This window comes from Phyllostomus hastatus, unplaced genomic scaffold, assembly GCF_019186645.2.
Source record: "Phyllostomus hastatus isolate PE091 unplaced genomic scaffold, TTU_PhHast_1.1 phas_contig_432, whole genome shotgun sequence".
Taxonomy (NCBI): domain Eukaryota; kingdom Metazoa; phylum Chordata; class Mammalia; order Chiroptera; family Phyllostomidae; genus Phyllostomus; species Phyllostomus hastatus.
This window is the reverse complement of record NW_025333880.1, coordinates 402,453-474,541: the sequence shown is the minus strand read 5'-3', so window position 1 is coordinate 474,541 and position 72,089 is coordinate 402,453. Positions and strand designations below refer to the sequence as shown.

At 40.7% G+C, this 72,089-nt stretch overlaps 1 protein-coding gene across 2 annotated transcripts; it reads left to right on the top strand.

Annotated features, from left to right (window-relative positions):
• Nucleotides 1–17,369: 17,369 nt before the first annotated feature.
• On the top strand, nt 17,370–59,977 carry E2F7 (E2F transcription factor 7). 2 transcript variants are annotated; one of them, XM_045844981.1, is made up of 13 exons: nt 17,370–17,515; nt 18,224–18,316; nt 26,055–26,330; nt 29,761–29,929; nt 33,857–34,147; nt 35,545–35,700; nt 37,149–37,283; nt 42,696–42,881; nt 43,376–43,448; nt 45,225–45,729; nt 47,373–47,628; nt 49,122–49,543; nt 56,887–59,977. In XM_045844981.1, the coding sequence occupies exons 2-13, from the start codon at nt 18,224–18,226 to the stop codon at nt 57,055–57,057; spliced, it is 2,733 nt and encodes a 910-aa protein (XP_045700937.1). In that variant the 5' UTR covers nt 17,370–17,515; the 3' UTR covers nt 57,058–59,977. The 2 variants fall into 2 exon arrangements, with proteins under 2 accessions (XP_045700937.1, XP_045700938.1); XM_045844982.1 differs by lacking the exon at nt 18,224–18,316.
• The last annotated feature ends 12,112 nt before the right edge of the window (nt 59,978–72,089 follow it).

The following is a 72,089-nucleotide window of genomic DNA, read 5'->3' as shown; positions in this document are numbered from 1 at the left end:
AGACTCTGTTCAAGATCCTTCCTCAAGGGTTTCTTTTTTTTTAATTCATTAATGAGTGTTGAATTTTTAAAAGTACTTTTACTGTACCTTTGAAGATAATAATGTTTTTCCCCTTTATTATTTTTTTAATATGGTCAATCACACCAATTGTTGAATGCTAAGCCATTCTTGCATGTCTAGGATTAGTCTAATTTGGTCAGGAGGTGTTATTCTTTTAATATATTGTTGGATTTGATTTGTTAATATTTTGTTAAGAATTTATCTGCCTGTGTTCCTGGCAGGGTACTGGTCTTTAATGTTATTATCTTTTAATATCTTTGTTTCCAGGGAAATTCTGGCCTCACAAGATAACTTGGAAAGTATTCCTTTCTCTTCTATTCTCTAGAAGGTCTGATATATGACCGGTATTACTCTTTTTAAATTTTTGCTTGAATTCACTAATAATTCCATCTGAGACTAGAGTTTTCTTTGTGGAAAAGCTTTTTATTATAAATTCAAATTACTTAAAAGTGTAATGTTATTTACATTTTCTTTCTTTTTGTGTTTTATTTGTGACTCACTTATGTCCATTTTGTTTATATCAAATTTGGTAACATATTACCATTATTTATGTTTATTCTATCTCATGGACATGTGTAAGAATTTCTCTAGGAAATATATTTACGTGTGAAAGTTAAGGCTTTGTTTATCCTCTCCATTGTATGTTTTTCTTTGCATTAATTTTTTTCTTATTTTACTTTCTTCTACGTTCTTTGAGTTTATTTGTTTTCTTTTCTAAATGTATGCCTAACTTCTTGATTTCCAACCTACATTATTTTTCCTTTATAAACATTTATAAACAAGCCCTGGCTGGTGTAGCTCAGTGGATTGTGCGTGGGCTGCGAACCAAAGTGTCGCAGGTTTGATTCCCAGTCAGGGTACATGCCTGGGTTGCAGGCCACGGCCTCCAGCAACTGCACATTGATGTTTCTCTCTCTTTCTCTCTTTCTCCCTCCCTTCCCTCTGTAAAAAATAAATAAAATCTTTTTTAAAAAACATTTATTACTATAAATTTCTCTCTAAACACCTTTTTCCCCATCCCTGAAAATTTAGTATTTAGTATATTCATCACCATTGAGTTCTAAGTCTATTTTCATCTTCATAATTATTCCTTTTTGACTTAGAGTTATTTAGAAATAGATACTTTCAAATGTTCAAATGTATGTGGTTTTCCACTTTTAAAATAGTTTTGTTACTGATTTTATACTAACTTGCATTGTTGACCAGAAAACATGAGCTGTATGATACCTCCTCTTTGAAATTTGTTGAGGCTGGTTTTATGGTCTAGCACACAATCAGGTTTGATTGTTTGCTTGTTTTTATTATTTTTATCTTTCATTAAATAATTTTATTGTTATTCTATTGCAGTTGTCCTAATTTTTCCCCTTTGCCCTCTTCCACCCTCCCCAATCCTGCTCCCACAGTCAGTCCCCACACTGTTGCCCATGTCCATGGGTCACTCATATAGGTTCTTTGTCTAGTCCCTTCCCCTTCTCTCCACTGTTACCCCCTCCCTCTTTAATGCTCCTTATGTTTATGAGAATATGTATTTTTTAATCATTGGTTCTGTAAATATGATTCTCACTCTCTCTCTCATATATATATATATATATATATACACACACACATATACACACATACACACTCATATATATGTATATATATATATAAATGTGTGGTTCGAGCCTTCCATACATTCATTAAACTTTAGATCTATACCACTAACAATAATTAAGACATGTTGAAGTCTTCCAGTCAGTTATTGCATTTGTACACTTCTCATATAGTCATATTAGTTTGCTCTATATATTTTGAGGTCTAATAAATTTCACAGTATATTTTATATTTTTATTGAGTTCTGAAAATTTTGAATTATTAAAACTTTCTGCAGAAGTAAACCTTTCATCAACACATTGTGTCTCTCTTTATCTTTAGTGATATTTTTGTCTGAAAGTCTACTTTAATGTTAATATTGAAACCCCAACTTTATTTTGGCTAGCATTTTCCTGGTATACTTTTTTATTCTTTTACTTTCAAGCTTTCTTATTCCTTATGTTTCAGGTGCATCTCTTATAAACATGCAAATGGATTCTGCATTTTTATACCTAACAATCTCTTTTAGCTATTGAGTTCAGTTGATTTACAGATATTGTTACCTCAACTTGTTTCTATCTTCTCACTTGTGTTTTCTCTCTTTGTTGCTTCTTTTTATGTTTCTTTATTCTCTCTTCAGGCAAACTGCAGGTTTGATCTTTATATTTTTAAGGTAAATATGTATAGTATACCATCTGCCATTTGACCATTTTTATGTGTACGAATGAGTGGCACAACATTGTGCAACCATCACCACTACTTATTTCCAAAACTTTTCATCTCTTCAGACAGAAACTCTGTAACCATTAAGCAGTACCTCCCTCATTCCTCCCTTGCTCCAGCCCCTGGTAACCTTAATTTCTGTCTCTATGAAGTTGCCTATTCCTGATATTTGACATAAGTGAAATCATACAACCTTTGTTATTTTGTGTCTAACTCATTTCACCTAGGAAAATGTCCTCAAGGTTCATCCATGTTGCAGCATGTACCAGAACTTCATTTCTTTTTATGGGTGAATAACATTCCATTGTATGTATACACTATATTTTGTTTATCCATTCATCTGTTAATGGATATTAGGGTTATCTCTACTATCTGGCTATGAAAATAATGCTGTAATGAACCAGAGTGTACAAATATCTGTTCCAGTCCCAGCTTTCAATTATTTTGGTTATATAACTAGGAGTAGTATGTGATTTGTTCTATTTGATTTTTTCCTTCTTCTAGTTCAAGATTACAAACTGTGTATCTACTCTTTATCATATTTCGAATAATATCTTGCATACATAGTAACTAAGTCTACAGTTAATGTTTTTTAAATACTTTATTTTTAGAGAGAGAGGAAGAGTGGGAGAAAGAGAGGGAGAGAAACATCAATGTGAGGTTGCCTCTTGCACGCCCCCTACTGGGGACCTGGCCTGCAACCCAGGCATGTACCCTGACTGGGAATCAAACCAGTGACCCTTTAGTTTGTAGGCCGGTGTTAAATCCACAGAGCCACATCAGCCAGAGCTACAGTTAATATATTAACCCACTCCAAACAACACAAAAGTTTAGAAACTTAATTCTGATATTCTTCCTACTGTCTTACATTTGTTGTCAAGAATTAAGCTCTGTCTTTTTTTTAACCCCCTAAAGTATTTATTATCATTATTATGACTGGATGCTGATATGATACAAATTAAATACAACCACTAAGAGACTAAAGAATATACAACTTGAAAAACAGGAGAATAAGAGAGAAACTATTTTTTTATGTGAAAGCATTCAAAAAATTTTTAAGTTATGCACTAATAAAAACACAAATAAAAAGATAAAAATTCTGCATTCCCACCAAAAGTACACTGGCATTCCCTTTTCTCTACAACCTCTCCAACACTTGTTGTTTGTTGAATTATTTATAATGGCCATTGTGATTGGTGTGAAGTGGTAGCTCATTGTGGTTTTAATTTGCATCTCTCTGATGGCTAGTGATGCTGAGCATCCTAGCATATGTCTCTGGACCCTCTGTATGTCCTCCTTTGAGAAGTGTCTGCTCAGGTCCTTTTACTATTTTTTAATTGGGTTGTTTGTCTTCCCAACCCAATTGGGAAGTTGAGGGGTGGGTTGGGAGTTCAGCTGTGAGAGTTCTTTATATATTTTGGAGATCAGACCCTTATCCAAGGTATCTCATTGGCAAATATGTTTTCCCATACTGTTGGTTCTCTTTTCATTTTAATGTTGTTTTCTTTAGCCATGCAGAAGCTTTTTCTTTTGATGAGATCCCATTTGTTTATTCTTTCCTTAATGTCCCTTGCCCTAGGGGACATATTGGTGAAAATATCACTGCATGGAATATCTGAGATTTTCCTGCCTATGTTCTCCTCTAGGACTTTTATGGTGTAACAACTTATATTTAAGACTTTTATCCACCTTGAATTTATTTTTGTGTATGATTTAATCAGTAAATGAGTGAATGAAAAAATTGTGGTACATTTACACAATGGAACACTATGCAGCAGAAAGAAAGAAGGAGTTCCTACCCTTTGCAACAGCATGGATGGAACTGGAAAGCATTATGCTAAGTGAAATTAGCAAGGTGGTGAAAGAGAAATACTATGTGATCTCACCTATAAGTGGAACATAATCAACAAAACAAACAAGCAAGCAAAATACAACCAGAGACATTGAAATAAAGAACAAACTGACAGTTACCAGAGGGGAGGGGGAAGAGAGATAATAGGGGAAACAGGGGAAGGGCCATCAAGTAACATGTATAAAGGACACATGGACAAAGCCAAAGAGGGTAGGTTCAAGGGTGGGAGGAGGGGATGGCTGAGGTGGGGGAAAAGTAATGGGGTAAAAATGGAGACCACTGCACTTGAACAAAAAGAAAAGGAAGGACGGAAGGAAGGAAGGAAGGAAGGAAGGAAGGAAGGAAATATTAAAAAAAATTCTCCCCCAAAATTCTTTCAATATTGTTCAGAGCAATAAAAAAACTCAGCAGGATGGAAAATTTTGGGTCAATTTTAAAAATCTGTGTTGTTAAGTTGACATTGATATCAGGTCTAATTCTGGTTTGCTCATACCTACATACAGATAGAATATGATATATTATTTACCTTGTCTATATTGAGTTTCTGAACTATGTCATCATCTCAAGTATCCTAAATTCCTTCCTCAATGCTTTATTTGAGGGTTATGAGGCCAGTAAGCCTCCATCATTAACTTGTTCAGCACACAGCCCTTGAGTGTGCAGTAACGTGGCAGCACGCTTCCAGGCACCAGGAGCACAGCGCTGAATCCACAGACAACAGTGAATGCCTTCTGACGTGAGTAGACACTTCTCCAAAGAAGACATACATATGGCCAATAAACACATGAAAACATACTCAATATCATTAATCATCTGGGAAATGAAAATCAAAACCACAATGAGATACCATTTCACACTCACTAGAATGGCTCCAACAACAACAACAACAAAAAAAACAGACAACAAATGTTGGCAAAATGTGGAGAAATTGGAACCCTGTGCACTATTGGTAGAAATGTAAAATGGTGCAGCTGCTACAGAGAACAATTAGCTAATTATAATTAAAAATATAATCACCTTATGATCCAGCAATGCTACTTTTAGGGACCCACTCAAAAAATCAGAGTCTCAAAGAGAGATTTGAATACCCATGTTCATAGCAGCATTATTCACAATAACTAAACTGTAGAATCAATCCAAGTGTCCACAGACAGATAAATACATAAGCAAAATCTAGTACATACAATAAAATATTATTCAGCCTCAAAAAGGAAGAAAACTCTGACCCATGCTACAATATGGATGAACCTTGAGGACTCTGTGCCAAGTAAAATAATCCAGTCACAAAAAGACAAAAATGATATGACTTCACTTACCTGAGGTACTTTGACATGTCAACATCATACAGACAGAAAGTAGAATGGTGGTTGCCGGGGACTGAGAGGGGAATGGAGAATGGAGGAGTCATTGTTTAGTGGGAACCGAGTTTCAGTTTCAGAAGATGAAAGAGTTCTGGAGATGGGTGGTAGTGATGCTGGCACGATGGTGTGAACGTTCTTAGTGCCAATAAACTGTACATATAAAAATGGTTAAAATGATAAATACTATGTTATACATATTTGACCACAATGAAAAAATCCCTTCAAGAAGATTACAAAAAGTGAGAAAGAAAGACAATGAACCAATAAAACACACAACATGCCAAAGGTGGAAGTGCTCTAGAGAAAAACAAAGCAGGGAAGGAAAGGAATGCCGGGGGTGGGGTTGGGGGTGGCTGCTGTGGTCTGGAAGACTTCACCAAGGAGGTGATGTTTGAGCCAAGACCTGTGTCAGAAAGGGCTAGCTGTCCACAAGTGTTCATGGGTCGCCTTCTTAGAGTAGGTTGTTCACAAGAGGTGGCCTCTGAGCCAGGACTGCACTCCCTAGGCCTCTAGTGTGAACATAGTCACATATCTAATTCTTACCAGTGGATTTGGAGTAGATGTTTTTTTTCTTGCTTCTAAGCCACGGTTTTTCTGAATCTGATTTGGCTCCTCCACTGTCTCTTTCCCTTTCTGAGTCTTTAGGACAGTGCTGTCCAAGGGAAATATAATGTGAGCCATATAGGTTATTTTAAATTTTCTAGTAGCCACATTACTATAATAATATTAAGTATAATGATATTATTAATATAAGTAATTATTAATATAAATGTGAATTTTAATATAATTAAAAGGTAACGTGTGAGCTTCATTAATAAGTACATTTTTGAACCCAGTATTTCAAAAAAAATACATCAATGTTTATCCAATGTAAAAATAACTGAGATACTTTATACTTTTTTTTTCCAAATCCAGTATATGTTTTCAACTTACAGCACATTTCAAGTGCTACTTCCCACTTACCAAGTCCTCAGGCGCCACATGTGGCACCACACTGGACAGCACAGGTCTAGACTATGGTAGAGCCATAAGATGAAAGGACAGGGGATTCCGAACCTCTGTATGGAGGGCAGCCTCCCATTAACCAGGCACTTCCACATTTTATTATTATATGAGAGAAAAATAAACCTGTAGTGTCAATCTTCCAAAGTTGAGGTCCATTTGTTACAGAAATCTATTCCTTAAAGCGTTATATTACAAACAAAAAGCTACAATAGAAAGCACTGGCTTAGCAATCAGGTAACAGGCAGCACAAAAGAGACACAGAAGCTGCAAATCAGAGACCCAGGATATGCGGTGGTAAAGCTGTCACCTGTGCATGCTCGTAAGACAGAAGACACACCTACTGCTCCTGCGGCATTAGAGTAAGTAGTTTGAAAGATCCAGAATGCCTCCAGATGCTTTATTAGTTTACTAGGAATGGCTTATACAGCAGTAATTTATTTTCTTGCAGTTCTAGAGACTGGAAGTCCAAGATCAAGGAGCCAGCAGGGTTGGTTTCTGATGAGACCTTGCTCCTTGGTTTTCAGATAGCCTCCTTCTTTCAGAAAAGCCTCACATAGCCTTTTCTCTGTGCGTATTTACTACTAGAATCTCTTCCTTTTCTTATATGGACACCAGTCCTGTTGGATTAGAGTTCCACCATTATTACCTTGTTTAACCTTAATTACCTCCTAAAAGGGCCTATCTCCAAATATAGTCACATTAGGGCTAGGGCTTCCACATATGAATTTTGGGGGACACAATTCAGTTCATAAGAGATATAGAATGCTCTTCTCTACACTGAACAAAGATGATAAAGAAATGTGTTCAGAAGAGAACTGGCTGCTTTGCAAGCAGAAAAAAAGACAGTGAAGGGAATCTAGAAATCAAGGTGAGTTTGGGGCACTGCAGGTTTGGGAAGCTGTCTGCTTCTAGACAGCAAGCAGAAGAGACAATACCTGTATGCTTTGAGCAAAAGCACCCATCAAGTCATTTTGGATAAGTAGAGATTCTCAAGGCCGAAACACAGACTGGAATAACAGCCTCCTCCCACCAAACCTACTGCTTCAAAGGCCCTCAAGTTAGCCCCATCAAATTAAGAGAGAGAAATGCAAGGGAAAGAAAGAGGGCCAACTTAAGAAACATTTCTGGGAAAGAACTTCGGATGTGGTTACTGGCACATGGAACTGACAAGAAATCAAGGGAATAATGTTTTCAAAAAGCAGTGATCTGGGCCTTAAAAAGTCTGTGACTGTAAAACATCCTCCCAGGGACCTCAGATATCCACCAGCAGGAGGCTGGCTGTGAAAGCTGTGTGAGCTTCCAAGGAAGTCCTGTTCTTACCGCTGCTATCAGATACTGCCAGGAGGGATTAATGGACAAAGCACACCCCCCAGGGCCGAGCCAAGGACCACAGGAAACAGTGAACCAGCACGTTCTGTCCACTGAGCAGGGCCACAGTCTAATGAGGGAATCTGCCCCACCCCCAGGCAGAGCCTTCCTAATCCTACCCCATTGGGTCCCTCATTGCTGTGGACCAGTTACTGCACTGGGTCTCCCCATCTGCCCCTTTCCAAAGAAGGGTTTCCTCTATGGTTATCCAGTCTTTGAATTCTTAGGTCTCTGAACCAAAAGAACCTCTTACCCAGAGGGCATGGACTTCATCCTGGATGTGGCACCGGGATGGAACTTTGGGTTGTCTCCTTTAAAGAGGAGGCCACACAGATATTTGGTGGCCAGAGGACAGTCTGTGGCAGAAGTGGCTATTTGACCCATGAGTTCTTACTCCCTGACCAATGTTAGGTTCTTGCTGGGATGTGTGGGCTCCAGAGCCAGTGATTATGACCACAGCCCCTTTGTATCTAGTGTGGCTGGGAGACTACTTGTTCTCTCAAGAGAATGTGAGTAGAAGTGATGTACACCGTGTGTCCACTGTCTGTTTCTCCTTCCACTAGCTAGAAACAGAGGACTCAGAGGCCTGTCTAAAGAGACTGCAGAGCCACACATGGAAGGAGCCTGGGCCCCGGAATTGCCATACGCAGGAAAGCCCCCTGCCATCCAGAAGCACCATTATCAGACTGTTAAATGAGCAGGAGATAAACTCCTATTTTGTTAAGGCACTACAAATTTAAGGTTTCTTTGCTATAGAAGTTAGGGTTACCCTAATTAATATGCTTCCTGAAAGAACTGAAGTAGAGAGCTATGCAGCTCTCTGGACAAAAAGCATTCCAGGCAGAGGGAAGAGTAAGCAGGTGAATATGTGTGTCTAAGGATTAGCATGGAGCCTAGCATGGCTGAAGCAAAGCAAACAAGTGGGAAAGTTGAAGATGGTAAGATCACAACTATAAAAAGACTGAATCTTAAAGACCTTAACTTTTACTTTGAATGAATGGGGAAGACACTGGAGTATCGGGAGGAGAAGTAGCACATGGTCTGACATTTTATGTGGATCACTATAGCTAGTGCTTAAGAACAAATTACAGGGGAACAACACAGCAAGAGACCAGTTTTGACACTATAACAATCCACAGCCCTGGAGCATCATCCCATACACAAAAATGTTGCAGATTCGATTCCTGATTGGGGCTCATATGGGAAGCAGCTGACGGATGTTTCTCTCTCCACTCCCCTCCCCACCCCTCCCCTTCCCTTCTTTCGTCTGTCTCTCTCTCCCCACCCCAGCCCTTCCTCTCTAAAATCAATAAATATATCCTTGGGTGAGGATTTAAAAAAATACAATCCATGAAAGAGAAGAAAGTGTGGAATCAGCAGGCTGTAGTAGAGGTGGTAAGCAGTGTTTGGAGTCTAGGCATATCTTTAAGATAGTGCCAAAGCTCCTTGCCCGAAATTCAGGTGTATATAATCATGTTCTGGCTGGCTCAGGTGTGAGACCTACACACGCACGAAGGGCAGAAGCTGGCTCCTAAAGTGCTTGGTGTCCTCTGTCGATGCACAATAGTATTGTTTCATTACAGGTATTAATAATTAGTGTGTAAAAAAATAAATGAAACTAACCTAAAGTTTTATGAATGCTTTCTGGGCTACTCAGACCATAAAAACTTTTCATTGGGATGTAATGCTATTAAAATATATTCATCTTCAAGGCATCTTTAATATTAACCATGAGATTGCCATTGACCTGAGAGAAGATTGCTCTGTGTCCTTTCAAGCAGCCACTATGATTGCTCCAAAACAAACAAAAATTTAGTCTTCCATTTTAAATAGGAAAACTATCAAGACGTCAGTTTTACAGCCATGAAATCCAGTGAAGCTGGCCACATAGATTGTATGGAGGTTTCTTTCTCGTAATTTCTAATTGTATGTTTAATGAGATCATTAGAAAGTAGTGAGAGCAAAATTATTTTCTTACTATTGTGAAAATTTTAATTCATCCCTTACAGAAGCAAGAAGTTGCCTTGTAGCCTTGTAGTGAAAGCATGGGGTATCCATCCCCCACTGGCAATGTGCTCTGCTTTCCTCTTGACAAAATATTGGATATTGTGCAAAAAATAAAAATAAAAACCCACATAACAAATAGGAAGATATTTTTACTTTACTTCCTTAAATGACATAAAGTAAAAGATAAAATAAAGAAAGCTATGCTCTCATGGATAAAGATTTACAACTTTTAAAAATAACATTAAACAAAAAACAGTTTTTTGGCACTCCTTTGGCTAAAACACAATCATTTTTTATGGGACTTTTATAACAGACATCTAGAGAAAAGAATAAAAAACCTTAAAGTATGTCAATAAAATATAGACCAAAAAAGAATATGTGCTAATTTGTAGGGCTCTGTGGGTCCTGTCCTAGATGGTGTCATTCCTTACATATAACCACATAGCTGAAGAACAAAACAAGTCTATATTCCACCATCTTAGAAGTAGCTGTTTACTTAATACATTTGTTCTATCTAGAGATTTCTCCACTGTAGATTTTATTCATGCCTACCCAATCTTTGAGAAGAATAAAATTCCGGGAACCCCCGCAGTACCACAAAGTTGATCACACAGGCCTCCATTTTCCATACTCCTTTCTGAATCTTTCTCCTTTTACCAGGAGACTCTTCCCCTTCCTACGCCATTAGAAGCGTAGCGTGACCCCCCATTCAAGCCTTCCTCCTGGAGGAACAACTCCAGTCTCCAAGTTTACCCAATTGCACTCACCTCTGCCCTGAGCTCTCTCTTCCCAGGCCTTGTGGCTTTGGTGTCCTCTTCTCTATAGCCACACTGATAAACTCACCTGAGTGCAGTGAGGTCACTAGTGAATGCCTAAGTGGCCATCTGAAGGAGCAGAGAGGCAACTAAAGGAGTAGAGATTAGCATCTTGGGAAATAATTCATCCAAAGAGGGTAAAATTTGATCCAATTACAATGTCTCAGCAATTGGGATAAGGGAGGAATTATAACATAGTGTCTGCTACTCAGACTTGGCCCCGGACCCAGGCCCTGTGACCGAGTGCTTAGGAAAAGGGATAAGAAATGAAGAATAACCACCAACAGAGCAAGAATGTCCTCTGACTCCCTATTTCAGCACAGAGAGGCACTGGCCCACTATGAGCTCACTGGGGGGTTGGCAGAGCACAAGAGCAGGGCCAAGGCCATCTCTCACACTCTGTGGCAGCAGCAACTTGCAGAACCAATAGCAGCAGGAACACCAGTCCTAGGGGCAGTCCTAGGGGACTGCCACTTAGTGGCAGCGGCAGTAGCTGGCACTCTTGAGGGAGGGCACAATGGCACCTCAGAGTATCCTTGACCTTCTGTGTGCCAACAGCTTTGCTAACAGGAGGTAGCCATGCTACCTGGAGACACCTGATGTCTCGCATCACCAGTAGGAGCAAAAAGAAAACAACGTGTGGCAATGAAGGCCTTGAGTGTCAGGGAGAATTGAAAGGACTTGTTTGAGAGTATGTGTGGCTGGGGAAGCCCAGAATTCACAGGGGAGGCAGCGGTGTATTTGAACAAGGCTAGAAAGTCCAGTATGTTATGAAAAGTATTACAGAGAAGCAATGTTTCATACTTCAAGGTTAATCCCATTTTCACCCATAGGTATGGACTGAGGAAAAATGTCTTAATGTTACATGGGTGATATTGGCTAAATGATTACTCTTTCCAAGAACCAGGTGCATTTTAACAGGGACTTCTTGTAGACAATACCTTAACCTTTGTACATGGATATTTTCCCATTTGTTTAGTCAATGCCTGGGCTAACCTATCTCCATTTGGGCTCAGCACTCCATTTCTCTAGTGTTCTCAGGAGTGAGGCCCCACATAGTTGAGGTGACTCTGGGTTAGGAAAAGGTAGTATTTGCAGTATTTAAACTTAAGTTTCCAGTCCCTAAGTCCCTAACCCCAAACTCCTCTTTCCACTGCACAATGGAAATATTCTCATTTGGTCCTGCAAAGTATGATCATGAATAAATGCTATTAAAGTAATGATATGATGTACACATAAAAAGTTACATTCAGCAATTGAATTCTAAGCTTAGAAAAATTGAGGTGACAGAGGTCAGTCTTTGGTCTGATTTTTTTATCATTCTCATTATGTATGTATGTACATGTGTAATGTCATGAGTACAGATGTGTTCAATTTCACCAAATATGGAATTTAAAAAGTGATTTCATTTTCAAATTAGTCAGCAATAGTCTTACATAGCCACACTAAGTGATTGGGAGTCAGTAGTAAATACTTTTAAGAGGATATCCTCAGTATTTGATGAGTATTTAGAATGACAAAATTGACAGGTTTTTCAGAAGTCTTCCAAATCAGCCCTACTACCACTTTAAAGAGAAAGCTTAAGCCTCGGTAAGCCAAACCTCATGTTCCGGGTAATTCAGCAAGTTCATAGCCAAGCTTAGTCTAGAACTATATCTCTCTACTCCTCAAGTTAATTCCTTCTCTTCTGGGTGAGCCTTTGGAGATTAAGAAGAAGCTTGTCCCCATTTTCTCCAGCATCTCAGTTGCAGAGCAGTGGTCCATCCTCATTTTTTTACTGCTCCAACCACTGTGGTTCCCCCCCCAGACCATGCCCGAACCTGTAGCATAAAAATGGCAGCATATAAAGGGTACCCATGACACTCTGTCCATTATCCCATTGTTCTAAGAAACACCCAACCCAGCTCAAAATCCAATCTATCTGTTGTGGTCCGGAATATTTATTTCGTCCCCACATCCTCGCCTTCACTATGCCGACACAAGAACACACATGCACACCAAGTATGCTCTCTTTTCTTTCAGTAAGAATGCAAATGGCATGATCATCAAGGAAACTGACTTGCTCCATAGTGCTAAGCATGAAAACGAGCCTGTAAAGATAAAGAATGAATTCCCTCTGTTCCCTACGGGACATGGAATCACAGCTTAAGCACCTCCCTTTGAACAGCGGGACATCTGGATGTCATTAGAAATGGGAGCCATGACTGCCCTTCTGTATTAATCTGCTGCTGCTGTTGTTGTTGTTGCCAAGGCCATTGGCAGGAAACAACCATGGACTTAATCTCCATGTGACACTGGTTGGGATCAGTCATGAATATATTTTCTGCTTTCTCAAAAACAAAGCAAAACAAACAAACAAATAAAAAAGCCTCATAGACCCAGACAACAATATGGTGATCACCAGAGGGAAATAAGGATGGGGGAAGTAGAAAGGGGTAAACAGGGAAAAATTGGTGAAGGAGACTAGACTTTTGAGTGGTGAACACACAATATAATTTACAGGTGACGTATTATAGAATTGTATACTTGAAACCTGCATAATTTTATTAACCAATGTAACCCTGACAAATTCAATAGAAAAAAATATATAAGAACAAATTTTTAAAGTTCTTGCAAAGATAAAAAATTTAATTAAAAAAAATGTTCTGCCTTCTCTGAACTTGCTTGCAGTTGTAGAAACAAATGTGTCATATTTCCAGACTCATGAGTGACTGAAAACAAAGGCTATTTTAAATGGCAGCCTGCAGTTTGAGAAGAACTGCTAAACTGATCCACTCAGGAAGACGAGAACTGCCCGGTTTGAGGCCAAGGCCCCTCTCTTCCCCACGCGGTGAAAACTCAGTTTCTAATTCCCTTCTGTGGCTGCACTTTTGTGGACAGATGATACATCAAGACAACTAGACTTGCAGTAGTGCAAGGAAAGGAAACTCTCTGAGGAAGCTTACCCATTAACTGGACAACTCAGACTGTGTGACATGGATTATATTCCACTACAGTATATTCTTTCTGTAAAGTGACATAAATCTTGGGACTTGGAACCCTGAAAGGGTAAAAGGCTACTTGCAAGTTGGAGAGGCTGTGGAGTAAGTCTTTTGCACAGAGGGATGTCAGACATCATCACTGCATATTCTCCTGAGCACAGCCTTTGTTGCTCATTCTTCCACTATACCTCCATTGCACGTCCCTCTCGCTGGCTTTCTCATTTACAACCTTGCCTCCTTCCAAAAACCAGTGGCATAGCCACGTACAAGCAGGACCTAGCTCTTTGAAACCTCTGCATCTATTTCAAAGGGTAACGTACCTGCCCAACTCCTCCTGTCCTTAGTGGTGGGACTTGAGGATCTCTTTCTAAAACCACTTCGGAGTCAGAAGTACCCAAAGGAATCAATGAGCAGACATACAACTAGCATGAGGCTAATGAGCAAGATGCTAAGCATTGAAAAAATACTTAATACCCAAGCCTGATTCCAGATCAAGTAAACTAGAAATCTATGGGTGTGGCATTCAGATACTGGTATATTCAAAAACCTCCCCAGCTGATTTTAAAGCCTAGACAGGGCTCAGAACCATGGGCCTAGGACAATACAGAGCCATGGGTACTGTTGCCACAGAGGTAATATAGTACGCCCAAGTCAATGACCTTCCAAGCAGAGACTGTTGAGGTAGAACTGAAAAATACTTCCATTAGCATGAAACCAGGTATGACAGTTTTAAAAAATGGCCCCAAATTCAACACTTCTCTCATTGAGAGGTAGGATGTATGCCCTCTCCTTGTTTCTTGTACATATGTGTGGATCTTGACTGCTTCATCGAGAAAAAAAAGAAAAGAATCAATGCTACATTCGTTCTGAGGCTACACAGAAAAAGGCAACATAATTTCCACCGCATGGGCTGGGACACTCAGAGCCCCGAGCCATCATGCCATAAAGGAGAACACGGAGAAGCCACACGCAGGAATTGATGCCCAACCTGAGTTCTACCATCAGTGTCAATGGAATAACTGAGAGATGGACAGATTATTTTAAAATTCCAGGACTTAAAAGCATCAATATAAGCAGCGTTGGGGTAATATCTCTGAATTTGCCCATCAAATGTTCATTTTTTAGTTTTCCTCCAAATCTAAGATCAATCTTACTTTTTAAACAATCAATGAAATTATAAGTTCCTGAAGCTGTATACATATTGAGTTTGTCTTGTTTTGGATAGTGGCTGCATTTGAATTGAAATAGAAAAAATACTCTGAAAATGATAGGAAAAGGTCTGTAACATAAAACTGCCTAACTTCAAAGAAACAACCACTATTATTTTGAAATATTAGAAAAATGAATGGACTCTTAATAATTTTAGTATAGGTCTAAAAGGCTGAATAGTGGTCCCCCCATAAAAAGGCATATCCCTGTCCTAATCCCTGCAATCTGTAAATGTCACCTTATTTTGAAAAAGGGTCTTTGCAAATGTAATTAAGGATTCTGAGATAAAATCATCCTGGATTATATAGGATCCTGGATTATAATGAACCTAAATTCATTAACAAGTGTCCTTATAGGACCCAGGAGAGATTTAATAGACAGAAGGGAAGGAGGCAGCGTGACCACTGATGCCGAGATCTCAGAGATCTGAGTGAGGCAGCCCCAAGTAAAGACTTGCTTATGGCCACCAGAGGCTGAAGAGGCAAAGAACAGATTCTCCTCTAACACCCCAGGAGTGCGAGGCTTGATTTCGGACTTCCGGCCCCCAGATCTGTGAGAGAATAAATCTCTGTTGTTTTAAACCAACCAGTTTGTGGTGATTTGTTACAGCAGTCACAGTGAATTAATACAATTGGAGAAAAAAAACAAAACATTTCATCATCAAAATTTTGTTTGTGTATGTGCAAAATTTAATAAATTGCAATTTTATTCTTTACACTTGTCTCCTTATGCTTCTACCTACAAGACAGATTTCAGTTCAAAATATCACTTCTAATATAAAAATTTTTTATGTCAAATTTTTATTAACATTATTTTCTTTATGTTTAAGTTTTCCATACCTTTTTGTCTTTTTAACATATGACCTAGCAGTGATTTTTAGGCTGTTTTTATCACCAATCTAAACAGTACAAAGTGAAGGGCTAGACTGAGTATTCTGAATTCTGCAGACAGTTCGTTTAAAAATGTGGGTATCAGGGAGGTGAGGGATGGAAAGTGGAGCACTTGGTACAGAAAAGATAATAAGAAAAAAGACATCCTTGCTACAAAGTATATGGTTTGTAGGGAAATGTCTACGGACATGTTTTAAAGAAGGCTGTCTCAATTTCCAATAGTGAAGCATCCTACAAAATGACTTACCTGTACTCTCCATATCTCTCAAGGTCATCAAAAATGAGGAAATTACCATATAACAAATTGTACAGCCAAGACGAAGCCTAAGGAGACATGAAAACTAAATGTAATGTGGTATCCTGGAAGTGAAAAAGAGCATTAGGTAACGATGAAATCTGAATATGCTAATGATTTTAGTTAAAAATAATATATCAGTACTGGTTCGTTAATTTTAACAAAAGTACTACACAAACGTAAAATGTTCATAAATACGTGGGACTAGTTGCCGGATATACGGGAACTCTGTCTTATTTTTTCAATTTTTCTGCAAATTTAAAACTGTTCTAAACAATAACATCTATTAAAACACACGCACACAAAGGCAAGACTGTCTATATCAATAGTTATATTTTAAATAAGAAACTAAAGTTGAAGGAAGTGAAACAAATATAAATCCGTAATGTTGAGGAAAGTTTCTTGACTGTTTCCCAGAATGCTAATTATTACAAAGAATTACTTAATAAAGCTTTTTTTCTTCTAATTACTAGCGATGTTCTGAAATGGGAACACCACCAAGAAACTTTTCCAGGCTTGCAAGGGGGGAAAAAAAACCCAAACAGCTGGCTTGGCTGGCAGTCTAGTTTGTAGGGCTAACCGGCGTGCCATCTGCTCGCAGCACAGCGGTAACCATGGTTCACGTGCCACACCGGCGTTCGGTGTTAGGAAGTGCCCCAACAAGCCTGGGCAACTCCGCTTCCGCGCAGGTTACTGGGGTCAGAGGGTGGCGGCAGCAACATCCAGAGTGTGTGTATCATTTTTCCAAACTCCATCTGCTTTTCCCCTCCCGGGCTGTGCCCGGCGGTCTCCCCGCGCGGCACGTTTAGAGGACAGGAGCGGGTCTTTTAGGCATAACAAAAGAGCCCTCCTCCCCCGAGCCGCCCCGCCCGCCCCCACCTTGGCTTAGCGTGGCTGCCCGGGCCCGCGTCCTCAGCTGGAATTGGCTCCAGGACCCGAAGTTTCCAGGTACCCGGAAGGGGGAGGGGGCCGAGGCGGCCACAATTGGGCGGGTGAGGGCAAAACGCGCGGTCCGGAGCGCCAAGACTCCCCGGGCGGTGAGCACGGGCCCAACGGCCGCGTGATAGGCCAGGGCCGCCCCACGGGCCACCGCTGATTGGTGGATTCTCAAATTCGGCCTCAAGGCGCCAGAAGGAGGTGTTTTAGCGGGGACCGCAATCCTAGACTGCAGTCAGAGTTAGCGTGTCGGAACGCTGGTGCAGTCCGCACGCCGCCGCGGGATCCCCGCTAGCGCAGGGCTTTCTGAGCAGGGGTCTGCGCGCCTGGCTTTCGCCGCCCGATGTCGCCGCCGGGCTGTTGATCGCCTCCCTGATCACGCAGGGGTGTGAGGCCGTGGAGGTCCAGGTAGAAGCAGGAAACTTCCTTCGCTAAGCGGGAGTAAGTAGCTAGCGGCCCCAGCACTGGCGGGCAGGCGGGACTTGGGGGAAACGGAACCTTTCCACCTTGCTGCCAGTCTGCCACTCCTCCCCTCGTAGGCTGGCGGGGAATCGAGGAATTTATGCCGCCAGACAGGGCGCGCGTGGGGTGTCCTAGTTCCATCTCTAACGCCGGCCGGGCAGTAGAGGGGACTTATCTTTGCTCACTATTTGGGGGCTTCACTGGAAGAGTTTCTCCTTGGGGTCTACTTGGAAGCCTGGAAAGGGGCTGCGCTAAGAAGTGAATGGATTTGGTCTAGGGATCAGGTTTCCTCCCCCCCCCCCCATTCAAACCTTCTCAAAGCCGAATTCCTCCCAGTTCTTTGCGCCAAAATTAACTGACCTAGGAGACCCTGTACTTTCTGACAGATTTGCCTTTCACTTTCCTGACTTGGTAACGTTATTTTGTTCTGCTGCTTTTCATTAAAAATTACTATTTTGTCGATATTTTCTTACCAATTTTTCAGTAATTAGTGGGTGTTTGTATTGGTTCTTGTGCATTCTAGAGAGTGGGGGGCGGGGGGGAGGGGGTGGCTATGTTCCTGGAAATTCCCAGGATGAGTTTAGGGAGGGGAAGTTCATGTTCATGAGCAAGTAATAAATAGATATTTTTGTTGGAGGAGGAAGCATCTAATTGTAAAATCATTTTTAATGTAATTGTGCATTACAGATGGAAGTAAATTGTTTAACACTAAAAGACCTGATCAACCCCAGGCAACCCAGACTAGATTTTGCAATTGAAGATGGGGAAAATGCACACAAGGTAGGTGCACTCAGGTCTAATGCATTTAGGATGGTGATGGGTAATTCAGTTATGTTTCAATATGCCACTTGTATTTGTCTTACAAATCTAATGATTCTGATGAACACTATAGAAATATACTCTTTTAAATGGAGGCATGCAAAATATTATTGAGTTTCTCAGTCATTGTGCAGTGGAAAGAGGCTAGGTTAGATGTAGTGTTGGAACCAGTTTATATGAATCAATGATATGCTGGATGCCAGAATCAAAAGTACATATTATTTCTAGTTGTCAAAATTGGAATTAGCTAATGCTGTGCAGGAATATTAAGCCTCAGTTCCCAGGAAAATAGACTCTCTGCTATAAAGACTGGATTATTTTTTAAAAGATTTTATTTATTTATTTTGAGAAAGAGGAAGGGAGAGAAGCATTGATCAGTTGCCTCTTGTATATGCCCCCACCAGGGATGGAACCCACAACCCAGTCATGTGCCCTGGCTAAGAATTGAACCAGTGACCCCCTCAGTTTGTGGGAGGATGCCCAACCAATGGAGCCACACTAGTCAGGGCTAATGCCGGATTATTAAAGTGCTGTGAAATATTCTCTATACCTGTTAAGGAGCTCCTAGAGGCTGTTCCATTCACCCATATAGGGAGATAAGTGACTGAGCTTTAAATATTTACAGTAGATACTCTTAAAATATTTACAGTACTACTGCCGGTATAGTTTTGCACTGAGTCGTTGCCCCTTTTTTGCACCCTTGTGACTTTTAAGACCATGGTGGTGTCTTCAAGAAACATTACTAAGTAAACTGGCCATTGCAATACCATTGCAATATCACCATACCTGCATCAGCACAGTTACACTCACCACCAAGTGCCCTACCAAAAAGCTGTAATAGCTTCTTAGTAGCAAACATCTAGGCATTTGTAGGCAAAGGCAAATAGATATAATAAACCTGGATGTAGAAACTTTGAATATAAATCTAAGCATAGCAACTTCCTGGGGCACTGAACCTGGTCTAAATTTTAGATTTAGCATCAACAACGAAACTGCCTGGCTGCAAAGAACCTGTTATATGGCTCTTTGAAGAATATTTCATAACTGTTGATTTTAGGTAGGCATGAAATTGTATGCTTTTCCATGTAGGATTTTTCCCCCTAGCATTTGATTTATTTTTGTTAGGAAAACAAGTACACCAAAACTTGTTTAAAAACTTTAAAATTATTGTTTTAAAGAGGACTTTTCAAAAAACATTATCTAAGTTGTATGAGAGTGGAAATGCCCAGGGTTGCAGAGTTTTGGCTTTGGGAGTTTCAGGGCAAAACTTTGCCTTTTATTATTTGGATGGGACAGCCTTGAAAAAATATGTATACATTTATATAAAGCTGAAGTCAGTGTCCATTTTTTTCCTTCTGGGTCAATGACTTTTTATCAAGTGCCTTCAACAAGGTCACTTCTACTCTAGTTACCATCCATAAGTGCTATGTCCAGTTGAGCTTTCACATTCTAATAGATGCGGGGGGGGGGGGCGGGGGGACCCCACAAGTGACTCAAAAGAGAATCCCTACTCTCTTTTGAGTGGTTAAAATGTTTGAAATGGAATGTCTAAGCAGGAATTATTTTGCCTCTCTAAGCGAAGACAAGGGATGAGAACAGAGTGCTTCTGCCTGGATATTTAGAGGGTCTGCTCCAAGTGTACAGATGTCTTTCCTTCCAGGAATAATGAGAACATGGGGTGTGGAGTCAGACCTGGGTTTGAGTTTCTGTTCTGCCATTTATTAACTATGTCACCTCAAACAGATGCATTTGTTCAGTCTTTCCATGAATATTTATGTCAAAGGCGCTAGGTGTACAGTGATTTAATAAGTCTCCTAACCTTGTGAAGCCTGTTTCTTTCTTCCATAAATTGCAGCTAATAATAGCACCACCCACTCTGGGTTTCTGTGAAGCACTCATACTGTTCACACTGTGCTCAAACCAACAGCCCAAAGATGAGTATGAAGTGGGCAGGGCCCTCAGTTACCTGAGAGACTTTCAGGGACTCTTGTAAAACTAACCAGTTGTACTATGATTTGGTAAATGCTGTAATACGAGTGGCAACAAAGTGGCCCCCATGGAACAGAGGAGTAAAAAATAAATTCATGGAGAGTGTAGGAAGAGTTGGAAGGCTTCAGAGGAACTAACATTAGTTGAGGGTGTCCAGCCTACAAGCAAACAGGAGTAAGTGAGAGGGATGTTTTGGGCAGGAGAAACAGCATGAAGTGTGCGCATTTAAGAAATGTTCAAGAGATTTAACATGGCTGCAAACTATTGGTGCTGAGTTGTTCCTTCTTACAACCCTCAGAGAGGTGCCTCAAAATTGGAATTAGCTAATGCTGTATAGGAATATTAAGCCCCAGTTCCCAGAAAAATAGACTCTGTGCTATAAAGACTGGATTTTTTAAAAGACTTTATTTATTTATTTTGAGAGAAAGAGGAAGGGAGGGAGAAAGGGAGAGAAACATCGAGCAGTTGCCTCTTGTATGAGCCCCCATGCCTGCTACAGTGTCCTCTGGATCATTTGGTGTGTAGAGCATTTTTCTTTCTTGACTGGTCAAGAACTCTTGTAAGTGCTGTATTATACCTGCATATTTCTAGAACTCTTGGAGAAACTTACTTTAAACAAAGGAGTTTTCAACTTGATCACACAAATTTACTGTGCCCATATGTGGGATTATAAACAACTCTCCTAAGTTGTTTACAGTGCATTTAGGCATGACAAAAGTAGAAAATGGATGATTTGAGATGAAGAGGTAAGCAGTAAGGATTGAGCTATTGGGAGGGCTTTCTGCAGGAGATAACACTTGAGTAAGGCTTGAAGGAATAAAGGCTAAGGCTGAGGCAAGTAGAGAGGAAAGAAACTAGTAAAGAAGTCAAAATGAGTGGTATATTAGGGGACAATGCCTAGACTTAGTGGGCACAGTGTGTTTTTGATGGTCATTCTTCTGTTTTGGGAGTGGTAAGAAGGGGAATTCAATTAGAAATATGTAGACCTGTACCTGTGTGTTACAGGCAAATAAGTATGTGCAAAAGGCAGCTGGTTGCCTGACTTTGGACTTCACAGAAGGTGTTAGCCAGATACAAATGTCGGAATTACCAGCATACAGATTGGTTTCAAAACCACATACATGAAAGCGGTGAACTACCCCATAAACAGCAGGTGGAGCAGAGTGGAGGGCTGAGGTTTGTAAGAGTGGAAAAAAAGGAACCAGTAAAGGAGACTGTGAGGGAACAGAGAAATAGAAGATAACCAACAAGAAAGACGCTGTCTCAGGGGGGACTGACAGTTTTCTAGAGCAGAGAATAGTCAGCAGTTGTAACCATTACAGTGAGGTCAAGTGAGGCAGGTGTTCTGCCATTGATCTGGCCCCAGAAAGGCAACGTAAGTGAGAAGCAGTGGATCAAAACCCACTGTGACAATGTGAGGGATTCCTGGGTTGTGAGTAGGGGGAAGTCCTCAGTGTGGATTACTCATTCTACAAAGTGTGCTCTGAGGGGAAGGAGAGTTTTTAGTCAGTATCTAGGGCAACTTCCTAATGGGTCATCTTTGCAACAAGACTTAAACGATAGGTAGAGTTTTAGCCGGCCAGGTTTAGCCGATGGCATGAAAGACAAAGTGATGGTGTGAACAGCAGCTCAGTTGTGATAAACTGCAGGGCAGGTTTAAGAAAAGCAAGTGGACTATTGGGGCAAAATGTGGAATTTGCATAAGGTGGAACTGGAAAAGAGGTTAGCACAGTATTGCCAAAGGCCTTGACAAGGCTGATGACTGTATATTTTTTAAGGTTAACGTGATCGAAACTATCTGAAACAGAAGCAATACTGAAACCAAGATCATTTAACCACCAAGCCCTTTCTGTAGCAGCAGATAGCATAGTCGGAATGCTGGTATAATTAATAATAATGATGAACATTTATATAGCACTTCACAGATTACAAACTGATTTTACCTTCATTATCTGATCTGATCTGATTCTCACAGTATCTCTATGGCAGATAAGCCAGTGTGTATTACCTCCGTTTACAGATGAAAACTAGAGAACATGTGTCCTGGGTACTTTCTCTAGGCTCTAAGGAAGGAAGTGATTTCCAGGGTGTTGCAGATTAGATTTCCTGACAAGCAGATGTGACAGGGAGTTTAGTGTACTGAAGGTTTATAGGGAGTGCCCTAGGGATCAGTGCCTCAAGAAGGGAGGTGAAGGGAAGGGAAGGCAGCAGAAATGGACAGAGGAAGAGGCAGGTCTACAACACCGTTTCAATGGAAGTCTGAGTTTCCCCTATGGGGAGTTCTGGGATGACCCTCAGCATAGTCCTGAGCTGGGCAAGGGGCCAGACTTTTACCTATATGTGCTGCCTCTACCAGCTAGGCAGGTACAGACCTCCTGGGAAGGGGCATGATCCCAGATGAGTCAGCCTTCTTCAGCCAAGGCATTCCAGTTAAGGGCTTCCTGTTGGCATTGCTTCCAGCAGCTGGGGGAATGAATCATTCATTTCTGAGGAGGTCTGGTTGCATCTCAGTGTCCACCACTCGGCTGAGCAGCCTTGCTGGAAAGCCTTGGAACTAGAGACTTTAGTCTGAACTCCTTGTTTTATAGGTCAGGAAACTTGGTCTCAGGCAAAATGAACAATTTGTTCAGTATCAAAAAGATACAGAGCTGAGACAAAAACCAGGTTTCCAAATGCTTGTTTCAATCCCCTTTCCACTGCCTTACGCAGTTTCAGGATTGCAGGATAAATAGAAAGGTGGAGCAGGGTGTGCCTAGGTAGCAGGTGACTTTCTGCCCACCTGAGAACCAGCGAAACAATTTGCTAGGCTTTTTTTGTTGTTTCTTTTGATGTAACGGTGTGATATAATCACAACCTACCAGGTAACCTAATTTCCTTTTACTTTAAGTACAGATAGTCCCGACTTAGGATGGTTCAACTACAATCACTCAACTTTACAATGATGTGAAAGTGATACACATTTGGTAGAAAATGGACTTCAAATCTTGAATTTTGGTCTTTCCTGGGCTAGCGATAGGTGACACAATATTCTCTCAGGATGCTGGGCAGTGGTAGCGAGCCACAGCTTCTAGTCAGCCCCGTAGTCATAGGCTAAACAAGCCATACTTTATTGACAGTGTTTTTGGATGCTGTATTTCATGTTTTCATGTTCCATCATGTCTATAGAAGGCCCATTTGGGTCTCCTGCTTCTGGTGAGGAGAGGAAGGCAAATACAGATGCTTCTCAACTTTGAATGGGGCTACATCCCTTTAATGTGAGTGTCAGAGCACATTTAAGGTAGGGTAGGCAAAGCTATGACTGTCAGTAGTCTAGGTATGGTAAATGCATTTTCAACTGACGATATTTTTCAGCTTATGATTAGTTAATCAGGACACGACTTCATATGTCAGGATGCACCTGTAATACTCACACTGTAGTGAACACATGTCAAAGTGTTGGAGGAAACGACCTAACCGAATTGCTGCCTGGTGGGGGCAAAGTAGGAGCGCATCTTTCCTGTGGCTGCAGGTTCCGTGGGACGTAGAAAAGGAGGATGAATCTCTGTCTGCCTCAGCGAGCCTGGGCTGCATCCTGTGCTGCAGGGGTACCTTTTTGAATACCTAGATGATCAAGGCACAGTGTTCCCTGAGCACCTGTATGGGCAAGGCATTGTGCCAAAAATTGTGAGGAATGAGACACGTGGAACTCACTCCCTGACCTCCAGAAGTACACGGTCTCGTTAATGAGACAAGACGTACACCCAGGAAGTAAAATATGTTAACTCTGAGTGTCGGAATGAATGGTAATAAAGAATAGGAACGCAGGAAAAGATAATGACTGTTTTACTGCGTGCTCGCTCTATGCCAGGAACTATTCTCATAACCTCTGCTATGGGTATTTTTATGAACTTCATTTTCAGTTGAGAGAATTAAAGCCTGGTGAGGAGAAGGAACTTGCCCATCCTCACACTGCTCGGTAGCTGGCCCCGGAGCCTGTGTGCAGAACTGCTCCCCCATTCTGCCTTTCTGTGGCAGAATGCTCTCCATAGAAGCTAGTGGGGCCTGCTGGGTGCTGTATGTTGGAGCTGTGACAAAGATAACTGCCTCCCAACTGGCACCCAGGACAAGGTTATTTCTAGATGCAGAATTTCAGAAACTCTGCTTTCAGTTCTTTCTTGCATACCAATGACTTACCATGTATACCAAATGAGGTTGTATGTAACCTTGAGCAAGTTATTTAACCTCTGTGCCTGTTTCTTCATCTGTAGACTGGAAAAATAATAGTACCTACCTAGGACATAGAATTAGCTGAGGAGTTAATATACATAAAGTACATGGATCACGGTGTGGCACATGGTAAATACTCAATAACTTCTCTGGAGGGCTCCCTTGTAGAAGACTCCATCAGAATCGCATACCAGCAGGAAATTGTACAGAGATATGGGTGGATGCAGGGCCCCCAGCTGGATGCTTACTGCTGCTGTGGTGTGAGAAACCGTCTCTCCCATCGCCACCCTCTTCCTTCCTGTTACGGGAGGACAGGACCTCACCATGGCTAGCTGGCAGCTCCTGCCAATCCAAAGAACAAGAGTTGGGTTGCTAACACAAACTCTAGTTTCTCCCAGTCTTTTCCCTCTTCACATGTTGCTCATTTATAAGAAAGTAGTTCTTTTTAAACCACTGTTCAGCCACAATCCAAGCATTGTAGTAGCTATACAGTGATTCCTGTGTAGGGAAGGGGTGATGGATATTTACCTCCCCCATCTGCAGAATGATGTAAGACACCCTTGCCTGGAGATGAATTCTGCTATAAGAAGAGCAGGATTTTGTGGGTTCTCTCTATGCAGTCCTGTTTTACAGTGGACATAATGGGCCCATCATTAATCTTATAATTATCTAAGGCATTCTACTCAAAGTGTGGTCTGAGAGTAGTAGGTTCTACTCCAGAAACTATTACCAACCTGCAAAATATTAAGAATAGAATTTAAGAGTTAAGCACTTAGAACTCATTACAGCAATTTGATATTGTCCCCGTAACATCTAAGCCTGTGATCAGTGGTCTCTTCTTATTGAACAAGCTGTAGGTCAGTTTGATTGGCAAAGTCAAGTGGAGAATCACATGGGGTGGGGGATGCACATGAGTCCTGTGAAGTAAGACCACATATCATGTATGTGGGAGGTAGAAATTTAAAAACTGGTCCTTCACCATGGGTGGTTTGAGAAGAACAGCTTTGAGGGAATAGCATTAGACAGCTCTCCAGGTTCGCCGGAAATGTACATTTTGTTGGATGCACTTCCACTAATTGGTCTTACTAATTGCTATATTAGCACTAGTGAACACTGAACTACAAAAGCATCATTGCTCTTCACTGGTTAGTGCAAACTTGTAAGTAGTGGTTTAAAAATATGGCACTTAGGAGCATATGGACTCAACTCACATCTGCCCTTCTCATCCCCGATTATTGTAACAAGCATCAGATACACCCATGACTTCTTCCACAAGATGCCATGAAAATTATGCATAAAAGGGGGAGCAGATTGTAATCAGTTTCTCATTGGAGCCTCTCCTTGATTCCCATGAATCCTTCTGTCTGTTTTCATTAGTCCTACCCTAACATTTTCCAGCCCTGCACATATGGTCTGTTTGTATCTTCATGGTGAAAACTAATTGTTCTCCTAGCTGACGGCTGCCCTTTCTCATTCTTGGTAAAATGTATCTTTTTTAAAATAGGAAAATGTATTTGTTGATCGGTCAAGGATGGCCCCGAAGACTCCAATAAAAAATGAACCAATTGACTTATCGAAGCAAAAAATCTTCACTCCAGAAAGAAATCCCATCACTCCAGTTAAGCTTGTTGACAGGCAGCAGACAGAACCCTGGACGCCCACAGCTAACCTGAAGATGCTCATTAGCGCTGCCAGCCCGGACATAAGAGACTGGGAGAAGAAAAAGGGGCTGTTCAGACCCATTGAGAACAAGGATGAAGCATTCACGGACTCTCTGCAGGTAAACAGGCTGTGCTCCCAAGGGCTTTTATAGAATTTACATTTTTTACTTGATTATTAAAAAATCAGAGTTCTTAATTTTTAGCTGCTATTGAGCCAAAAGCACTATTAAACTTACTTTTTTAGATAGCTGAAATGGAATTCTCACTCTATCTCATTTTTCACAATGAATGCTTTCTTCTCTTTATGATAGTCCCTTGACCAGTACACATTTAAAAATAAGTTTTAAGCAATGATATTTAATAATTCTGATTTAATGAGAGAATTTGTTTTTTTAATGGTGCTGTGGATTTAATTTTACTCCAATTATAAAAATAACATTAGTCTAAATACTTTTAACTTGGGGAATTTTATAATCCACATCTATGTCCACTCTGTGGGTTTGGGCTTTAAAGTTATCTTTAAATTACATGTCCAATGGCAAACCAGAGCTACTGAATAAGCAGTATATCTATACTTTTAAAAAATCAGTTGTCAACAATTTTCACTCCCCCATCAGACAATTTTCCAGACTTGCTAAGCAAAGTTACCCACAGATTTGAATGTTACTTCTCTTCTATTTTTCCTCATTTTGCTGGATATTTTTAATCTGTAAAAATTGCCAGAATAAATACATTGGAACTAAAGAAGAGAAAAAGATGCCCTGAATTACAACTTGAAATTTATAGACCAAAATGAATTGAATCTGCTTGCACGCTTTATTGCAGGGGTAGAACTAACAGATTCTTTCATGTAACTGAGTACAAATCAGGTCACGCATTGAGAACCACTGCCCTAGAGAAACTCCGGTATATGTTCACCAAGAGACATGAACAAGAACATCATTGCAGTGCAGTTCCTATTAGCACAGTTGGGGAAACCACCCTAATCGTTATAAACAGGGAATGGATAAGTAATTGCAGTTTATCCATGCAATGGATTATCACACAGGGATGAAAGTGAGAACTGCCGCTACAGGCGAGAACCTGAATGAGTCTTAGGATACACAGTAAATCTTCCCTTAACACTGTCAATAGGTTCTGCAACGTGAAGCAAAATGACATTAAAAAAAAAAAACAACAGTTTTACCATAGGCTAATTTATACAAACCAGAGTTAAGTTCCTATAGCATCTCATTGACTTAATAGCAAAACAATGTTGAACTAATGATGTAGAGGTGAGGACTTGTTGTATGGATTGAAAACAGCAAGTCCCAGAAGACTAAAACCCAAGCCAAACAAGCCTAAGCAATATATTATGTAGGAATATACATGTATGTGATAGAGTGATTTAAAAATGTCAAGGAAGCAATAAATACAATTTCAAGAGAGAGGTTACTCTGTGAGGTAGGCAACTGTAAATTAATAGTATTGCTCTGGTTAGGGAGTTGGTTGGAAGAAAGATTTGTAGGTATTAAGGACATTACATACATGATAAGTATATTTTCTATGACCAAATATTCTATCAAAAGGTAATAACCAATTTCTTACAAAGATATTCCCTCAGTAATTTTTAAGAATATAAAGGGACTCTGTGAGCAAAATTTCTAGGTTATATACCTACTAGTGGAATTATTAGGTTATTGGATGTTCAAATGCAAGATTATGTGGTTTACTTCCATCCATAATATGTAAACATACATTGATCCACATCTTCTCCGACACTTGAAATTCTCAAATGTATTATTTTCTGCCAAGGTGGTGTGTGTGCAGTTGTATGTTTTTGTGGTATTCATTTGTTCTTTTTCTTGGTTACTAATGAGGTTAAGCTTTATCTCTACCGGCCACCATGTATATTCCTCTTCTTGAAATACCTGTTCGTGTTCTTTGCTGATTTCTACTGATTTATAGTGTTCGTTGTGTATTTGTGAAACTAAACCTTTAGCAGTTACACGTTACATTTCTGCTTGGTGTCCATCTTTTCCCTTTTTGTTGCTTCTTATAATCAATTGTCCTTGTATCATTTACTCAGTTCTTCCTCCTCCCTGCAGTTAGTGCACTCTGTCATGTGTCAGAGGTCCACCGCTATGTTCCCCTGTTGTTTCTGGGCTCTCTTCTGTCCCATTGGCCAGTTTGGCCCATGCCATATTGCAGTGAGCCTTCATCTCAGGTAAAGCAAGAACCTCAGTGTGTTTTCCTTCAGAGTATGTGAGCTATGTATGCTTTACCCTTTTTTTGTGCATATATACTTTATATTGGATTTCAATTGTAATTGCATTGTATGTAGATTAATTTGAGAACTAACCTGTTTATAATATTGAATCCACGTATCCATGAGTATGTTTCTCTATAAGTTTTAAGTCTATTTAGGTTGTAAGTTTTATTATTTTATGCAACTATTTGCTAGCTAAAAATGCTGTCATTCTTTTCACTAATATAAATTGTATCTTTTTAGCTCATTTTCTGTTTCTATTGTGTAGTAATGCAGCTGACTTTAGAGTCTTGTCTTTTCAGCTGCCTTGCTAAATTCTCTTTTTAAATAATTTGTCAGTCTTGAATTTTTCATGTAAACAGTCATGTGTTCTACAGAATGAAAGATTTGCTTATTTATTCCTTTCCAATTCCTGTGTTTTGGTTTCTTTTTCTTGTCCTCATGCACTGGCTTGGACCTCCAAGGTGAGGTGGCATAGGAGCATCCTTATCATTTTCCTGATTTTAAGGGAGTATGTCCAAGGTGTTCTCTTTAAGGCAGATGTCTGCAATTGGGTTTTTATGATATATATACTTTATTAAAGTTTCCCATTCCTAGATTTCTAAGGGCGTTTTTGAAAATCATGAATGGATGTTAAATGCGTTAAATTATTTTTTTTCCTGCAGCTATTGAGATAATCATACTGCTTTTCTGCTTGAATTTGTTTATTGAAAAATCTTTTACTTTCTTGGGACTGAATTCGGCCCTTTTCATATGTGGGTCGATGACACAAGGATACTAGTTTTGTGTACTTGCAATAAGAAAGAATAAGATTTAGCTGCTTTGGTTCAGTTCCATCAACCCTTGGTCACTTGTAAACATGTGAAACCAGTTTAATGACACAGTGGAGGCAGTGCATCTCAACTTTCATGCCAGTAGAAATCACCCAGGATCTTATGAAAAGACAGATTCTGATAGATCAGGTCTAGGTTGAGGCCTGAGACTCTGCATCTCTAACAAGCTCCTAGTGATGTTGATCTACAGTCCAACAAACACACCGTCTGCAAGACTATGAATGACTGCTTTGTTCATTGTTTAAGCTTTTAACCAATGGAGTTGGCATCAAATTGCAAAGGAGGAAAAATTTACTTCAGAGAAGGCGATAGGTAAAACGTTAAGAAAGTTAGTTTGGGAAACATATTTTAAGTAGAATCTAGGATGGTATGGATTGGAATGTCTCCCCAACTTGCCAGTGCTGCCATTGCAATCTGTCCTTTAGAATGTTAACCGTGACCTCTCCCCCTCCCTTCTGCCCTCTGTAGCTTCACGTTGTTGGGAACAGTGCCGTGGACAAATTTGAAAAGCGAAGGCCAAGCAGAAAACAGAAAAGTTTAGGACTCCTGTGCCAGAAGTTTCTAGCTCGCTATCCAAGTTACCCCTTATCAACTGAAAAAACTACCATCTCCCTAGATGAAGTTGCCGTCAGTCTTGGTATGTGTCATCCGGTTACAGCGGAAACTGCTTTCCTGGGGCAGGCTCTAGGCTCCAGGTTACCTTGTCTGTTTAGTAAGCAGTGGGCCTCCCAAAGGAGTGAGGACAGAGGAATAGGTAGAGCTTCCTTCTGCCATTATCATGATGTGTAGGATTCCAGGGAGCCTTCTAAGCCGGAGGCTCAGACAAAAATTTGGTTTTCTTAACCTTAAAAAATAATTTTACAAGACTCACATTACGAAGTAATATCCTGTGTTTTAATTTCATCTTATTTCATACAGACTCAAAAAATTTTTTTGAAATACCCTGCTGTTTATTTTTAATAATGTTTCTAAGGATTCAGAACTGGTGTTATTTCTAATATCAAGCAAGATTTGAAAGCAAGAGCATTATGTTTCAATTCCTACGCTGTGATACTCGCAGCAAGCCTGCCAAACAAGAAAAAGCACATCTGGACATAACTCAAACAGCTAACCCTTACAACAAAGAGGAATGCATGTGTCACATGGATGGGTGTGTATAATGTGCGGTGGTGTATGTGCTATAAATGTGTACGCAGCTTCTGAATAGAGACCCCTAGTGGACATGAATTGTAGATGGTTTGTGGATGAACACATTGCAATCATTAAATAAGCAGAAATCACAAAGATTTGAAGGTGTGGGGTGTCTCCTTTGAAAATAAGGCTTTATACAGGTTTTACACACATAATTTTGAAAGATTAAATTTTTAGTTTGTTTACTAGTTCTATTTCTTCCCACAGCCCAGAGGAATGTGTGCCGGTAGGGGATTGTCAGTCTGAATTATTCAAACTGATGGCTGAAAAGATTGTATTTGCTGGAAATGGAAATAACAAGGAGGCAGTGTGTTGTAATGGGAAAACCAGGGGCTGGGCTTTGGGTCAGATAAAGGTGGATTTGAAGCCCAGCCCCAATTTACAGGCTATAAGAGCTTTAAAAAGTTAATTGACCTTTTCTCATAGGAACCATAGCACCACCTGGCAGAAACTTAACAAAGTCGTGATAATGTCAGCAATGTGCCTAACTCGGGGTCTGGCATGGGCTACTCATTGTAACATGGAAGTTTCACTCAGCTCTTAGTAAATGTAGCCCCCCTTATCCTAAGCTGCCCTTCCAACCTCTGCAACTAGGAGGAGAAGTATTGGTGACCATTCTGCAATCCAGAAGTAGAACACAGTCTTTGACACTGATGGCAGCGAGACAAGAAGGAGAGAGTGACCCAGGTAGAGAGAGGCCTGATGTAGGCCCACTGGAAGCACAGCATCCTGGAAACCAGTCTTAAAGAGGATGAGGGTCAAACAAGAAATCATACGAAATCAAGCTCATACAGCCAGGACCTTGCATGGATGTCAGTGCAGAGGACAAACTGTTACATGTTGGAAGGCCTTGTTCCAGCGCAGAAAGTGGGCTCCTGCTCATGGGCTGCAGGTCATTCTGTAGATCTCCATGTTCTGACCACCTGCAGCAGAACTCCAGAGATTTCTGCAAGAGCTTCCTAATGCCTCACCTCACCCAGACCTGCCAAATGAACTCACCTTCTCCTTTCACGTGAGGTTGAAAAATGAGGTCCCTTCTTGGAAGTTATTTAGCCAGTGCCCGTCTCTTTGGATTGAGTCTGAACTGCCTGCTAGTCCCAGGTCACAAGCTGTAAGACCATATTTTAACCAAAAATGTGCAGAACATTCACATTGCATGGTTTCCCAGATTCTGGTCCCCTGTAATAGATTTGACATCGATATTTTAGGTATGAAGTTAAAGAACTGAGAGTGGCTTTAGTAAATGGAAAATAGAACAGCCTAAGAGACTATTGTATGGGACTGAGAGACGTTCCTGATTAGCTCCATCGGGGACTAAGGGAAGCCTGGTAAGAACTGGTAAATCCTCAAGGGCATAGCTACTGCCATGAATAAATAGGATTGATAGAGTTGCCTTGATACAAAAGCAAAGAAGGCCGAGTGTCAGGGAAAACCTTCCTGGCAGCCCTGTGAAATGGGACTTTTCAGTGTACCAGTGATAGGACCACTAAACTCAGTCCAGACAGAGAAGGTGAGTGATTATGCAGGCAAGCAGCTGCTCATGCTTTTACCAGCATCACCTGCTAGACACCTATTGTGCACATTAAATATCATCTTACTCTCCAGGTGGTCAGAACCTTCCCTTGTTTTCCGTTCTTGGAATGTCTAGCCACTAGATGGAGACTTAACAGCTTCTTTGGAACACAAAAGAACAAAACGTCCCGGCATATGGCGGGCCCTGGGGTGTCTCGGTTGCGTTCACATGACTTTTCTAGTGGGAAGGTTTATAGAATGTTACACTCTAAACAAGATGTGTTAAGATGTGAGAACAGACTGGAATGAGGAACCAGACGGGTCTGGACAAGATGCTGCTACTGCCCCTGCCACCACCTCCCAGCGGACACCTGGCATGGAAGCTGGAGCCTCGGAGGGCGAAGAGCCGTTCAGGGTCAGGAGCCGCAATGTTCTGACGACTGCGAAATGCCTCTCTGTGCTTGTAGTAGAGCTTCCTCTCAGCTCCGAGTTCTCATTGTAATTTGGTCTATTTCTCTTCTTAAATTTTCAAAGGGACAAAAAGCTACACTCGTGAAGTCTGCCCTGATTATATAACAGCTCCTGGCAAGTGAACAGAAAGAGGCTGGTTTTCTAGGAGATGCCTGGAGGCTCTGTTCAGGGATACTTGGACAAGAGAAAAGGGGGCTAGTGCGCTCCAAAAGCCTAAGGCCTATTGCACAACAGAATGAGTCAGGGGACTTTTAAAATCTGTTTCTGCTCATCCTCTTATGCTGGCAGGGATCATAGGGATCCCCAGTGCCACGTACGAAGTATTTGCAAAATAACATATAAAGTAAACATCTATTGGAGACCCTTTATTTTTGTGGTTGCATTTAATCCTTGTCATTTTGGGAGATCAATACTAAGGCATAGATAGGTTAATTAACTTCCCAGGATCACCTGGTTGGTAAGGGACAGCATGGGGATTCAGATCCAGGCAATTTGACCCCAAAGTCCCCACACTAACCACCGTAAATATTTTTGGTAAATTCAGTAGCGAACTCATAATCCTAGCTATTTGGGGAGTGTTGGGGAAGGAGATAGGGAATCAATGAACTTGATGGTCCATCTGTACTGTAGGTGAAGTCTGTTTCACCATTGGGCTGTTGGGCGGGATGTGGTGAATGAGAACACTGATGGTGTTGTTAATAGCTGTGGTAAACCCAAGGATACTCACAAGTTGTTCCAGCCCTGGCTGTAGTTTCCTCCATCAACTCAAGAAAGGTGCCTGAGCTCCTGACTCCAGAGCTCCCATTGCAAAGTAGGACACAAAATATTGTTCATGTTTCCTTATTGCACCATTAAGAGAGTTAACAAAATTCTTCCACGTCATTCAAACTCCGGGAAAGGAGAGTATGGTCCAAATGAAGTATCAGTTATTAGACACACTTTATAGTCTGCATAATTAGGAATATAAGTCAAAATCAATGATCCAGCATTCATCAAGTGTCCATTGGGCATACTAGCACTTGTGTTGCTCAGTGTCACCCATTTTAACAGGCTGAAGTATTCGTGTTGTTTGCCTAAAGGTCTAAAGAAAAGACATACCACTGTGTGTAATACCAAAGGAGCATCATCCATCTCTAGGTGGATGTTCATCCTAGATCTTACTGGGGGCTGGATCCCAAGAAAAGGAAAGAAAACCATTTCTGTTACTTGGATCCTTATGGGATGAATGTGTGGCACATCCACCCTTGCTGGGCTTTCATGCAAAGTAGTATCATGCAAAGGGTATCACTGGGTATCATGCAAAGTAGTTCACAGTCATGGTCCAGGCTGTCAAGGAATTTATACTCAAAAAGGTCTGCATGATGATGGTTGGCTTCTGTTTTTCAAACAGGCGTTGAAAGGAGACGCATCTATGACATTGTAAACGTGCTGGAATCGCTGCATCTAGTCAGCCGGGTAGCCAAGAACCAGTATGGTTGGCACGGACGGCACAGCCTGCCAAAAACCCTGAGGACCCTCCAGAGACTGGGAGAGGAGCAGAAATATGAGGAGCAGATGGCATACCTCCAGCAGAAAGAGCTAGACCTGATGGATTTTAAATTTGGTGAACGTAAAAAAGATGGCTACCCAGATCCTCAAGATCAACAGTTACTGGATTTCTCTGAGCCCGACTATTCTTCTTGTGAGTTCATTATAACCAGCGAGTAACAGCAGAGAGACAGTGAGGGTCTCTGCTGAAGAGATTTTACTGCTGAGGTGGGAAGTGCCAGATTGACAGCCTGGAGGGAGGTGTCCTTTTATTCCCTCTACTGAGGAAAGGGAGACAGATGGCTCCCCAACTGGGTTGCCCACTCAACCTCACTGGAAACCTGTCTAGTGGCCAGTCACTTGGTATTTGGTGTTTGGACCGTAGATCGCTAACAGAGCTCCAGGCTTATTTCTGTTTGTGAGCCTTTAAGGAAAATTTGCTTTGAAAGAAGTTATCGTTACAATGAATTCAATTTTTCAAATTGCACGTTGGGGTAGACTACTTAGAAAAGACCCCATTAGTGGAAAATGTTGATTAGAAAGATAGACAACCCCTGCTTTCATTTGATGCAGAATTGTTTTCACTACATCTACACTGTTCTTCCCCTCCAGGCTCATTTGTCCTCTTCCTGTTTTAACCAGTGATCTTCACCGTTCTTGCCCGAGCCCCGCTTGCTAAGATGATAAGGTGCAAGTATCACTCACATTTCACTTGCAAATTTAAGAAATACGAATGGAAAGGTGGCCCTGGTTTTCATTCATTTTACTGCTTCATGCCTTTTAGTTCCACCCCATGAGCCAGTTCTTAATAACCAGAGAAGACAGCCATCTGTTGGGGATGGCTTGCCTGCCATCCACAGGAACACACATCGCATCGGTGTCTCCTATTTAGTTGTAGGTTATTTCTTCACCTATTTCTGAGAAGAGATGAAAGAGGTGGGCACCTGTGTGTTTAGAGTATATTCTAGGTACAGGCATAGCTCAGAGCTAGTGTGGGTTAGGTTCCAGACCACCACAATGAAGCAAGGTGTAATCTTTGCTGGTGGAGGGTCCTTGCCTCCAGTTTGTAAAAACAAACAAAAAAAAATGCAATTTCTGTCAAGCACAATAAAGTGAAGTACAATAAAACAAGGTCTGCAATACTGTGGGCACAGAGAAATTAAAGTGGAGTCCTTGCCTTTGAGGGGAGAGTTGACATTCTGAAAACAGTTCCTCATCCCCACCCTACCCTTTTCTTCTTCCTGGCACAAAGCTGCTTTAGGAAGACTACCTCATGGATTCTCTTCCACAAAATATGAGTATAAAGCATTAAGAGTTGTTTAACATACTCATTTCAGAGTTTATGCCGGGTGAACTTTTATGAGCAACAGGAAAAACCATCTTTTTTCTTTGTGAGCCATCTTTTGTGACATGTGTCCAGAAGGCTTCTCTCTGCAACAAAAGTGATCTTTCCATCTACTCGCGGAGTTAGAGAGTTCTGGCAAACTGGAAGTGCAGTCTTGCTTGTAGTAAATTATCTCTTTTGATGCCTTTGTTTTGTTCCTTTTGTAGCCTCTGCAAACAGAAAAGACAAGTCTCTGAGAATCATGAGCCAGAAGTTCGTCATGCTGTTCCTCGTCTCTAAAACCAAGATCGTTACTCTGGATGTGGCTGCCAAAATACTGATAGAAGAAAGCCAAGACACACCAGACCACAGTAAATTTAAAAGTAAGCGTCTTCATCTAGATCCACCTAGCACAAAAAGGCTGGGGTTTCGAAAGTTGATGTTTTCTGCCTCTTTCATCCCGTGGATGAAAGTACAAGAATTATTTTTTTGGAGAAGTGCACCCCTTCCTACATCAGAGGTTTTTGGTGTTGTGAGAGGTAAGTCAGTGGCGTACCAGAATCCCCATGACAGGCCTGTCAGCTGCTTTTTCCTCTGCAGTTCGAGTGGATGGTAGAAGCAGATTGCCATCTCACACAGGCAGGCCAGGGAGGGTGTATGGTGCTTTGCATTTCTTTTTAGTATCACTGCATCCAAGACAGAATATCTGAGTTTTGTTTCCCCTTTTTTCTTCACCCTCTGCTTACCCTTCTGATGGGTGGAGATGAAAGTTGTCTGCAGGTAAGAACCAGAGGAATGAACAGGGAAGGGGAAGGGGGGTGGGACACGGCTGCCAGACCAGGAGAGCCTTTCTGAGTGTCCTATGCAGTGTGTCTTCCTCTCCATCACACAGTGGTCCTGAGCCACGTGCGCTTGGCTGCTGGTCAAGTGCACCCTTTCAACACTGGGAGGCCATGAGCTCAGCATACTCAAGCTTTTTGTTTGTTTGACTGGAATTATAGGCCCCCTGTGGAAGACATGACTAAGTAAATTCTAGCTCTACCATGATTGGGAAGTGAATTGCATCTGGGATGAATGCTTGATGTTTCTAGATGATAAGCAAAGCTCCTTTGCTTGATCTCAGCCCTGAAGTCAAGTGGGTTTCCTACCTGTGAACTGATTTCTTAAATAGAAATTACTTTGTGGGCATTATTCTGCCTATTTAATGTTACCACCCCTTCTGGATTTCTCCTATAGTGCATGCATTTTCAAATGTGTCTTCCAAAACCTCTTAAGACTCAGGGATTGTGCATTCCACCCCTCCCCCACTGGGTGGCCAGAAGGCCAGGATTTGAGGTGAGGAACTGCCTGTCTTTAGCACAGTTGTACTTCATAACCTTGAGCCCTGAACGCCTTGTGCACTCAGGACTGCCGCCTTGCAGGAAGCTCTGGGGAATCCCTGTCATTTTCACAGCCCAGCTGCCTGGTAGAGCCCCTGCTGGGAGGAACTGGGGCAAGCTTTTGACATGCCATGCATCAGAACTACATTCACTCAGCCTCTAATTACAGCCTGTTTCCCTCCCTCAGGGGTTTTTGCAATTATGGCACTCCCTGCTTGTCTTGTATAGGTGTGAAGCTGTGGAAATGGAAGGACACACTGACCTTAGTATGTGTCTTCAGGTCCATCAGATACATAAATCCTGGGTGATTTTGTGACAGAGCCGTTGGTCAGTCCATCCCACCCCACTGCTTTCCCCCTGAGGTTTACATCAAGAAAAGTGACCTGTCACATAAACTAAAATGTGCTGCTGTCACAGGCAGCAGAACCGTAACTGTGTTTTATATCTTCAAGCAAAGGTACGACGCCTCTATGACATAGCCAATGTCCTGACCAGCTTGGCTCTGATCAAGAAAGTGCACGTGACGGAAGAGCGGGGCCGTAAACCAGCCTTCAAGTGGATCGGGCCTGTGGACTTCAGCTCCAGTGGTAAGGCGCGGCTTGGCCTGGGACCTGTTTTATTTGTAGTCCCAATTCCTTTGTTAAACCATACAGGGACCACAGAGTGAGGCTGAGCTCCTTCATTTACCATTACCCAAGTCACATTCCGAGTCAGACTGGCGACGTCACTCTTGGAATACAGAGTGTTCATCTACAAACCCCGTGTGCTGGCTGGCTCGCACCGGAGGGGGTGCTGAGAGCTTGAAATGTGGGCGTCTCTGTAGTTGTTAAATTACAGCTCTTTAGAATTTTCTATTTTATTCAGAAGGGTTTTTTTTCCTGGAAATTTGGAACTGAGGATTAAAAATGACAAACTTAAAAATGACTTACAAACTTGGGTTATGTCTACATTAATGGAATAAAATATTGAAATTTCAGGTAATGTAAAAATTAAATCAATTAATGTCACAAAACTAATATGTGGTTAAATGGCTTCTAAATATAGTATGGATGTAATGAACACCCTTTTTTATAATGTATTGAAAAGGTTGCAAATGTCGTAATTTTACTAAACTAGAACAAAAAGTATTGTCTTCTACCTATTTCACAGGTAATATCTGAGCAATTGGGGACTGGATCCTACTGTATGAGCCACTTTACATCTAACTAGGCTGCCTGGAAAAAAGCCATTAAAGTTATTTTTAAATTACCCTTCCAATTTTGATGTTAGTGGTATAAATTTCTGCCACTTAACCCAGGCTTATGAAAGACACCGCTCTCTACCTCATTGTAACACATTATTCACTTAGGATCTAGATGAAACCACTTAGCATCTAGTGCAACTAACGTGGCCAAGCAACTACGCACTGAATGTTGACCGTGCACGATTACTCTACCAAATGCCGTGAGAGAGCCAGAGATGTATATGACACAGTCCCTGCCTACATGAAATGTACACTTTTGCCATTTTCTATGCATCTGCCTTTGGCTTCTCTTAATTTTTTCCCCTCCAAAGCCCTATCTTTGACATGAAATATTCTATTCAACTTTCAAGATCTGTCGCAAATGTCAGCTCTTCCATAAAGCTTTCCCTGATCCCCCAGAGCAAAAAGTGTCTCATCTGAACTATTGCAACTTAGTATCGTGCTGTCTGTTGTACTTGGTGATGTTGGCGTTATGCTACTGTCCCTGCTCTATGCATCTGAGGGCAGAAGAGGTCTTCGTTCATCTTTGATGCCTATCGTGCCCAGGTCAGTGCCCTGCTCACTTTAGTTGGTTAATGAGCTCCTACCAAAGGTATATAATTAGCACACATTTGAAAATTAGGAAACAATTAAGGACTACACCTGGCAATAGTGACTCCGTAAGAAATCAGGGAGGATATGGGTTAAGTTCTGCTGGACTGTTAGGTTTTAGAGGGATGGAGAGCTTTTAGTTGAAGGAACTGATACCTAAGAACATACCTAGTTTGTGCTTCAGAGATCAGCCATCCTGATTTAAGTGGAAGGCATAGGGTAGAGAATGATGAGAAACGAAATGTAATCAGTTGGAACATTTTTGGAGGGCCTCAAAAGTTAAGCCAAGAAATGTGTAATAGATGCAATAGACTGGAGTGACAAGAGGTCTTTATACAGAGAGATTGAAGAGAAGAGGGACTGGAAGGCGGTGGTGTCGTTGCAGGAAATGAGGTAGTTGGAGAACTGGGCTGGAGATGAGAAACTACAGCAACTGCCAGTGAGACAGCAGTGGGAGAGCTCCGATCTGAGGAGGGAAAGAGGGCTTGGAACTAAGTCAGGAACCTCAAAATGAGCTTGCCCACCCATCAGAAGTGTGATCCTCTTTCTGCATTCCCTAGTTTCAGCTGACACCACCATCAACATCAACTCAGCAGTCAAACTTTGGATGCCAAGTTGCCTTTGATTCCTTAATTCACTCCTTTGCTCCTTGATTAGTTAGCAAACTCTCACAGTTAAACTTCATAGATGTCTCTTTCCTCTTCTCCCTTCCCACCATGGCCTTTTCCCCTTTAATAGCTTCATTGAAGCTTCGTGACATAACAACAGTTGGCACAAGTTCAAGTTACAGTTTGATGAGTTTTTGTATTGTATGCACCGGCACAGTCGAGACGATGAACCCATCACTCTCCAGCGTCTCCTCCCTTCCTTTCATTCCTTCCCTCCTGCCCCCAGCCCCATCCCCAGGGGAAACCACTGGTCTGCTATTTCACTCTAGATTTATTGATATTTTCTAAAAATTGTTATCAGTGAGTCACATATAGTTGATTTTCATTATTCACAGATTCCGTATTTGCAAATTTACCTACTAACTAAAATCTGTTTGTACTCCAAAGTTAATACCCGCATTTTCTCACTTGTTCACAGACATGGAAATAGTGGTGAGAAATTCGAGTTGCCAAACCCATTTCCAACTGCAGTCGAACAAAGCAATGCCCTTCCTTGTTTCAGCGCTCATGCTATGAACAAGTGTCCTTTTAGTGGTCTTTTTAATGCATGTTTTCACATTGTGTGCTTTGGGTTGGTGATTTCACTGTTTGAAATGGTTCCCAAGTGTTGTACTGAATGAAGCATCGTCTAGTGTTTCCAAGTGATGTACCTTACAGAAAGAATACATAGGTACATTAGAGGAGCTTCATTTGGCCATGAGTTCTAGTGCTGTTGGCAATGAGTTCAGGGCTGATGGATCAACAATATATATTAAGTAAGGTGTCTTGAAACAAACACATAAAACAGGGTTGTTTATTGATCAGTTGACAAAAATGTAGCTCCCAGGAGGCTAATCCTGTATGTCCTCTAGGACCAGTGGCTCAGCATTGGCTAGTTCATTGTTCACAGAACAAGACAACCACAAGTACAGGAATAGACGGTGCTCTGTGTACTCTTTATCATGCTTCTTTCACTCAGCATAATTGTTTTGAGGTTAATCATGTTGTAGGCAAGTACCAAGAGTTTATTCCTTTTATTGCTGAGGAGTATTCTACTGTATAGATATATCATTCTTTACTCACTTACTTGTTGATGAACACTGGGATCATTTCCAATTTTTGGCTGCAATGAATATTCATGAGCATGTCTTTATATGGTAGATGTGGGCCAGCAGTTCCCTGTGTGAGAGGTTTTTAACAACAGATTCGGTTTCTTTAATAGCTGTAGGGATATTCAGGTTCTCTCTTTATTATTGTAGTTCCTTTCTTCTACTTTGAGTTCCATTTGCTCTTTTTCTGGTTTCTTAAGGTAGAAGTGGAGGTCATTAATTAAAGGCCTTGTTTCCTTTCTAAAAGCTATTTAGTGCTATAAATTCCCCTCATTATCTGCGTCCCACAATTCCTTTGAATATTTTTTGGCCCCTCCTCTCCTGTCCTTTGGAGTCCCTGGTTATGCTTATATTTGGCCACTTGAAGTTGTCCCACTGTTCACTGATGTTTTGTTCACTTATTTCCCTCTCTTTTCTCCCTGTGTTTCACTTTGGATGGTTTCTTTTGCTGTGTCTTCAAGTTCACTCTTTTTCCTGCAACATGTAATCTGCCATTAAAACCACTCAGTTATTTCCGTCTCCGACAGTGTCACCTTCATCACTTGAAGTTTGGCTCGGGCCTTCATATTTTCAACGTGCAGTCTCTCCTTTACGTAACCTGTTCAGTCCTTCCTCCAACTTCTTGAATCTATGGCATACATTTATAGTAGCTGTTTTCTTGTGCTTGTTTACTAATTCTATCATCTGTTTCACCTTTCAGTTCATTTTAATTCATTTTTTTATCATCACTGTGGGTTATATTTCCTGGCTTCTTTGTGTACCTGGTAATTTTTAATTACGTGCCAGACACTGAGAATTATATATATTGTTAAGTGCTAAATAGTTCTGTGTGTTTAAAAATGTCCTTCAGCTTTGTTCTGGGATACAGTGAAGCTACTTGAACAGTGATCCTTTCAGGTCTTGCTCTTAAGCTTTGGTGGGCAGGATCCCAACAGCATTTAGTGATAAGGTCATTGTCCCCACCATCAAAACAACACACTTTTTAATATTCTAACCAGTGACCCATGAATTATGAGGTTTTCCACTTTGGCTATTGGCAACAAGCAATTCCCAGCCTTGTATGAGCTGCAGACACTAGTCCCTCAGCTCCTTTGGAGTGGTTCTTTCTCCCGGGGCTTGGGGCCGTTTTCTGGCCTTTGTGAGTGCTCCACTGAACCCTTGAGGGGCACCTGCTGCCGTCTTCAGCACCCTCTTTCTCTGTGGCTCTCCTCTCCAATATTTGCCAAATGAGCTCTAGCTGCCTTGGCTTTCCTAGCTTCCCAGCTCCATTCTCAACTTGAGGAGACTTCCAGGCTCTCTCTAGGTCCCCGTTGATGCACTGCAGCCTGGAAACTCTCTCCAGGCAGGAAACTGAGGCAGTCACAGAGCTCACCTCACTTGGTTCCTGTCTCTGAGGGATCATTGTCTTTCACGTCCTGCTGTTCAATGTCTGGAGAGCCATTGCTCCAATGTTTTGTTTCCGGAAGGAGGAGGACTCTGAGTCCTATTACTATCTTGACCCATTTTCTCCTTTTTGATTCTGCAATTTCTGATTTTCTGAAAATCACATTTATTGGGTTTTTGTTAGAAGAAATAGAAAACCATAAAGGTGATTTTATTTTTCTATTTTTGTGTGTTTTAGAGAATGTAAGTGTAACTGGACCTTTCATTTTACTTAATCAGTCATTAAAATATGCATGGTTTGAGCTTAAAAAAATAGCACAGATGAACAGGGTAGGGATAACTGTCTGAGCAACAGGGACTACTTCTGTATAGAAATATTGGTCTGGTTCTATGTAGAAATTCTGTCCTGGCTTCATATAGACTCTCTCAAGCATAAAATGGGCCTCGAAGGCCCAGCCTTTTATTATCCTTAACCCGTTCTGCAGCATTTCAGCCGTGAGGTTTCTGCTGACCTTATTTCTACGGTCAGTTAGTAACAGAGCCTCCTACTGCATAAGAAAGAAATAATAAAGCAATAAAAATAGAAATTCTTATATTCATTGCCCTAGAGATATGGCTTGAGAAGCTGATTTCAACTAATGTTAAAATCTCAAAATTCACATGTTGGGCTCAGTATAGCTGGGTTTTTCTTTGATACTCTCTGCCCAGAGAAAATATCGGAAATGTCAGGTCCATTTTAATTTGAGGCAAAGAACTTCTTGCTCTACTTTTGTTGTAGTTTAGATAATTTTACAATATATATAGATTCAGTCTCACTTTATAATCATCCACTAACTTAAAATTCTACATCAAAAGAAATTGGGGTTTGAGACAAGGCTCATAAAATTCCTTTGAGTATATTAGTTTTTAATTTATAGGGTAGTTCCATTACAATTATAGGCTCTCAAAGCCATATCTTAAAAAGGGTAAAATTATCCTGAATAATTATCCTGTATAACAACACTACCAAATCTCTCATTTATTTAGATGAAGAACTAGTGGATGTTTCCACATCTGTCTTACCAGAAATGAAGAGAGAAACATATAGCCAGATTCAAGTCTGTGCAAAACAGAAGCTGGCTCGACATAGTTCTTTCAACACTGTGCAGGCTACTGAGAGGATTCGCAGGAGAGTGAGCTCAGAACCCAGCAGCCCTTCCAGAGAAGAACAAGGTATCTGCCTTCACTAGTCCATGGAACTGTCGGTCCCATGGGATTGCAGCCGCCACTGTGCTCTGGCACTTTAAATTGAGCTGACTCTCTAGTCTCTAGGCCCTGCCTGTTTTTTTTCACTTCCCTGAAGTGAAATAGTTGTTGGGGGTAGAAGAGTCTGTGACTTCACAGGGTATGAACATGGCTCCATTCCCTGAAATTGATCCTAGTCAGCCTCGATGATCAATTAGCTTGCCACAGTTGGCCCATTTGATGCATCTCAAAAATTCATCCAGCTTACAAAGCAACACTTGTTATGTTTTTCTGTTACTAATTCATGATAAGACCTGAATTTACCATTAACAGCTAACTTCTAAAAATTTCTCCTTGAATCAAAACCAGAATGGATTTGAGATAGTCTTACAATCCCTGAGCTGTGAATAAGGAGCCCTGATGTATGTAATTGTTACGTGTAAGTCTCTTGCTATATTTTAGACCTTCATTTTCCTTCATAGGATCAGGCAGCTTCTCCTTAGAAATTGGAAGTCTGGCAGCTGTTTACCAACAGAAAATAGAAGACAGTTCACAGTAAGTAGTCTTTTAAAAACTTTGGGTGTGTTCCTTTCTACTTCTGAGTGTTAACTTTGACTAAATTGAAATGCCACCCATTAAAAGGTAAATTTTAGCAATCTTGCTCACAAGTCAGCCATTTGTTTATTAAAAATTTTAAATAAAATTTTTGTTTATTAAGTCTTTCCTTTGTGCAAAACACTGCAGCACAATGTAGCAACAGCGCCACAAAGTACAAAAAAAAATGTGTCCCCTAAGTTATAAAATCTTATAGGGGAAAAACTTTAAAAAAAACAAATATGCTGAGAAAAGACAAACCACTCCTGGCGTGACACTGGAAAATAATGCATCACAGTCCCATGAGCCACTCGGTCATCACGGTGACCTGCGCTACCTGCGCTACCAGGTACTGTTCTAAAAGTTTTATGTGTGTTAACTCATCTAATCATAAAAACAGTCTTTCGAGGTTGGTACTACGATCCCCATTTTACAGAAATCACATTATCAGAGGAAGCAGAGTAAATGCTAAAGAAGGAAAAAGACATTTTTAATGGCAGATATGGGAAGGAACAGTTCTGTCTGAGCCAGGGCCAGGAAGTAGGGGGGCAGTAAGCCGATTAGCGATAATGATTCGTCCAAAGAAGATAGTAGAGCATTTGCAGTCATTCTGGTCTGTAGTGCAGGCCGGAGCCAGGTCGCCGGAGATGGAAATTAGTGTAAGACAGTGAGTCAGCAAGACCTATCACAGTAGGAGTAGGATGGGGCATCATGAGGAGCACCTGGGTCTCAGGTGGTGACGATGGTGCTGGAAGTGGATGGCTGGAGGTAGGATGGCAGGTGACACACTCGGTGTGGACACACTGAGTTTCACAGAGCTGGATAACAGCGATTACTCATTCGGAGGGGACTGTGGTTGGAGAGGTTGACTCATCACTGCGGCCCAGTGTGCTCCATCTCATTCCTAGCAGCGCAGTGGACAGTGAGACTGTGAGCAATACAGGCCTCAGCAGTTCCATCACAAAGGGTGCGAGAAATCCCTGTCCTCTGTTGACTAGTTCCTAAAGGGTCGTTAAAGGGTTTTCCTCTTCTGTTTCCAAAACTGTCCTGAACACAGAAACACTTTTTTAATTGCGTGGAATCTTTTTTATATAAAAGGCCAGACATTGTTTATAATCTCTCATACTTATGGACCTTAATTCTGAATGCATTAACTAAACATTCTATAGTAATACTGAGCAGAATGGGACGAGAATGACAGAAAATAGTAATTGTGTAGATAAGTCTATCTTCCCACTCACTGCCACTTTATTTATCTCACAGTGGTTGTGAGACAAACAAAATGTGTCCTTTAGATCATCCATCTGGTCCTGTCTCTGGTGCACCCAGGATCTCTCACCGTGACTGAGTGAGGCCGAGTGGGTGGGTGACCTTCAGCAGGTTGCTTAGCCTTTGAACCTCAGTTTTGCTCCCTAGTAAATGGGGGGAATGACGGTGGCTATCAATATTATAATAATTATGTAAGTTATATTATTCTAATTACTATAGGATCTATGTACCTGGGAAGGGGTACGTGCTGGGTAACTAATAGCTGTTGTGAAAGAGGCAGGTGAGGAGCTGTATTAACTCAAAACTGAGATCCTCCCAGAATGACTCCCACATCAGCTCCCCCATCCCTAACTGTTCATCCTGGTTATACCTGGTCACCTGCCTCTGCAATTAGGTTAGCTAATGTGTACTCAGGGAATACACTTTACGGTAACTCGGTGGCTGCATTCGTGTTCCTTTTTTTAACAGGAGGAAAGCCTTTGACAGTAAGAAAGTGATGCCTCCATCAAGTAGCCTGGACCCCCCTGCTCCATTCCCTATCCACTCTGTAGACCCAGAATACTATGTTAATCCTTTAGCCCACCAGGTATTTTCTGTGCCTCAAACAGACTTGCAGACCTTCTCCATACACAATGGTCTGAATGGACAAGTGGGTGTTTCACCCACTTCTGCATCCTCAGACATGGAGGGCCTGAAGCCAGCCCTACTGGCAGGCCAGCCCTTGCTATACGTGCCCTCGACCTCTCTGTTCATGCTGTATGGGAGCCTGCAGGGGGCGCCATCTCCAGTGTCAGGGTTGGAGAGGAGCTGCAGTAGCTCAGATGTCTCAGCAGCAGCCGAGCTGTCATCTACACCCACAACACAGAAGCGCCTCGGTGAGGACAGGCAGCCTCAGGAGGATGGAGAGCCAACCACTAAAAGACAGAATACGGACGACGATGAAGCCGGCCCTCTCTCTCTGGTCATGCCCAAGGTAAGGGAGTTCGGGTGGACATGTTTAGTGTCCTCCTGTCAACCAAGAGCTTCCTCCTAATAAGGAAACACATACTAATAAGCTATTGAGCCTGGAATATGAGGTATTTTATGTATCACTTATAAAATTAAGCCCTGAACTAGTTTTCAAAAAAAATCTTGTAATAAAGTAGTACTGTAAGAAAAGTGATTTTTATAAAAGTAATATTTTATATAAAATGATAAAAAACTTTAAAGGAAAAAAAACCTACCATAATGCTACCACATAGAAGCAATCACTGTTAACACATTTGTATATTTCCTCCCAGTCTGTTTGATGTACTTTTGTTGTAGATACATTGAGATGACTGAAATAATCCAGAGTGCATCTGAGTTCCATAGTCAGGAGCGTGGATGCTGTTTGACTTTCTGAGTCTGTGCTTAGTCAGTTATCATCTCTGCTCAGAGATCCCGCTTCCTTAGCCAGAAAATGAAAAGAACAAAAATATGAGCTGTCTGCATCTACCACACAGTAGCCACTCAGAGGTTAATGAGACATGACCAGTGAAACTGTGAAAGCAGAAGTGCTGTCATTACAGTGGTTTACAGTGGGTCAGCTAGGCACCCTTCGTGGAAATCAGTTCATTCGTTGAGACCCTTTTTCCTCTATTCCTTTCTCTTGCCCAAGTGAGTTTCCTAAGTTTGTATATAGCTTGGGTTACAGAACAGAAGTGAAAGGCTGACTGGTAGATGCCTTAGATCAGCGGTCTCCAACCTTTTTGGCACCAGGGACTGGGCACAGTGACTGGTTTTGTGGAAGGCAATTTTTCCACAGACCGGGGGGTATGGGGAGGATGACTGTATAGCCTACCACTAGGTGCAGCTTAATTGTCCCTTGCCACTAATTGATAAGGTTTTGATATGAGTCTGCAAACAACTGATTTATCATGGTCTCTGTGCAGTCACACCTCTCTGCTCATGATAATCTGTATTTGCAGCAGCTCCCCAGTGCTGGCATCTCTGCCTCAGCCCCACCTCAGCTCACCATGCATTAGATTCTCATAAGGAGTGAGCACCTTATACCCCTTGCATGCACAGTTCACAGTAGGGTTCATGCTCCTATGAGAATCTGATGCTGCCACTGATCTGACAGGAGGTGGAGCTCAGGAAGTAAGATAAGCGGTGGGGAGCAGCTGTAAATACAGATGAAACTTGGCTGACTCACCTGCCGCTCGCCTCCTGCTGTGCATCTGGATTCCTAACAGACCATGGAGCAGAACCAGATAGTGGCCCAGGGGTTGGGGACCCCCGCCTTAGATAACCAAGACAGCTGCTTCAGGCTTCTCCGCAATTCTTATCAGACCCCTAAAAGACTGGTCTCAACACCCTTTCTGGGTCAGCAGCTCAGAAATTTATTTCACAGTCTGAACACCATGGCCAGTTTTGCATCATTAAATCTCTGTCATTTCTATGCTTGAGACATGGCATTGATTTTCAGAGCACTCCTATAAATGTGACTGCGACAACTGACATACACAAATCACTGTGGTTCACAGCTGTGTTTGGCCCTTTTGTTTATATGTTAGCTGTATTGGTAAAGCTGTTATTAAAGTCCACTACTAGGATTTTGATTTGCTTTTCTGTTCCTGGTTTGGTTGTGCTTAGAAACCCCCAGACTCCACAGACTTGGCCTCTCCCAAGACGCTGGACAATAGGGAGCCTGTGCCCCTCGAAGACATGCACTTGAACAGCCAAATGCCTGCAGCAAAGGAAGTTTGGGAAAACACTACACCATATAGCTTCGTTTCTTCTGAGTGGGGAAATCTTTCAAGAAACGCAGAGGTTGAAAAGGCGTCCAAAGAAAACGAAGGCCCCAAAGAGCCCTCTGTGCTGCAGTGTCTGTATCTGCAGTCGCCAGCTGGTAAGGATGCTGCCGTGTCTCACATTCCTTCGGGGTGGTCGCACTGGATGTTTAAGTCTTTGTCCATGTCACCTGACCAAAGCCGCTCTTCACTGAGCTGCTATCTGCGGCCCGAGTCACTGCATTCTCAGCCCTCTTGTTTCCTCTTGGTGGGATGAAGGGAGAGGCTGCTTGCATGTTTCCAACTTCAAGAATAATGGGAAATAATTAATGCGGGTGATATTTTTTTTTAAAAAAATGCATTAAACTTGATTTGCTATAAAATACAACAAAGTCAAAAGATGCTTCAACCCTTATAATTCAGCTGAGCCTGGTGTTGGTTCAGACTGACAGTAGGAACCAGTCGGCCACTGTGTGCGCCCGCTGCGCCGATCTCGGTATCCCAGGGCTGGAGGGCAGGGGTGGGGCATTAAAACCACGTTTTCTCTGTGTGAACTTAAGACATTTGTTCAGCCATTCTCATTGGTAAAGTGGCAATAATAATAACCTGCTTCGTGGGACCGCAGGGTGTGAAAACTAAATTAAATTTAATAAGACTACATCTAAAGCATTTAGAATACTAATGCCTGGCACTTGGTAAGACTCAGTAAATGTTACTATTTTGAAATAAAGCTGAGATATAATGTAAATTTAAATTTTAAGATACACACAGTGTACTTCAGTTACTCTTGATGCAGAGAGGTAGGTTATTGGCTATCATTCACTCATCTAGAATATATTCTGTATTCCTTTAGCAGTGTTTTTTTTTTTTAAGTTTAATCTAAGCCTGATACTCAGTGTTACAGATCCATGGAACAAAGAACAGACAGAGCCCTGCTGAATGAATGACAGGGACTGTAGCCTTCTCTGGACCACCGTAGTGCAGCCCACGGTTCCCTCTCAGCATGTTCCCAAGTGCACAGAACATGGGGATTGCAAAGGAAGCCAATTGTATTGAAATACAGTTAGAAAAATACTTGTTCTATTATAGTAACAAAAGATGTGACAGAGAATCCAGTACTCTCATAATTTCAAAGTTGTAATGAGCTTAACAGCCTATTCAGAATTCTGCCATAGCTGTAATGTTCTGTGAATATATCTGTGCTTTTTCCTCGTGACAAGGTCAAGGTGCTCTTAAAACTGTTGTGATTTGTTGCCTATGATGTCAACTGAGGGAAATACAAATTTTGGCTAGAAGTTTGTAGTAGTAAAGATACATTTTTCCCATTCAAGTTAGCTTTCCTTCTCAATTTGGATGCAGTGGAGTTCACCTTTGAAACCCTCTCAGGAGACACAGGCATCCACCACATTCCCACACGGGAATATGTGAGGTTTCATTCGGAGCCGCTGCTGGGAAGAAGCGGTGTACGGCTAGGAGAGCAGGGAAGAGGAGCCCACCCGCTCGGGTGGGGTTGATTGGCTGTGGGCGGCCCTCTGCCAGGGCCACGGGGAATGTGGGATTGAATGCCGTCTGCATGAGGTGCTGACTTTCGCCTGTTCTCCTTCCGTTTCAGGATTAAATGGTCTTGGTGTGCTCTTACCAGGCAGTCAGACCCCTCATGCTACGGGACCAGCTTCAGGTTCGCAGCCACCCCTCAGTGTCCCTTGCATGGTCTTACCGCCTTCGACACTGGGCCCATTCCCTGTTCTCTACTCTCCCACGATGGCCAGGCCAGTCTCCTCAGCTCCTGGCACTCTCCCACAACCCGGACCTGTGAATTTCGGCTTGCCAGGCCTCGGATCAACGCCTCATCTTCTCATCGGCCCTGCAGCCATGGTTAATCCAAAATCCTCGACACTCCTTTCTGCAGACCCTCAGTTTCAGGGTCCTCACTTACTTAACCAGAGTCCAGTGATGTCCAGATCACACAATGTCATCCAGCCTGAATCCCCAGTTCATGAGGGACCCCCAGGCTCTGTGGTAAAGTTGCAGCAGGTGAGTCCTAAGGTTTCATTTCACTTTGGCATCAGAAGATTCATCACACTGTGACAGGTGTGCCTGCATTTAGTTAGTGTTGGTTGTAGTCACCTGACTGCAGAGCAGAGGCTCTAGGTCAGGCTCTGCCAGCTTTTGTTATAGACCCTGAGTTATCTGCTTGCCCTGCAGAGCACAAAGGCTGAAGGCAAGAGATCTGTGCTTTAAAGACAAAAATATATTTTACTTTTTTAAACTTGGATTTATTTTAGACTTAGTTCAGGTAAATTTTAGATGAATGCTGAATATTCAGATTCTCCAAGCTTTCATTTCATTAGGTTCAACAAGGGAAATTGAAAGTCTTGATTCTGACACACAGATTTTTAGCATGTCATTTCTTAAAATGCAATGTTTAGAAGGCAATGGGTATATATATATATGCACATATATGAGGGGGGACCAAACAAAAACAGAAATTATCTTCTGGTGGGTAGGCCCCTTGTAGTACAGGCTTCCCTTACTAGGAGAGTGTTTTAGGAACCCATCTGTATCAGTGTGCCAGCTGGCATTGTTGTGAGAGGTTGTGTTTGGCCTCAGTGAATTGTTTTGAAAACTCTTTCAGTGTGTTTGTACATTTCATGATGGGTGATTTACTAGTGCACGTGCCTACACTGCACTGAGTATTAAGGAGTTTTTGACCAAAAACGTCATGACCCCCATGTCCCACCCTCCCTGTTCACCTGATCTCTCCCCAAGCAACTTTTTTTGTTTCTCTGGATGAAAAAAGTCCTCAAATGGAAATGTTTGGCCAATGCGGAAGAGGTGAAACAAAAAACAGCAAAAGCACTAATAATAGGCATCAAAATTGATCCGTTCAAAAACTGTTTTGAGCAGTGGAAACAAAGTCTCCCAATAGGTATATTGCATCAAATGGAGAGTACTTTGAATGTGACTGAGGTTTAAATGTAAGAATAAAAGGATCTCCCATCTCTTCTCTACTGGCTGCTACTGTAAATATCATAGAATACTGTCTTGCTGTCTTAAACCATTTTGCCTTACTGCTCCAACTGATCACAAAAAAGAGTGGCGGGAAGCTGTGAACACCAGGATACATGAAGGAGAGTGCACCACTGAATCTCACAGGTATTCTATCTACCACAGAAGTTCACACCATAATCACAGGGAACCAGAACAGATAAACTTAAGAAACAGAGGCTAAAAAGAAGAGTCTTATGAACAATGAGAAAACAAACAAACAATCCCCAATGAAGGGAAATGAGGAAGCCTCAGAAAGAATGCTAAATGAAATAGAGGCAACTCAACTATCAGATATTGAGTTCAAAACAGGATTATCAGGAAGCTCAATGAACTCACAATGAGGTACCAGAAACTAGAAGGAAGCTACAACGATCTCACTGCAAACTATATCAGCATGAAAAAGGACACAGAAACTATCAACAAGGGCCAAAAGGAAATGAAGAATACAATTTCTGAACTGAAGAACACAGCAGAAGGAATGAAAAGCAGGATCGAGGAAGCGGAAGACCAGATTAGCAAATTGGAGGACAAAGTAGAAAAAAACACCCAAAAAGAGCAAGAAAAGGAAAAGAGGCTCAGAAAGAATGAAGAGGGATTAAGAGAAATGCAAGACAATATGAAACGTAATAATATCCATATAATAGGGCTACCAGAAGGAGAAGAAGAAGAGCAAGGGATAGAAAACCTATTTGAAAAAGTAATGATGGAAAACTTCCCTAATTTGATGAGAGAAAAAGTCACACAAATCCAGGAAACACAGAGAGTCCCAATCAAGAAGAACCCAAAGAGGCCCACCTCAAGACACATCATAATTAAAATGGCAAAATTTCAAGACAAAGAGAATCTTAAAGGCAGCAAGGGAAAAACAGGAAGTAACATACAAGGGAGCCCCAATAAGGCTAACAGCTGACTTCTCAGTGCAAACTCTCCAAGCCAGAAGAGAATGGCAAGAAATATTCCAAGTAATGAGAACCAGAGGTCTGCAACCAAGGCTACTTTACCCAACAAGGCTCTCAATCAAGATAGAAGGCCAAATAAGAAGCTTCCCAGACAAAAGAAGTCTAAAAGAATACACCTCCACCAAACCAGCTCTGCAAGAGATGCTAAAGGGACTGCTTTAAGGAAAGGAAGGAAAAGAGAGAGAGAGAGAGAGAGGAACACACGTACATAAATGGCAATGAATAAGTACCTATCAATAATAACCTTAAATGTAAATGGATTAAATGCTCCAAGCAAAAGACATAGAATAGCTGAATGGATAAGAAAACATGACCCACACATATGCTGCCTACAAGAGACCCACCTCAGGATAAAAGACCTGCACAGGCTGAAAGTGAAGGGCTGGAAACAAATTTTCCAAGCAAATGGACAGGAAAAAAAAGCTGGGGTAGCAATACTCATATCAGACAAAATACACTTCCAAAAAAGGACCATAAAGAGATACCCAGAAGGTCATTTCATAATACTCAAGGGAAGAATCCACCAAGAAGACATAAACATTGTAAATATATATGCACCCAACATAGGAGCACCCAAATACATAAAAGAAAATCTTAGAGGACTTCAAGAAAGATATGGACAGCAACACAATTATTGTGGGGGATTTTAAGACCTCACTATCAAAAATGGACAGATCTTCCAAACAAAATATCAACAAAGATATTGTGACATTGAACAATACCCTAGATGAAATGGGCTTTACTGATATATACAGAACCCTCCACCCAAAAGAAGCTAAATACACATTCTTTTCAAATGTACACGAAACATTTTCAAAGATTGACCACATGATAGGACACAAAACAAGTCTCAACAATTTCAAGAAAATTGAAATCATACCAAACATTTTCTCGGATCACAAGGGATCATCACATACACAAAACATCACATAAACAAAAGCAAAGACAAAAACCACATGATCATATCAATAGATGCAGAAAAAGTATTTGATAAGGTACAGCACCCATTTATGATAAAAAACACTCAGCAAACTGGGAATAGAGGGAGCATTCCTCAACATAATAAAGGCTATATATAAGAGACCTGAAGCTAGAAACCAACCCCAAGGAAAAAAAACCCAAAACATTCAAAATCATGGAGATTGAATAGCATGCTATTAAACAATGAATGGGTCAAGAATGAAATTAGGGAAGAAATCAAAAGGTTTCTGGAAACAAATGAAAATGAATTCACAACAACCCAAAACTGATGGGACACAGCCAAGGCAGTCTTGAGAGGGAAGTTCATAGCAAGACAGGCTTACCTAAAAAAGATAGAAATTTTTCAAACAAACAACCTAACCCTATGTCTACAAGAACTCGAGGAACAACAACAAAGACAGCCCAGAGCAATCAGAAGGAAGGAAATAACCAAGATCAGAGTAGAATTAAATGACATAGAGACTAAAAGCACAATTCAAAGGATCAATGAATCAACAGCTGGTTTTTTGAAAAGATAAACAAAATTGGCAAGCCTTTAAGCAGACTCATCAAGAAAAAAAGAGAGAAGACCCAAATAAACCCAATCAGAAATGAAAGAGGAGAGATTACAACAGATACCACAGAGATACAAAGGATTATAAGAAATTACTACGAAGAACTGTATGCCAACAAATTTGAAAACCTAGGTGAAATGGACAAATCTCTAGAAAAATATAATCTTCCAAAACTCAATGAAAAAGAAGCAGAAAGCCTGAACAAACCAATAACAGCAAAAGAAATTGAAGCAGTCATCAAAAAACTCAAAAACACACAAAAGCCCTGGACCAGATGGTTTCACAGGAGAATTCTACAAAGCATTTAAGGAAGAGCTAACCCCTGTCCTTCACAGACTATTCCAAAACATCCAAAAAGGTGGAAGACTCCCAAACTCTTTTTATGAGGCCAACATCATCCTAATTCCAAAACCAGATAAAGACACAACAAAGAAAGAAAACTTCAGGCCAATATCGCTGATGAACATTGACGCTAAAATCCTCAACAAAATACTGGCAAATCACATCCAACAATACATTAGAAAGATCATACACCATGACCAAGTGGGATTCATCCCAGGGATGCAAGGATGGTACAACATTCGCAAATCAGTAAATGTATTACATCACATAAACAAAAGCAAAGACAAAAACCACATGATCATATCAATAGATGCAGAAAAAGCATTTGATAAGGTACAGCACCCATTTATGATAAAAAACACTCAGCAAACTGGAAATAGAGGGAGCATTCCTCAACATAATAAAGGCTATATATGAGAGACCTGCAGCCAACATCATACTCAATGGGCAAAAATTAAAATCTTTCCCACTAAGATCAGGAACAAGACAAGGCTGTCCACTTTCACCACTTCTATTCAATATAGTACTGGAAGTTTTAGCCACAGCAATCAGACAAGAAAAAGAAATAAAAGGCATACAAATCAGAAAGGAGGAAACAAAACTGTCACTGTTTGCAGATGACATGATAGTATACATAGAAAATCCTATAGACTCCACCAAAAAATTGCTTGACCTAATAAATGAATTTGGCAAAACAGTGGGATACAAAGTCAATATCCAAAAATCAAAGGCATTTCTGTACACCAACAATGAAACAGCAGAAGCAGAGATCAAGGAAAAAATCCCATTTGAAATAGCAAAAAGAAAAATAAAATATCTAGGAATAAACCTAACCAAAGAGGTAAAAGACCTGTACTCAGAAAACTACATAACACTGAGGAAAGAAATCAAGGAACACACAAACAAATGGAAACATATACCGTGTTCATGGATTGGAAGAATTAATATCATCAAAACGTCCATACTACCCAAAGCAATTTACACATTCAATGCAATTCCTGTTAAAGTACCAATGGCATATTTCACAGACATAGAACAGACACTTCAACAATTTATATGAAGTCATGAACGACCCCGAATAGCTGCTGCAATTTTAAGAAGGAAGAGTAAAGTAGGAGGAATCACAATACCTGACACTAAACTATACTACAAGGCCACTGTAATCAAAACAGCCTGGTACTGGCATAAAAACAGGCACATGGACCAATGGAACAGAACAGAGAGCCCAGAAATAAACCCAAGTCTCTATGGTCAACTAATATTTGACAAAGGAGGCAGCAACATAAAATGGAGTAAAAATAACCTCTTCAACAAATGGTGTTGGGAGAACTGGACAGCTACGTGCAAAAAAATGAAATTAGAGCACCAACTTACACCTTACACAAAAATAAATTCAAGGTGGATAAAAGACTTAAATATAAAACAGGACACCATTAAAGTCCTAGAGGAGAACGTAGGTAAGAAAATCTCAGATTTTTCATGCAGAAGCTTTTTTACTGGCATCCTTTAGAGCAAGGGACATGAAGGAAAGAATAAACAAATGGGACCTCATCAAAATAAAAAGCTTCTGCACAGATAATGAAAACAGTATCAAAATAAAAAGAGAACCAACTGTATGGGAAAACATTTGCCAATGATACCTCAGACAAGGGTTTAATCTCCAAAATATATAAAGAACTTACACGACTGCACTCTAAGAAGACAAGGAATCCAATTAAAAAATGGGCAAAGGACTTGAACAGACACTTCTCCAAGGAGGACATACAGAGGATCCAAAGACACATGAAACGATGTTCAATATCACTAGTTATCAGAGAGATGCAAATTAAAACCACAATGAGATACCACTTCACACCAGTCAGAATGGCCATCATAAACAAAGCAACAAACAACAAGTGTTGGAGAGGTTGTGGAGAAAAGGGGACCCTAGTGCACTGTTGGTGGGAATGCAAACAGGTGCAACCACTTTGGAAAACAGTATGGAATTTCCTCAGAAAACTAAAAATGGATCTGCCTTTTGACCCAGCAATTCCACTGCTGGGACTCTATCCTAAGAACCTTAAAACACTAATACAAAAGAACCTTTGCACCCCGATGTTCATAGCAGCACAATTTACAATAGCTAAGTGCTGGAAGCAACCTAGATGCCCATCAGTAAATGAATGGATCAAAAAACTATGGTACATTTATACAATGGAATTCTATACAGCAGAAAGAAAGAAGGAGCTCCTACCCTTTGCAACAGCTTGGGTGGAGCTGGAAAGCATTATGCTAAGCGAAATAAGCCAGGCAGTGAAAGACAAATACCATATGATCTCACTTTTAACAGGAATCTAAACAACAAAACAAAGAAACAAGCAAAATATAGTTAAAGACACTGAAATAAAGGACAGGCTGACAGTGACCAGAAGGGGAGAGAAGAGGGTATTTCAGGGGAGAATGGGAAGGGTTTACAGAAACAAATTTAAAGGACACATGGACAAAAACTAAGGGAAGGGTGGTAATGGGAGGGGAGTGGGGAGCGTTGGGTGGGTGGGCTGGAATGGGAGTAAAAGGGAGAAAACTGTACTTGAACAATGATTAAAAAAATAATAAATAAATGTACAATATTTTATAAATAAATTCTGGGTTTTGGGGGTTTCCCCATGTATATACACACACTCATGAAGTATATGCAAACATTATATGTAAATATATATGATCAATATAAATTAATCACTACTATATTTCCCCAAAAAATTCCATTTGTACTTCAGTCAGTAAGTATTTGTTGAATTCCTATCATGCATCCAGCATTGTTCAGAGTGATTACTTCCTCTCCCAAAGAGTTATGTTGTGGCCAGAAATATTTGACATTGAAATAAACATGTTAGTTTTTAAACAAGGCTATTATAACATAACATGTTCTGTGATCACCAGTTATGTGCCAGGAGTGCCTGGCAGTGAGGATATTACAGTAAACAGAATAATAGCCCCTGCCCTTTTAGGCATATTAAGGGGATAAATATTTAAAATTTAATAGAAGAGGGTAAATATTAATAAACAAAAAGAGCCAATACACATATACTTACTATCTGTGTAGCATGCTCTGAAATGCTTTAGAAATATTATATTGTTCAATTTTTACAACCCTCTGAAGTCAGTACTTTTGTCATCCCTATTGTGTAAACGAAGACACTGAGGGACATAGCAGTTAAGTCTTGTGCCCCAGGTCACACAGCTTGTTATGGCAGAGCCCAGACCTGGCTCCTAGTGCCACACTTGTAAACTCTTTGCTAGGCTGCCTTTCTGCACACAAAGTAAATAAGTTAATTTCCAGTTATGATAAGTGTTGAGAAGGGGATGAATTGGATGAATGAGATAGAGAAGCAAAGAGGAGGGAACACCTGCCTAGGAATCAGAATGACACAGTTCTGGGCCTCCGTTCAGAGGCTAAGAACAATTTGACTTTGCTTCTGCTTTTATTTACTCTTTTTTTTTTCTCTTGTAGTCACCAGCTCCAGTGACCCCCAAGAGCATCCGACACACACATCGTGAGACGTTCTTCAAGACACCTGGCAGCCTCGGAGACCATGTCCTTAGGAGAAGAGAAAAAAAACAGTTGCAAAACACAAGCTCCGCGCAGAGGAGACTGGAAATACCCAGCAGCGGGACCGACTAACCTGACACTTTGCCAGGTGCAGGTGGCGTCCAGCCACCCGAGTTTCCCTGCATCACCAGCCTTGTCCTAACGCTGGAGCAGACAGCAGAATGCACACCAGCGCCCCCTTCCTCCCTTTCCTCCACTGGTTCTAATGTTAACTTCCCATCATCATCCTTTTCCTCAGCGTAATTGTTACTGATTGTGGTTTAATGCCAGTTAGAATCCAGACTCTGTGCCTGATGTCACAGTGAAAGCACCGACTGACTTGTGGTTTTGCTTCAAGAATTATGTTATCCCTGGAAGTAGATCTGAACAGGCTACTGGAGCCTTGTGGTTTTCCCAAAGGTAGGGCCTACCTAGCACTTAACTAGGGTGAGCATTCTTGATGGTATCTCCACTCGCCCTGAGTAGACCTGTGGTGAGAGTCGCTTCCTTTCTGCAGTTTAAAAAAGCTACTGCTTCCTTAGGCTTCCTCAGGAAGACAGCTTCAGTTGTGAATCCTATGGTATTATTTATTTTGTCCCTGAAATGGGATTTAGTGCAAAAAGTTTACAACTACAGCAAAACATGTTTTTCAGGGTATGACGACTTGAATGTTTGTATTTTTTTTCCTATAATTTGCCCTGCACTTACTTTACAACCTAGTGATAATGTGCGTAAATATGTGCACTATGACTGAATGTCAAGACCAAAATCACTGTGAATGGCACACACCACAATAATGAACTGTGCTAATAACCCTCTCTGGGCGTGAGGACTCAGATCAACTTCAGCAGCCTGATAGCTGCTTCTCAAATACCTGAGTGGACAAATAATCCAACCAAGTTCACTACCCTTCACTACAAGCCCCTGTGTTTTCATTTTTTTGTTTTGTTTTGTTTTTTTAATTTAAATGTAACTATAGACTCAGAAGGGGTGTCCAAACTTTTGGCATCTCTGGGCCACACTGGAAGAAGAACAGTTGTCTTGGGCCACAGATTTAATACATTGTGATCACAATGTATCACAATGAGATGTAATCACAAAAATATCTCAGTGTTTTAAGTAAACTTACGACTTCGTGTTGGGCCACATTCACAGCCATCCTGGGCCATGTGCAGCCTGCAGGTCATGGGTTGGACGCCCCTGCTAGAGTATCAGGTATGGATGCCTTCTAACAATTGCTGTCTATTGAGTAAATGCAGATGGTGGAAAGTAATTGCATGGAAAATTGGAATCTGGATAGGACCTTTTGGTAGAATTCTGAAGAGTTAATATAGAAATTGATAATAGGACAATAGGTGATTATTTCTTTTATTTTTTTTCTTCAGTTTGGAAGGGTAAGAGGAAAACGAATGCATTATATTCAGTATCCAAGAACATTCAAACCAGAATTTTTTTTTCAGAGTACTTCAGAAGATGAGAATGGGGAATATAGGAGTTTATTGTTCTCTAGTATGACTGCAGCTCTGGAAACTGTTAGGCAGTATTCCTTTGTTAAACCGTATTACGTTAGGGCGTCAGTAAGTAGCCAAACTAGATCTTTGTATGCATAGATTAACTGGTAGTTACCCCCCTCTCATCTCTTCAGAATAAATGGCTTTCTCCTTCCTTCCCTTCCTGCTTTCCTTCCCTCCGTCTTTATTCCCTTCTCTTTTTAAATATTTCTATCTTAGACTTGGAATCTTGGTATAGGGTTTTATTTTATTTTTATTTTTGGACCCAATAAAACGTTATATGAAAGAATGAAAATATTAATTTAAGGGACTCTAGGAGTCTGTGTAAAGTAGCTTTATATTAACTACGGAATAATATTAGTCTTATTACCCCCACAAGATCTTTTGAAACTTGAGATAGGTAGTCAGATTAAATAAATTTGCTACTATATAAAAATTTAATTAACACTAAACTTTTAAAGTTTATAAGGTGATATTTTCCCCTTTTTACAATATTCTCTAGAGTTAAACAGATAAAGATGTTCAGACATCAACAATTGCATGGTAATGATTACCTTGAACTAATATGATGGGTTTCCTATCGGAGCCAATCAGAATATATGCTTTTCAGGACACGTGGTATATAAATCTGCACAGGATAACACATTTAAATTTGCCAGACTTAAGACTTTACCGAGAATATTTTCACTTGACAGGTCTGCATTTAGACTGAAACACAAACTAATTTTCTCTTCATTGTCCCTAGATGTTCTTCACTTTCCTAACCTTTTTAAAAAAATTCTGTTAATGATATGACCACATAAACCTTAGAGAATTCACGGTTCTTGAGGGGTGTTAGGAAGCGACCCTGTCAATGAGAATATTATGTCTCTGTGACCACACTTAGCAATAGACAATGAAGAACAGGTTTCTTTTGTAGTCAGTACCCACGTAATGTGGCTGTGTGATACATAAACAGAATACAATGGTTGTTTCCATCAGGATGATGAACCTGTTTCTTACAGAGCGACTGATGATAGTGAGAAGCTGCTGAGCTAGACCTAGGTGTTGGGGCAGTGGCGCAGCAATGCCAATCTTGAGTCTATCATCGTGTGACTTAGTAAAAGAAAAAAATCATTGCTGGTGATCCCATTGCAAAAGCGCAGCTCTGAGTTGGCACTGAGGAGGGTGTGTGCCCTGCACTGTCCAGGGTTTGTGAAACCCTTTCATTCTGGAACAAGAGTTGAGGGTGTAACTTTTATACTTGAATCTACCTACCAAGTTTACATTTCTCAATTTCTTTTTTGTAAGGTGCTGTTTCTATATTTAAGTAACTTTCAGTGTAAAGCTGCTTTCTGCTTGTCTGTTGCACTGCTAGTTTTACGTAGGTTTTAATTTTATTGCTGCTTAACTGCTTTTGTTTTCATATTTAGTTCTCTTTAATGGCTATATTATCTATAGCTATTTACTTATAACTCTACTACATGTACACTGATTCTTTTAGAAAATATTAAACATTATAAAACAGCAATAAAAATTAAGAGATGTTGGTTATGTTTGTCGGTAGACTTTTTGTGTGTGCTGTTTTCAGGAGCTGCAGGGCAGCCAACAGGCCCTCATAAACCCATGTCAGATTTTTCTGCTGAGAGCTTCCCATGGTTCCCAAACGCGAAAACATGCTGTATCAGAATGACATGGAGATCGGGAAGGTTGACGGACCATGCCATTAAGCACCTGAATTCTGAATTGGAATCTGGACATCTGGAAGTTCCAGATGATTCTAATGCAATATAAGAATCACAGGTGAAGGCTGGCTGGTGTGGCTCAGTGGATTGAGTGTGGGCTGCAAACCAAAGGGTCACTGGTTCAATTCCCAGTCAGGTCACATGCCTGGGTTGTGGGTCAGGTCCCCAGTGGAGGCCACATGAGAAGCAGCCACATGTTAATGTTTCTCTCCCTCTCTTTCTCCCTCCCTTCTCTCTCTAAAAATAAATAAAATCTTTAAAAATTTTTTCTGTCAATATTATTTTTTAAAAGAATCACAGGTGAATGCAGACCACCTCCCCAACTTCTTGTGATATCTACAAGGTTAAATGCTTCTCAGCGTAGTAAATGCCTACCTTTAGTTCAAAGCCAAATCCCATTGTTAACCCTCACTTCTAAATGAACTTCCAAGCAATCTGATTTACACTAGCTCATTATATCCCCAGAGTCCATTATGTTGCATTGTTAGTCTCCCCTGGTAAATTGTGAGGTGCTCAGGAAAACAGCTGGCATTCCAATATCAAGCCCAGTGTGTGGTGCCCAGTTGGGAGCCCCCAAAATGGTGAACAGAGGAACTACAGAACCCACAGTTGGGCTTGGCCCTTGGCCAGGATTCAGTTAGATTCAACTTGTGCCTCCCTTATTTTACTGTAACCTCTTCTAACATGTCACTTCTTACCCCAGTCCCTAGTATCACAAGTCAACTTGTCCTGCACTGCACCAGGGTTAGAATTTTACTGGCATATATTCAGTGGCATGTTATAACAGGATCTTGCTGTATTGCAGGCATTTGCCAATACCGTATGTCCTGTCATGGCTGTAATGGGATAAACCGTGCATTGAACAAGCAGGACTCACGAGCAATCATGAAAGCAGCTTTGATACATCTCCCAGAGTCTCTAAGCCTGGTCAGTGGGGCTTACCCACTCGTCTTTGTATGAACACTAGGTTAGGTGCTATGAACTTCTATGACTATAGAAATGCTATAGTCATTTCAAGCTACAAAGACAGTCTTGATTCATTATATGGAAGAGCATTTAAAACTGTATCTGGCGCTCACTTACAGTAGAGGTGGACATGGTCCTTTGTCTCTGCTGAGTATCTTTTCCTCAGCCTGCTTGCCTACATTTCTAGCCCCAACAAGGTACAGTTTCGTGGGTAGAATTGAGAACAGTCCCTGGCTGGCTCCACCATCAGCACACAGCCGTGCCCTGTGCCTTGATTCTTGGAAAAAAGGCCCAACCAAACTCAGCACCTCTACCTCCTGTCACTGCCAAAGCTGCTGACACACCCACATGTCCTAGATCCCCTGGGCCAGCGTCACAACAGAACACACTTCCTTTTGCAGGAAAAGGGTGAGAGGCAAGCAACACCCCACACTTCCCTTTAGTGGCTCTAAGGAGGCAGAGGTCAAGACACACAGCATAACTCTCCAAAGACATCAGAAAAGCCATTTCTCTTCCCATTGGTTCAAACCTTTCAAGGCCTTAAAGGTGCAGGAATTCAATAGTAGTAGAATGGATTGCAAAACTTCCTCTCTCCATTCTTTGGAGTGCAACAATTATGCTAATTTGGTGTTGCAGTCAAGCTCACCATCCTATTACAACAGTTATAAACTTACATTGTTTGAGATTTGTATTTTCCTAGAAGACTTATGACATTTAATAGCTCATCTTTATAAAAGTACGTTTTGGTAGCTATTTGTTTTTAGTGTTAAAATCAGTTTGTTTCAATGTTCTTTTTAACCTGAAAATGCTTCTGAAATTAAGAAATTACACCTAAAACTAAAACAGTTTTCTTCATTTTATTCTCTCATATCTAAATTCTTTTCTGGAAATAGCCCACTGGCTTTCCAAAAGACCTTCGATATGATTGATTGGCTCTTATATACAAGCATCCATTCTCAACTGTGCCTGAAAAACTCAAAAGTAAGTAATCCTGGTAAAACAAAATGAAACAGCTATTTTGTTTTAAACAGGATTTCACAGAGACAAATTCACAAGAGGAAATAAATGTAACTGGTTTGATAGTGGTACAGCTTTTTTCCTCAGAGTATCTCACAGGTTCTGCAGAAGGTACCATGATAAACAATGAATTAATCCACAAGACAATCCTCTAAAACTGTTTTAGTTTTCACTGAAAAGAAAAGGAATTAATATTAGTTCCTTAAGGGCAGAGACCACAGGTGATTTATATCTGTATTCGCAATTCTCACTACAAAATGTATAGCCACCTAAGTCATACTTAGTCATTTACTCACTCAATAAACATTTACTATGCAAATGAAAGTAATCTTTGTGGGGGTGGGGGGCAGGTGGAGTGAGAAGCATTCAATTTCTTTTCCTCTCTTTAATAATGGTAGAGAATTAAAAAAGTATAACTCCCAAAGGAACCTGAAAAGTCGTTTTACTCACCTATTTTACAGAGGGGAAATTGAAGCAAGGGTGACTCATCCTGGATCATATAGCTGCTCAACCAGATAGCTGAGACCAGGACATAAGACTCCCAATATCCCAGTCCAGCACACTTGTCCCCAAGCCATACCACGTATCAAGCTACAGCAAAATCTTTTAACAAAAAAATGATGAAGTCCTTCATACAAACCTATCCTATTTTCAGGATGTATGAATTTTTTTAGACCTCAAACTTGGGTGTGCACAAAGTTGTGACTTCATTGTAGCATCCAGCAAACTCGAGAACAAATATCGGAGACTTTCAGGGTATCAAAGATGTTATTTTATTGGCCAAGTTTAACCTGCGCAGGGGCGAACTCTTAAAGTGTCCAGCGACACAGTGCCCACAAGGAGCTGCAAACGAGAGCTGCGCCGAGCGCTTACAACTACGTTCTTATATATGGGCAGGCAAGCAAGCGTTATACAGAAGCAGATGTGGCAGTTAGCAATTCGCTTACAAAGACCGCACGGGAATTTCAAACCAAGCATTCTTTCATAAGGCAGGAAGGCAGGCTGTTTGTTCATTAACCTAGTAATCTCCTGGCTCTAGCTAGCTAGTTTTCTATTTTCTCATTAAAAACTACAAAGCACTGCTTATCTAGCCTACCCAGGGGAGAGCGTCTGCTAGACACGGGATGTTTGCTTTAACTGTACTTTGTCTCTTTTATCATTTCTTTTTAGCTACAATGTGGTTCTTGCCTATTAAGGTTAAATTTAGTTCTTAATTTCCTTGTTCCCAACATTCATTACACAGGCACGCCTCTCTTTGCACAGCCAGCTGAAACTGTGCAAAGTAACCTCAGCATTTGAACTGGTTTGGGAAGATGTGCATGAGACCGTCGTCATGCAGAGCACCAGAAATGGGTATGGGAGGAGGGCTCCTGGGGCAGAGGGAATGGCTGGTGCAAAGGTAAGGATGCAACATTGCAATTGCTCAGTGATCTTTAAAATGTATCAAAACCTTAAAAATGCTTGCTGTTGACTAAAAATATTTTGGGAAATGTAAAAAATAGTGAAACAAGTACTTATTTAGTACATAATTTAAAACATTAGAAACATTCAGAATTAAAATGTTTTGTTTCTTTTTAATAAATTTATCAAGAATAGTTTAAATAGTACTTATGTCTCATTGTATAAATTAGATAAATAGTGATCTTCATTTCTATGTTATGAATGAATTGTTATACTCTTTCCTAAGTTTGGGACAGCTTCTGAATTTTTATCCTTTCGATTCCATGAAATAGCTTCAAGAGCTCATTTAAAGTTTTGCAGACATCACTTTCTCTGGGCCATCGTCACCCTTCTCATCACAATCACTTTCCTTATCTTTGTTGATTAATTCACCTTCATTCAGTCCCTGTAACTGCATGCGTAGAGTCTCTCAGGTGGTGGCCATGTCGACATCCCCTCTACCAACTGTTCCTTCCTCCCTCCCTTCACGGCCGAGTACTGTGCACCTCCAGTACGGTCACTTTGTGTTTCTTTACTTCACTTCTTCTTGGTTGGCTAATCCTCTCTTCCAAGTACAGTTAATTCTTGAACATGAGATTTAGGGGTGCTAAACACCCTTGCAGTTGGAAATCCAAGTCTAACTTAAGTCTAACTTAAGTTGGCCCTCCACACAGGTGGATTTGTAATCACAGATTGAAAATCGAGTATTCATTTTATTAAAATGCCATGTGTTTTATCATTGGGGAGCACAGAGACCACCCACGTACATGCTTTGCTATCTGCATGAAAAGATTTTGTGAACAAAGAAGCTTTAAAAGGAGTGATATGACTGCCCATCAGTCACAATCGGCACTTGTTTTTATTGTAGAGGTTTGTGGACTGAAACACAAAGTTTCTACTTTTATGCAACTACTCACAATTAATATACCAAAAATAGAATTATCTTCTGGAGGGTGGGTTCCCTGTAGTATAGGCTTCACCTGCTAGGTGACTGTTCTAAGAACACATCTGTATCAGTGTTCCAGCTGGTACTGTTGTGAGAGGCTGCATTCACCTACAGTGAATTTTTTTTTGAAGACTTAACGCCTTTGCCCATTTCATGATGGGCAATTTACAAGTGCTCCTGCCCACATTAAGCTGAGTGTTCTGTTTTTGACCAAAAATAGCATGACCCCCATGCCCCACCCTTCCTATCCACCAGATCTACCTCCAGCAACCCCCTTTTTTTTGTTTCCCTGGATGAAAAAAGTCCTCAAAGGGAAACATTTTGCCAAGTTGGAAGAAGTGAAACAAAAACCAGCAGAAGCACTAAAAGGCATCAAAATTGACCAGTTCACAAACTTTTGAGCAGTGGAGAAAATGCCTCACTCCATAGGTGTGTTGCATCAAATGGAGAGTACTTTGAAGGTGACTGAAGTTTAAACATGTAAAAATAAGTACACAATTTTTTATAAATAAATTCCATTTGGGGGGGGTCCCCTTGTATGATATCATACTAACTGAAATTTGAACCATGTTATTTGGGGACTGGCGTTATTTAACTAAACCATGGTATCTGACATGCATGCTTCCCAGAACCGTGCAAAGCAAGGACTGCTTGAATATATTCTGTGCTTGAAATGAATTCCTGTATAAAGACTCTATTCAACATTGTGGCAGAAATTAATTTCAGTCAACTCAGAATAATATCAGCCAACTAAGCCTGCTTCTGTCCCTCCCCCCACTTCCTGCTGCTCTTGAGGAGCAATACTTGTAGCAGCAAGTACTTAAAAACAATTCAAACAGGCTTAAACAGTCAGAGGCCTCACTGGCTCAGGTCACTAGAGCCACAGAAGCGGGACAACGACTCCAGCCCATTTTCACTCCATTCACTCTGTCCTGCCTCACTCCACACGCCAGCTTTATCCACAGGCTGCAGCAGTGACAGCCCCACACAAGCCACAGTCAGAGAAAAAAACACCCCTTTGAGAGTCAGAGAAGTCAGAAAGAAGGAACCTTCTCTGAGTTCCCTAGAAACACTCTTCTCAGTTCTTATTGGCCCAAATTGTGTCACATGTCCATTTCTAAACCGACTACTGGCAAGAGACAGAGGATCACCTTTATTCCAGTTAGACCTATCCCTGGAACCAAAGCACAGGGGCCCTGTAAGGGAGCGGTCGACACCTGAACAAATTTTGGGTTCTGTTAGGATGGGAAAATCAGGAAATAGAAGCCGGCTAGCAATAGCAACTTCTCTACAGCTCTGTCCCTCTCCCCGACATCAAGTGGTGGCAGGGCAGGGGAAGGACGAACTGGCTCTCAGTCCTTATCGGTTCAAATTGACATCAGCTGAGATGCACACTCTTCCTTCTGCTCTTGGGTCCCTATTATCTTTTTTGACAACCACTGTGAGTTCCTGGGACACCAAGCCTGCTCCCCTATATCCCCTGTGGGGCCTTCCTCATCTGCCCACAGAATCTCTGAGTCTGCTGGTTCTCAGACCTCTGTTCACCACACCATGCACAGCTGCCAGGAAAAATGTCAGTTTTCTAGAATGATGATCTTTCCAATGCTTTGCATAGAATGTCTTGTGAAGCTGTCTCTCACTGTCTCTGCCGACATGGTTTCAGGCAAGACTGAACCAGGCCCTAATGCTGAAACCAGACCCTGACAGTTTTTTTCCTCTGTCTATATATTTTTGTTTGTTTGTTGTTGTTGTTTTTGTTGCTTTTTTGTTGTTGTTTTTTAGTGTTTTTCATCAGATATCACCAGGTCACCTTACCATACTCCAGAAACCAGCAGACCTAGTCAGGTCAAACCAGTCTCAGAAGCTTGAGCAGGCAAGGTTAGCAGTGTAATGATCTTCAGCTGACCTCCAGAGCACAGCAGAACCAAAGTTCATGGAACTCAACAGAAGTGCTGCTGTAGTCATTCAAAGCCTACTAAAAAGCAGGAGATCCATCGATAAGGATGATTGGTGACTAGACCAAACATGGACACAACCAAACTCTGCCAGATTGCACTTACTCACTCCACCTCCGCAACCTCTGTCACATTTCGCCCCTTAGATGGCCTTGTTCCAAGACTACCAATCAGAATATCCCCCTGAATTAGAATTCATGAAAATGCATTGTCCCTCCTTAACATTGTTCTTTAAATTTGCTTCAAATCTTTATTCCAAGAGGCAAATTCGGACTTTCTCTTCATTTCCTCATTGAGTGGTCTCATTGAGCTGTTTTGTTTTTTGTTTTTTGTTTTGCAAAAAACCTGTTGCCTCAGAACCTAGCTTCTCCGTATGCAACAGGCCAAAGACCCACCAACGTTGGTCAGTAACAGGACTGGGCCATGGTCCCATTTTCTGCGAAGCCTGCCACTTTGGAGCTGCCATTTGTATAACTTCAATCTGATATGCAGAATCAATTAGCTTTCTCAACACCGCAAGGCCCCATGGTAAAGTGTTTCCATCATTTCAAGGGCATAAATCTCAGAGAAACTCCTGTCTTACATACAGACAGACATGTAAAGGGGTTTATCATTCCATTTTCGTAACAACAAAAAGCTTTAAACAAAGGTGCAACATGGATAAATTGGGATCTATTCATATCACATATTCCTATCCAATACTTTAAACAACATGCATATGTCTAAAGTATGTAATGCTGAATGGAAAAAGTAAATTGTCAAAAGATATGTACATTTTACATTATGCACAGTTTAAAGCACTTTTGTAATAGACATGTAAGAGAATAGACACAAAGAAAACACACTAGCATCAGAGTAGGGTGACGTCTAGAAAGGCAGGGGTTTGAAAAGGGAATAAGATGGGATTGGTGAGGGTGCTTCGACTGCATCCACAATGTTTTAGCTCCTTTTTAACATAGGGATATAAGGTCAATATGGCAGATGTTAAATTAACAGTTGGTGATTGTGGGATATAAGTATGTGTGTCTTTGTTATAGTAATCTCTGTACTATTCTCCATAGTGGAAATATTTTATAATTTTAAAATTAAAATAAATATTTTTAGTGTGATAATTTTAGAAAAGAATAATCCTCTGTTTACAATGAATCGGTGGTTCCTGGACTTAGGGTTTCCAAGGGTATGGGAAGTTGCAATGTCCATCAGAATACCCGCTGCCCCTGTCTGGAGGAAGTTTGTGTATCCTCATCATGCTCAACTGGGCAAAGGTCACGAACTTACTTTTTCCAGTGAGATGAGGAATCAGCGATGCCTGTTGCTTTGGAGCAGAAGCGTTATGAGACTGCTCATGTTCTCCATGCCTGCTTTTTCCTCCGCTGCGAAACCGGTGTCCCAGAGAGGGGCTGCTCTGTCACTGTCTTAAGCAAGGAGCAGAGACATGGTCAACCTACAATGAACATGTGGCCTGAGCATAAATAGAACTTGTTCTCAAGTCACTGAGATCTGGGGTATTTACTACCTCAACTTAATTTAGACTATCCTAATTGATACAACTTTAAAATCATAACAAATGAGGGACCAACATAGCATGGGTTTTCAAAGTCGCTATTAGCACCGTATTTTTCTTCCATGCAGAAGACATTAAAGCAAAATAAGAGTTACCATATTTTGTCATATATAATGCACACTTTTTGTCCAAATTTTTGAGGGAAAAATAAGGATGTCTATTATACATGGGTAGTACCTGAAATACCTTGTATCTGTTCTTGTGTTTTGTAATGATTTGTTATGTAAAATTTTTTGCACCATACTATGTTCAAAAATAAATGCTAAAATTTATTTATAATAAAAAGTATCTCAAAATAAATAAATAACTGAATTAAAATATTAAAATGAAAGATTGTTTTCCTGAAAGATTATTTTCCTGAAAGTTTGGGCCAAAAACATGGGTGTGCATTACACACAGCAAAATACAGTATTTCGACTCAGTAAATTCAACAGGGTGGAAACCTAACTGTGCCCCCTTAACCACTTACTGCCACAGCCCAGCTGGTGTCCGACTTACAGAAAACTTAGCTGTAAACTGGCTTTGGGGATAAACCAGTGATTTCAACCTGGGGTGTAAAAAAGGACTCAAGGGATGGGTGTTTATTAAAATAACTTTGAGGGGATCAACTTTCCTTGTATCTTCAAATTCTATTTATACTCATTTGTAAAACTGATCACGTTAGTAATGACTAAAACAGACGACCTCGGTAGCCCTGGTGATCTCTGGCCACCTTCATGCCAGCATCACTGTAATGTCGTGTTGTTACAGTTCTTTGCTCCTATCCCCTCCTTTTTAAAGTTCTTTCACCCATTAAAAAATAAAAGCAGACCTCCTACATAACTGAAGGTCACACAGGTGCACTGCATGGGTCATAGAAATCTATGGGATGTCCATCACAGGGACAATTTTAAATGCTGGTATCTGTGCTGAGAGAAGAAATGATTCTAATGACTGGTTAGGAAATCCTTTGCTAGGTGAGGTAGCTTCCAATTATTTTGCTCTCGATACCACTGAAGCAAAACTAAGCAGTTGTTCACTGATCATTAAATATATATGTGTACATACATATACATACATATACATACATATATGTATATATGTATGTGTATATACACACACATATGTACAAACACACACACACAAAAAGAGTACTAGGTCATATTTAGCAAGTAACTCAGAAACAATTCAAAGCATTGAGTTATGTTACCTATAAAATTTCTTCCAGTACCACTGCTTATTTCCATGTATGAAGTTTCTTATGCTTATAATTAGAGAAAAAATGACATAGACAGTATGATTATGTACTCTTTTCTCATTCTAGCTGTAATAAATATTAGATATTTATCATAGATAAGTGAACTAATATTTTTAAAAGCTCTACCTATCTCACTAAGAGGTAGATGACCAAATAACCTTTCTAATGTTTAAAAATTATTTATTAATATTTGTGTTTTTAATCTATTGTGTACTAAAAAAGTATAGATAACTACGGTCTTATAGTCACAGAAACATTTTGTGATTTTTAAATTCCAAAAATTTTTAAATTTTTAAATTCTAATTCATATATTTATTGTTGTTACAGAGAAATATACATAAATAAAATGTAATATGTATAACATTATAAACTTATATAACTAAGATGCACAAAACATTAGGATATGTCTAATGGGGAAGAGGAATTCAAATATAAGTTTATAAATGAAAAGGAACTATGTAAAAAAAATACTTATTTAAAAGAGCATTCTCATGTATTTAAAAAATAACTGGGTATATATTAAATCCTTTAGATTCCATTTGGATTCCATTGTATACATTTACAGGAGTGGCATGGCAGTTTTAGGAGATTGTATTTTTTACAGTTATTTAAACTTATAATTTATACTTTTATATACTAACTTAAAAATGTACCAGTAATTTTCAAATTCTAAAGGACAAGAGCAACAACATCTGCAGAGCACACTCGAGAGGCAATCCAAAATTCTCCAGCCTGTCCCTCACCCTTCAGCTCCCCGCAGGCTCCCAGCCTCATCCACACGGTGGCAGTAGTGTCTGTGCAGAAAGATGAGTTTCCAAATCGAGAGGGCTGCCCAATCATCCCCATATTTCATTCGCAATCAACATGTTAAATAAATACTCTACATATTGCATTAGAACAATAAATATCCACTGTGACTTACCACTGCTGAATTTCAAACTATTTCATTAAATTTCCCAGTCATGTAACAAATGGGCTATGGCTATAAATATTAGCGCTATATATAAATCTCTTTTCACCCACCTGGGAATGACCCGGACATTAAATTCATTTTTCACACTCCTCTCTGCTTTTCTCTGCTGCTTACACAGTCTCTTCCCACCTCACCTCCAGCTTCAGTTGCTAAGCAACTAAAAGAACTTTATTGTTCTTGAACACTAACCATTAACTGTCCTCAATTTCTCTAATAAGAACATGGATGCAGCCCAAATTACCTCCTTTTCCTGAAAAACAGAGTAGAATGCATATGACTTACACTGATAGGAAGGCAAATCACATTCTGATAGATAAATGCAAGAAAAGAAAATCCAAAATCCTCAAGCAACTCTGAACACATACCTAAACACAGAGTTCACTTTGCCTTATTAAAATGATGATATTATTGAGCACCTATTATATGCTAGGCACTTCACATATATACTATGGGCTTCACATTTATTATTTCCTCCGATATTCAAAATATTATTTCTCTTAATAATCACCCTATTTTTGAAGGTTTTCATACCATAGGACAGAGTAATTTTATGAGATTCCATTGGGTGCAAGGTATGTTCTTTTTTTTTTTTTTTTTGAGAAAGGGTTATTGACACAAGGAAGTGGAAAAAGAAAACTTGAAAAGATAACCATTCATCAGTGACTCCTAGGCAAATTTTTTTAATTTTAATTTTTACTTTAATTTTCCAGACCAGAAAGCTGAGACTGGTAGACGTTGAATGATATGCCCTGATAGCAAATAGCAGATTTAGATTCTGTCAGACTCTCATGCCATCGGGCACATTGCCTCTTGCTCATACGGGGTTCCGAGCATTGTAAGAATCGCTTTCTTAGCTCAATGGTTTATGAAAAGGCATTCTTTTGTCCGACATGTAAAAGTATGGTGAGAATTTCTGCAGAACAACTCTGGCAGACTCTTCTCTATGCATGGATGGAATGTTTGCAGTCTCTTTATGAGCAGAGTTGGACTGGTTCAAGTTCCAACCTTGCTTTGCCATTTGTATAATCTGAGAAAGTCACCTCCTCACTTTGGGCTTCAGGCTCTCCTTTATAAAAATAAAAATAAATTATATCTACCTCATGAGATGATTTGAAAATTAATGTGTGCACAAGGCAGGATATGTTACACTGCTATAACAAGTGGACTCCTAACCGAATATGATGGCTCGGATGTTTACAGGTTTCCTCGCACTCACTGTAGTTTTAGGCAGGCATGGCACACTGGCGGCTTTTCTCTGCTTCAGGGTTAACAGGCTGATAGCAGTTCCACTGCCTTCAGCTCCACCGCCTTCAGCAAATGGCTTTCAAGATCACCCTGGCATTATCGCCATCCAGGTAAGCTAGAAGTAGAAAAGAGTGGAAGGAGCATGTGTGAAGGCTTTTTAAAGTCAGACCCAGAGATGGGCACCACTTCCACTCATATTCTATTGGCCGGGGCTCAGGTACATAGGTGCAGCCATCTGTAAGAGGCTGGAAGATGTAATGTGGCTGAGTTCCCAAGAAAAGGACCTAGAATTTGGAGAACATCTAACAATTTCTGCCAAGAATCATGTTTCTATAATCATTTCTTACCACACACATAGTAAGAGTTCAGGAAATGTTAGTTTCTTCCCTCCCTCCCTCCCTCCCTCCTTTCTTCCTCATTTCTCTTTTATTCCATCATCTCTTCCTCTGTGCAGAAAATGTCTTGAATCAGATATAACTATTGATCACACTATAACAATTCTTCAACTGACATTAAAAGTATAAAATAGACATGAGATGACTTTTAT

Coding starts and splice junctions, on each gene's coding strand:
- E2F7 (XM_045844981.1), top strand. CDS start 18,224: ATGGAAGTAAATTGTTTAACACTAAAAGACCTGATCAACCCCAGGCAA. Junction 26,331..29,760: donor CATTCACGGACTCTCTGCAG/GTAAACAGGCTG, acceptor TGCCCTCTGTAG/CTTCACGTTGTTGGGAACAG. Junction 42,882..43,375: donor CCCTTCCAGAGAAGAACAAG/GTATCTGCCTTC, acceptor TTTCCTTCATAG/GATCAGGCAGCTTCTCCTTA.